At 40.0% G+C, this 72089-nt stretch overlaps 3 protein-coding genes across 13 annotated transcripts; all 3 read left to right on the top strand.

Moving 5' to 3' along the window:
- Positions 1–27058: 27058 nt before the first annotated feature.
- Positions 27059–28916, top strand: LOC104121360 (glutathione S-transferase F11). The gene is made up of 3 exons (XM_009633335.4): positions 27059–27314; positions 27539–27587; positions 28217–28916. The coding sequence occupies exons 1-3, from the start codon at positions 27168–27170 to the stop codon at positions 28708–28710; spliced, it is 690 nt and encodes a 229-aa protein (XP_009631630.1). The 5' UTR covers positions 27059–27167; the 3' UTR covers positions 28711–28916.
- Positions 28917–29390: 474 nt separating this feature from the next.
- Positions 29391–39227, top strand: LOC108942999 (uncharacterized). 8 transcript variants are annotated; one of them, XM_070195676.1, is made up of 5 exons: positions 29391–29972; positions 31940–31999; positions 36314–36381; positions 37192–37253; positions 37756–39227. In XM_070195676.1, the coding sequence occupies exon 5, from the start codon at positions 37756–37758 to the stop codon at positions 38977–38979; it is 1224 nt and encodes a 407-aa protein (XP_070051777.1). In that variant the 5' UTR covers positions 29391–29972; positions 31940–31999; positions 36314–36381; positions 37192–37253; the 3' UTR covers positions 38980–39227. The 8 variants fall into 8 exon arrangements, 1 of the variants encoding a protein (XP_070051777.1); XR_004503690.2 differs by lacking the exons at positions 36314–36381; positions 37192–37253; positions 37756–39227 and adding exons at positions 33580–33891; positions 33973–34078; positions 34164–34598 and having other exon boundaries at positions 29536–29972; positions 31940–33484; XR_011414044.1 differs by lacking the exons at positions 36314–36381; positions 37192–37253; positions 37756–39227 and adding exons at positions 33580–33785; positions 33973–34030; positions 34164–34598 and having other exon boundaries at positions 29508–33484.
- Positions 39228–50950: 11723 nt separating this feature from the next.
- On the top strand, positions 50951–52963 carry LOC104121416 (uncharacterized). 4 transcript variants are annotated; one of them, XM_018766624.3, is made up of 4 exons: positions 50951–51108; positions 51193–51285; positions 51380–51481; positions 52784–52963. In XM_018766624.3, the coding sequence occupies exons 1-4, from the start codon at positions 51031–51033 to the stop codon at positions 52862–52864; spliced, it is 354 nt and encodes a 117-aa protein (XP_018622140.1). In that variant the 5' UTR covers positions 50951–51030; the 3' UTR covers positions 52865–52963. The 4 variants fall into 4 exon arrangements, with proteins under 4 accessions (XP_018622140.1, XP_018622137.1, XP_070049570.1 ...); XM_018766621.2 differs by lacking the exon at positions 52784–52963 and adding an exon at positions 52314–52754; XM_070193469.1 differs by lacking the exon at positions 51193–51285.
- Positions 52964–72089: the final 19126 nt, after the last annotated feature.

Here is a 72089-nt window from a genome sequence, read left to right on the forward strand (position 1 = left end):
CGAACCTTTCACCAATCTTTGAATTGGGTGCTACATTCTTTAGTGAGATATGCTAACGGAGAGCAGAGGAGGAGGAGTTTGGGATCCACAATGACTTACATGAAAGAGCGAGCTTCCTTGATGAATAAAGTCAACTCTTGATGCTCAAGTGTCACATTAGAACTATTTGCGCTTAAAAGCTCAACTCATCACCTTGTTGATAATTCATAAGTGTTGTGAGTAATTGTTGGTCCCAATTGATGTGTGATTTATGCATCTTTGATTAGCGGGAATAGATCTTAACTTATGGAGGTGGGAATTACTTTATTTACTTGAGGACAAGCAAAATCTTAAGTTTGGGGGAGTTGATAAGTAGGGATTTTGACTACTTATTAGCGCCTTTTAGCTTTCGTTTTAGTCCAAAAGCGTTTAATTATGTTCCTGAAAACTGATGACATATGCTTAATTGCAAGAATATTAGAAAATGAGCCAAAAAGATGAAATTCAACTCAAGAAGGAGTGATCTGAACTCAAGGACAAAACAGACACAGAAGCTTACAGTGCGGACCACAGAACATCATCTGCGGCCGCAGATTGTGCAGAAGAACTTATCAGAGATCTGTGAGAAGTGCGGTCCGCATATGAAATGTGCGGCCACAGAAGCTAGGCAAGAGCAAAAGTTTAGAGAACCTGCATATCAAATTCAATGAAAGTGCGGACAACACAATTATTGTGCGGCCACAGAAGATCAGCTACGCGGCCGCAATTGCATTCGTGCGGTTCGCAAAAGAGCCATGTGCGGCCGCGCTCAGAAATGTGCGGACCACAGAAAGAGAGAGATGCGGCCGCAGTTTAGAATTGTGCAGCCGCAAGATTCCAATCCTATCAGATTGAAGCAAAGTGCGGGCCGCACATGGAATTGTGCCGCCATAGAACCTCCGAAAGGGCATTTTTATCCGAAAATTCCAGCTCTGTATAAATAGAAGAGTTTCACTTTTTTAGGTCAAGTTTTTGACATCAACAACTACAGTAGTCGTTTTTCTTTACTCCCTTTAGTAGTTTTTGCCATTTTGAGCTTTTTAAACATAAATTTCTTTATTTTAATTATCAATATGGGTTTAATTATCATTTCTTTTTCTATTTCTTCCGTCTTAAGCATGAGTAGCAAGATTTTCACTAGGGTTGTGACCCAACCCTAGAGTGTAAACTTAATGGGTGTTTGATTTATTGCTTGTTTATGGTTGGGTGTTTATTATTTAGCATTGTTCGTGCTTTTAGTTGTAGAATTAATGGTTGCAAATATTAGTTCATGCCTATTTGACTTGGTCTCTACTTGAGAAAAAGAGACTTAGTCTAGGAAAGTTTGGCTAACAACAAATTAGGGTAAATCAAGAGATTGATAGTCCCAATTAAAGGGTTGAATTTAGAGATAGTAAAACCCGACTTGAGCTTTGTATCAACTGTTTTGTTCAACACCCATTTGGACTTGAAAAGGCCAAATTGATCAAAGTCACTCTCTGACCGAGAGGTATTGAGTGGGTACTCAAGTGTTGATAGCTATAATACACCACGACCAATAAAACAAGCTTTAAAGTTTACAACCCATTAGGCAAACGCCTATATGAAGGTCATAGCCCTAGGCCTTTTACAGTATTTGAAAAACAACAACAAAAACAATTTCTTAGTTTCATTACTTAATCTTGCAATCTTAAATTGGAATACACATAGAACAAACATCAATTTGTGGAAGTGTAATTTGAGATAGTTCATACTCATACACTACAATTTATACTCCTAAATCCCACGTATAGCTCTCTGTGGAATTCGACCCCGACTCCTTGTTGGGTATTACTATTGCAACCGACCGTTTCATAGCCTTGAATTGAGGTGTGAACTTGGACGAGATCATCTTTACATACCAGTGCAATTCGAATGTACTAATTGTTGATACCCAATTTTGCCCTCATGTTCTATAAAATATTATATATACTTTCAAAATATTATTTTTGCATTATTACCCAATTTACAAGAGCCATATAAGTATTTTCTATATTTTTCCATCGCTTTTAAAAATTTAAAATTCATTTCTAGCATTTAAATTGCTCAAATATTTATTTAATTATCCTTTCAAATTATTTTGTGATAACTTAATCATCCAATTTTATTATTTAAACCCACATATATGTTTTATAATATTTTTACTTCATTTCATATAATTACATTTGTATTTGTTTTAGCTATTTACGCAATTTTGTAATAATAGCCTATATTCTATACATAATTACCTTTTACTGCTTTGTTTATGCTAAAATAGCATTTTTATATTTTTATTATGTTAAGATACTATTTTTAATTATTTAACTGCATAAGTAATATTTTTATTATTTATAAATTATTTTTATAAATTATTTTAAATAAATTTAGTATATTTAATTTTATAGCTCAATGAAGGGCTAATTTTCGGACCAAAACATGCCCAAGGAATCTGGCCCATTCCATTTAACTTCTCAGTAGCCCAACCAAACGACCTGTTACATTTGGCCTACCCCATTTCCTATTCAATCTTGGCCGTTGATCTTAAATGATTAACGACCAGTAATAAACCATCCCTTCTCCTTATATCCTTCACCCCTAAATGCTAGAGACATTTCCCTGAATAGCCGCCCCTAAATCCTCCTCTTCTCTCTTCAGAAACCCTAGCCTCCTCCCTCAATCTTCTCCATATCCGATCAAATCATGGATTCCTTTTGTGATTTACTTACCTTTTACGCGTTACCCCATTGTTACTTACAAGACTATGATGTTACTTAGTACTTGCCCCATTTTTGGCAAATACCAGTCTCTGAATCATGGTAAATCGGCTCACCCTTCAATATTTGGACGATATTTTGTCTGTATACACTCACTACCAGGCCATATGGGTCCGATTCAGTGAGATGTTTGACTATTTGTGTTCTCCTTTTGAACTAAGGTTTACCCGATTTTCTCCTAAATTGATTCTGAGTGATTTTGCATGCTTCTCTTTTCTTATTTGTGTTCGATTGACTATATTTCTTTATTTGTGTGTTGAACTTTACTATTATATAAGCCCCCTTTCCCCGTTCCCCTTTAAGGCTTAACAGTCACTGAAACTTCTGCTACAACTACTGTTACCACTACTATTATTCTCTCTACTCTCATTCTTCTACACTTGCTACACTCTTGGTGGTGGCCGGCTGAAAGCCAAGGCCACTAGAATTTTTTCTGATTACCTCTCTACTGCGAGCACTGTTCGGGGCTCGTTCAAAGCTCCTGTAAACTCTGACGCACTAAGGGTTTGGAATTCCTGCTATTGTTCTTATTTTGCTACTGGCATTTGGTGGTTTTTCTCTATTTGTTGTTAAATTTACGAACTAGTAAGTGCTCAAACTCTCGCAATTATATTTTCTTCCCTATTTGAGTTCATGCTCTGTACACTCATGTCACTGAAACTTTTGTGAATCAATATGATACTATCCCACCCCTGTTTGCAACATTATTTGCTATGAAATTGTTTGTGACTTTGAAATCTTTTTTTAGCATTTGAACTCGCCTAAAATTCTAAGTTTGATGTATGTTTATAATATATGTTCAATATGAATGACTTTTGACTCTTTTAAGTTTGTTTAGTCTAGCTGGTTTTGCCGGAATGCTTATATCTGCTTCTTGCCATGAGCTTACTTCTCTGCTTGTTCTAAACCCTTGTGATAAACCAATTCATGCCCAGAATATGGTCTAATTCCTGTTGAATTATTCATGTATGATTTTCTTGAGTTAATTCTTGATCATGTTGTTAGCCAAATATGTTTTACTTCTACTTAACGTCGGCTTCCTATTTTGTTCAATCATGTGCTCCTTAATGTTGCCAAAAACCTCTAGAATGGGACTTAATATCTAACCTCTTCTGCTATATGTGATTAAGACCTAGTGTCTGTATGTCATGTTAATCTGGAGTCGATATGTTTTCACTTGTCATGAGTTCTGGTATTGTTTTTGAACCTTTGTACTATGATTAGTACTCAATATGATAAGTCTCATGTTCAACAAAGTGACATGTTTCTCAACTGTTGTAAACTATGCCCACTAGCCTATTATTCTGAAGTTCTTTGAATTGGTTCTATTTTGAAACACTATTTGCAGTGGTTTGGTAGTTTATGATATCTTGTCTTATCGCTGTTAATCTTGTTTTCTGGAATTACTTATCTGTATGTGTCTTTGATGCCTTTCAACTTGGCATGGCCTTGTCTATTGGTTGAAATTGTAGCCTTTCAGTTATAAAGACTAACTATTTAAGTTAATCCATGAGTAGTTCTGTTACTTGTATGGCTAATATTGTATCTATTAGTTCAATTACTAGAATCGCTTAGGCCTGGTATACAGGGCATGCCTTTGGTATTGGGGGTTCAATGTATACTACCTGTACATGGAGTTTGGGCCTGTTGTCCGCATGAAATTCTAAGCTTATTTGAAAGCCCAGCTGTATTACTGAATTATTCTACATTTGTATTTGGGCCTGTAGTTATATAAATAATATGTAATATCTTGTAAACTGAATGATGGGGACATTAATAAAAAGGGGGCTGGGGTATTCTTTGCATGAAAGGGTAGAAAACTTGTCTATAGGATTTAATTGCTTTGTTTGCTATCTTTTTGACATGTTTGGATTCTACACACTAGTAGAAATCATGCCTATAGGAATCACACACACTTCACTTAACTTGTCTAATACTTGTACACCATTCAATGCATGTTAGTTTAAGTAATTGCCATACCTGTTTCCATGCATAATACTGTGTGCTCTTAGACAACATGTCTATGGGGATCAAACGCCTTGCTTAATTATTAGACAACATGCCTATAGGATGTGATAATACATGTCTTCGCTAATGCTCATCTAGATATCATGACTATAGGATTTTAATCAATTACTTTTGCGGCTTTCATTATAGTCCCCACCTAGATGACATGCCTATTGGGATAAAGTATTATAAAATCACGTTCAATTGTCAACTGTTAGAAACCCTGCATATAGGATACTGTTACTCGTTTAAGAAGCATTTCTATAAATCAAACGTGTTAATTCTGGGCTTTTGAAAGTCTTATTGTCTCATTGCACGAACAATTTAGAGATCATGCCTATAGGGATTTTAATGCCTTTAATATGCAAATTCATTAGTCTAAAGCTGCAGTACCGGCTGTATGATACTGGAAATCAGAATCATATAGAAACCATGCCCATAGGACTTAACGACTATAATGCGTCTGAAACTATCTACTACCTAATCTGCTCGTGTGTATTTGTTGCTATGTGTGGAAGCTAACTTGAGCCATTTATTCTCTTTATGTGAAGTCTTATATGTTTTGAATGTGCGCTAAGTTTCTTCATTTTTGAGCATCCTAAGTAGAGTCTAGAGCTACCCAAATAGTAGGTCCAAAGACTCATGGACCATAGGCATGGGACGGGTAGCGCACGCATAGGATACGATCTAGAATTGAATTAGATCACTTTTAGGTAAACAACTTTAACATAGTAATCGGGTAGCAGGAGATGATAGTCTGTGCCCACTGAATAATATGAGAAACCCTTACCCTAAGGAAGTTGCGAAGTATTATTTATGTTGCACGGGGCGATCCTTTAGGCTAAAAAACTTAGGACCCCCTCCTTTAAATATGTTTATTGTTTGCACTTAGTCATTGAATTTAGAATAATTTAGTTGTACCTTGTAACCTCCAAAGACTTGTACTAATTATTCTAATTCTTGTACGATCTTTTTCACACTTGTTTATAGTTTAGTAGAACCTTTGAATTCCTTGTCTTCCCTCACTTATATGATCACTTAGGACAATTATAATCCGGTAATCCCATATAGTGTAAAATTCGGTAGGGACCCACAGTTGTGGACTTCAAAAAGTGCCTATCACCTTCTCTTTGAGGTAATTTGAGCCATTACCCGATCTTTGATGACATAGACTAATTAAACAGAGTTATTCGCAAATAGGTGCCCTAACACACCTCAAAATCATTTGGTGTTGAATCTTATCTTTTAATACCCACGTAAAAGAGTTATCACATGTCGAAACCCGCTTTCGAGAGAGAGAGAGCGGCGCGACAACATGGCAACTCTGCTGGGAATACACTTAGGCTTTTACCATAATGAAGTTGACTTATGTGGATTAACGGATTATTTGATGACATGAACATCCCTTCCCTTATTTTCATTTATTTGTTTAAATTGCTATGACATGTACATGCCCTCTCCAATTCCTTCGTTTTCTTAAAACTGCTATGATATGTCTCTCCCGTTTCTACCTCCCTATTTGCTTCATTTATTTACGTTCTCGCACATTTTCATGAGTTAAACTGACTTCTCTCTTTTGTCTTTGCTTTTTCTTTTCTTTCTCCTGTTTATATTATTTGTTGGTTTACGCACTTTTATCATGTAAATATTTGTCAACGTGTTACTATTTTTGCATAAAGCATGCTCCCAGCATTATACTACGCTCGTGCTTATTATCAACATAGCAACGCTTGATAAGTGTACGCGCTTTCCTAAAAAACACCCTCTTAAACCGGAAAGGCTTATTTGCGATAGACTAGTCGACCGGCGGTGCAGTCGACAGTCCCGTGCCCTTCCCTCTGAAGTTGTCCACTTGAGAGTACCAGTCTAGACCCTTCTAGAAACCACACTCTGATTTGAAATGCACATGCATTATGCTAAACCTAGTACAGATTGAGACGTTATTGACGTAATAACTCGCTTAGATGAACCTTGTCCAAAGTCCAAAGGGATTTCCATAACCCCAAAGGATGCCATCATATTATGTGCATTACTTGAAGAAAATGTGCCAACATGTTGATTATTATTGTGTAAATAGTCAAATCTGAAGGGGAAAAGGGCTAAATTTTATTTGTTTGCAGAAAATAAAGCACGAAGTCTCCAGGTTCGGTATGGTCCAGAATATCCCGCCTCTACTAATTGACTGGTGGAACGACCTTGCACCCTATGACAGAAACCATGTGAGGAGAGTACTGGGTAACTTTCCATCTTTGCTGAGCATTCAACCAAATATGGATAGCATGTTTCTGGGATGAAAAGAGAGATGTTTTCCGATTTGGCAATATAGAAATGACTCATCTCCTGGAAGAAATAGGGGGCTTCGCCAAGTTACCATGGGATAGTCCGGGACTACTGGTGCCAGAAAATTTCACCCCACGCTGCTTTCTGAAAATGCTGGGTTTTAGGTAGAACGACGAACTGGTATGCCTGAAGAAATAATATATACTCTTTGAATTTATCTATGAGCGTTATGGGCATAGCAAATCATATCGCCTTCATCATGAGGAGCTAGCCATTAGCTCTTTGAGATGGGTGCACCACCGGGTCTATGTATTCACACTCTCTTTCTTGGGTTTGTTGATCTTTCCAATGCAAGGAGAAAGGATTCATACTCGCTTAGCCATGGTCGCCAGGGCCTTAATGGAGTGATCGAGGGGCAGAAGTACACTATCATCCCAATGATCGTAGTTGAGATGTACCGTGCTCTGGATCGGTGCAAGCATGGGTTCGGATACTTCGAGGGTTGTAATCTATTGCTACAAGTTTAGATGCTGGAATACTTGCAGAGGGGTGATTATCGCCTGAGCTTCTTCGAAGATCACTGAATGACTACATAGCCAGTCATCATCCAAAGAAGTTGGCATTCATTCCAGACAGGTTTGCAAAGCCGGGAAATGTTGTAGGCTGGATGCGTTTCTTCACTAACCTGACAGACGAGCAAGTGCATTGGATATTTGAATGGTTTCCTAGTAGCGAGTTCATCATTAGGTCCAAAGGGACCACTCACTTAATACTAATCGGGCTGCGAGGTATCTACCCTTACGCTCCTATAAGGGTAATGAAGCAAGTTGGGAGGAAACAAGTCATACCTCGAGTTTCCAACAGGGTTCGGTCTAAAGCAGATTTCAAAGGAGATGTCATCCCATTCATGTTCGAAGCCCAACACATGTGGAACCAAAAGATCATCGTGGAGGGAGAGACTATTGAACAAGACAGGTATCACGTCAGTCATATGTATTACTCTATCTCTCATGGTTGGAAGACGACATAGCCGGGGTCAATCTGAAAGATAAGATCATAGATTAGGTGGCTGAGGCACATGTGAAGTATAAGAGGCTACACAAAAGAGTGTTCGAATTTGAAGCTAAGCATCTAGAACAACATAAGGTGGATATGGAGGCGATCAGAGAATGGAAAGAGATTGCAAATAACTCGACAGAGAGGTTGGAACATCTAGAGCAAGGACTGATGGAGCTAGAGGGGAAGACGAGAAGGAGTCTTTGGGATTGTCAAGGCATGGATCCTGATGAAGGAGGGAAGCTGGCAATGGCGTACTTGATACTCGACATGCGCGATCTGGGAAATATGATTGATGGAGTCAAGAGAGCCAAGCATGGAGAAGGTCCTTCAGGGACCAAGTAGAGTATAGGATAATGTTCTTTACTGCTTTCTAGATTATATTTCGATGTAATAAGGTTTAATGCCATTAGTGACTATATAATTGTTATTTCGATTTAGTGAAAGATTGATTTGGTTTATTTTCGCATTAATGGAATGAGGAAAATGTTGGCATGAATTTTCTCCAAGTCTATGTGTCTCTTAGGCCTACCTCAGGCACATCGAGGTCTCTAAATTAGGACGTGAATTTTTGCAATGACCTTACGTGATACATGCTTAAATATTGCAAACACTCTTTGACTTCGTCTTATTGACTTGGTTACCTTTTGTTTTCTTTTCTTCTTTCTTTTGATTACTCTCATTCCCAAAGGTTGGTTCGTGCATTCTGGCATCATCATCGGATCCAGATATCCTCCTCCTCCTCTTCCTCCTCCACCTAGCAATCCGAAAAGCAAAGGCAAAGGAAAGATGGATGACCTAAGTGGTAACCAAAAAGACAATGCTACCATGGCAGAGAATGTTGAAACCTCGGACGGAAGAAGTACTCCAGGACAGAATGAGTTGGTTACGTTTGGAAAAGAAATTCTTGGAGTTGCAGGGTGAGCTTGAGCAGGCCCAAAATCTCGCAAATCTCTCCCTTACTCTAAATGTTCTTGACATCAACCAATAAAACACAACCACTCAGAACCAAACACCACCGAAAAACACCCAAAACCAAAATCCACCACCTATAGCTCCAGAAAATCCTCCCGCAATGCACTAGTATCATAATCCTGCACCTCCCCAAAACCTTAACCACCACCTTAACAACCCCACCATCACCCAACCTAATATCCGTAAACCACCACTTAACACACTCATCAAAACGCACCACAACTTACCCCCGATTTCCCTCAAACTTCAATCAATGATCACCCATATACCCAAGTTCCAGGAACTCACCAAGGCAACCCGATATACGTGGAAACCTTACCCAATACCCCGCAACAAACCGTATACATACCTGAGCCGGCCGAGAAGGACCTGCTCATTTGAAACATGGCAGAGGAACTCAAGTAACTAACAAGGAGAGTCCATAGTGTTGAAGGCGGGAAGGGCGTTGAAGGTTTAAACTACAAAGACTTGTATATCCATCCAGATGTAGAACTGTCGGAGAGTTACAAACCTCCTAAGTTTGAGATGTTTGATGGCACTGGTGATCCTAAGGTACATCTGAGAACCTACTATGACAAGCTTGTGGGAGTGGGTAAAAATGAACAAATCCGTATGAAATTGTTCATGTGAAGTCTTATAGGAGACGCATTATCTTGGTATATCAGCCAGCATCCGAAGAAGTGGGCGAATTGGGTGAGCATGGCATCAGATTTTATGGACAAATTCAAGTTCAATACAAAGAACGCGCCAAATGTTTTCTATATCCAGAATCTCAAGAAGAAGCTGATAGAAGCATTTCCCATGTATGCTACTCGTTGGAGATCAGAGGCCGCCAAGGTGAGGCCGCCACTTGAAGAACAAATGAACAAGTTCTTTGTCAGAGCCTAGGATCCACAGTATTACGAAATATTGATGGATATAGAGAATCAAAAGTTCTCAGACATTATCAAGTTAGGGGAAAGGATAGAAGAAGGAATCAAGAGAAGAATGGTGACCAATTTCGAGGCACAACAATACACAAACAAAGCCTTGCAATTAGGAGGTATCTCGAAGAAGAAAGAAGTGGGTGTCGTGATGGTAGTCTCCCCTTACATACCAAACACCTCCACCCACATATCAACCCTCACCTCCAAAATACAAATACCCTACCACCACCTACCATATATATAATACCCAACCTGCATATTACCATTCACTTCCTACCGTCCGCCAAAACTACTCAAAGCCACGACCAAACTTTGACCGCAGAGCTCCCAGACAATACACCCCAATCGTTGAACCCATAGCCCAGCTGCATGAAAGACTAAAGGCCGCTGGTTACGTCAGCCCCATTCCTGCTGTTGATGTTGAGAACCCTTCCCAGTGGATTAACCCTAACAAAACTTGTGCCTATCATTCAGGCATGAATGGTCATACTATTGAGGAATACCGCATATTGAAGGACAAGATTCAGACACTAATTAACACCAAAGTTATACAAGCAAAGGAAGACGTGCCAAATGTCCGTAATAATCCTCTCCCTGATCATAGGGGCGATGAGTGAATGTGATAAAAACAGATGAGGAATGGGATTAGAAGGGACCATCAAACTTATTCGAGATGGGATGCCTAAAACATCTCATGTTACCCTCTCGCCAATTCTGGTGCAAACCCAAGCACAGTTTGAGGTCAAGATAGCTACGCCTTTCGCTGTGATGGTAGCTCCAACACCGTCTTATAAGTCTGATTCCGTCCCATGAGATTATGTGGCGGAGGTGAGAAGAAAAGGAAAGGCAAAAATGGAAGAGACAGGTTTTGCACAAGGAATTACCAGAATTGGCAGAGTTTATACACATGAGAATCTTAGAGGAACAAGCAAAGAGACTAAATCTAAGCCACCTATCGTGGAGACAGGTACTGATGATCTTTGGAGAAAGGTACAGGCGAGGGAATACTGTGTTGTTGATCACATGAACAAAACTCCTGCCCAGTTATCCATTTTGTCACTGTTGCAAAATTCAGATGCGCACAAGAATGCCTTGATGAAAGTATTAAGTGAAGCTTATGTGCTTACCGGCATCACCAGTGGGGAGATGGCCAATATAGTAGGAAAGGTACTGGAGAGTTACAAAATTACTTTCCACGAAGATGAACTACTACCAGAAGGTTTGAGTCACAACAAAGAATTGCACATCACTGTGCAATTTAAAGACAAGTTTATTGCTAGGATTCTGATAGACGGGGGTTCGAGCCTGAACATATGCCTGTTGACTACTCTGAAAAGGTCGGGTAAATGCCTGCATGAGATACAGATGGGAAGCATGAATGTGAAGGCGTTCGATGGGTTTCAGAGAGCCACTATCGGAGAAACTAACCTTGACCTGCAGATGGGCCCGACCTGGTTCAACGTTGAATTCTAAGTACTAGATATATCCGCCACCTACAACCTGTTATTGGGATGACCATGGATACACGCAGGTAGAGCAGTCGCTTCTACTCTACACCCGGCCGTGAAGTTCGAGTGGAATCATCAAGAGGAGATTATTCACAGAGATGGAAGCAACCCTATCTACACCAACCAGACTGTGCCAGTTATTGAAATAAGAGGAAATTGGGAGGAGAAACATACCACCGCATTGAGCGAGTAAACGCAATTGAGAGAGATAGATAGTGGAGCAATAAAATAGAGAGCATAGTGATGTGGTTGGGGTATGAACCATGCAAAGGTCTTGACTGAAAGCTTCAAGGGATCACAGAACCAATACGACCACAATATCATGGCATAACCTTTGGTTTCGGGTATGACTATACTATGCAAGAATACCAGGATTGGACACCGCTGTGGCGTGCCGATTACTATCCATTGGAACAACCTGTACCACCGCTGCACTAGATATTCCACCAGACTAATATAATCTAGGGGTCCGAAGAAGATGAAGTATTGGCCGGTATAAAGAAGCTATTTCTGGACGAGGAGGATATGGACTGTAGTGCAATTTTAGAAGAGGACGAGGAGGAGGAAGACCTTACCATTCAGATAGTGGGAGAAGGAGTTGTTCTCAAGAATTGGACTGATGCATCATCCCGAGCTCGCCGAGTACCTCGGTAGCCTTAGCATAATTTATTTTAAAATTATTTTTAGGCACTTAAGACATTTTCAATGTTTTATTTTGAAATAATTACTCGATCCATTGAGTCGTACTTGTTGACAATTTTAAGTTTTATTAATGTATTATTGTTATTTATTTATTTATTTATTTATTATTATCTTTATACATTCTTTTTAACGTAATTATTACACATTCTGATGAACCTATGACTTTGACATGTAATAAGACAACGCAATATAAGAAAAGTGATCGAAAGATTTGGAAGATGATATAATACCTGAGGAAATTATCAAAGAAGTAGAGAATTTTGAGAATAAACCAAAGTCCAATTTGGAAGAAACTGAGGCAGTTAACTTAGGGTATTCTGAAACAGTCAAAGAAACTCATATAAGCATTCATCTATCATCATCAGAGAAGGAAGAATATATCAGGTTTCTAAAGGAATTGATGATATTTTCGCATGGTCCTACGACGACATGACTGGGTTATGCACATCCATAGTGGCTCACAAGCTACCTACCAACCCCATGTGTCCACTGGTAAAAACGAAGCTTAGGAAATTTAAGCCAGATATGAGTCTGAAGATAAAGGAAGAGGTTACCAAGCAAATCAAAGCCAAGGTTCTTCAAGTGGTCGAGTACCCAACCTAGCTAGCCAACATTGTGCCGGTTCCAAAGAAGGATGGGAAAGTTAGAATGTGTGTTGACTATCGAGATCTGAACAGAGCAAGCCCTAAAGGTGATTTCCCACTGCCTAATATACATACACTAATCGACAACTATGCCTAGCATGAACTCCAATCCTTTGTGGATTGCTTTGCAGGATACTACCAAATTTGGATGGACGAAGAGGACGCTGAAAATACAGCCTTTATCACGCCATGAGGTATATATTATTACAAAATGATGCCATTCGATTTGAAGAACATTGGGTCTAACTACGTGAGGTCCATGACGACTCTTTTCCATGACATGATACACAAGGATATAGAGGTGTACTTGGATGATGTTATCATCAAATCTAAGAGAAGTTCGGAGCACATAGCAGACCTGAGGAAGTTTTTCGACCGGCTTTGAAAATACAATTTGAAGTTGAATCCTACAAAATGTGTTTTCGAAGTCCCTGCTGCGAAGTTGCTGAGTTTCATCGTCAGTTGCAGCGGTATTGAGCTAGACCCGTCAAAATTCAAAGCTATTCAGGATTTGCCACCGCCAAAGAACAAGAAGGATGTGATGAGGTTTCTGGGACTCATCAATGATATCATCCATTTTATAGCACAGTCAATGGTGATATAAGAGCTGATCGTAAAAATGCTAAGGAAAGATGCTGCGACAAGTTGGACCAAAGAATGTCAAAAGGCTTTCGACAAAATCAAGGAATACTTGTCTAAGCCGCCCGTATTGGTCCCGCCAGAGCCAGGAAGATCTTTGTTGCTGTCCCTTTCTGCGTTGGATGGAGCATTTGGTTGCGTCCTGAGGCAACATGATATAATCGGGAGAAAAGAGCAGACGATATATTATCTGAGTAAGAAGTTCATACCTTACAAGGCCCGGTACTCTTTGCTGGAGCGCACCTGTTGTGCTTTGACATGGATAGCCCAGAAACTGAGACACTACTTCTGCGCATACACTACATATCTCATATCAAGGATAAATCCACTAAAATGCATCTTTCAGAAACTCATTTCTACGGGTAAGTTAGCAAAGTGGCAGATATTGTTAAGTGAGTTTGACAACATCTATATGACTCAGAAGGCAGTCAAGGGGCAAGCATTGGCCGATCGCCTGGCAGAGAATCTCGTAGACGGAGAATACGAACCATTGAAGACATATTTTCCCAACGAGGAAGTGTCGTTTGTAGGAGAAGATATTATCGTGGCATATAATGGTTGGAGGATGTTTTTCGATGAAGCAACCAACTTCAAGGGAGTGGGCATCAGAGCTATTTTAGTATCAGAAATCGGTCAACATTATCTGGTATCCGCAAAGCTTAGTTTCCCACGCACCAACAATATGGCATAATATGAGGTTTGCATATTTGGACTCAGATTGGCCATCGACATGAATGTTTAGGAGTTGCTGGTAATCGGAGATTCAGATCTATTAGTACACCAAGTACTAGAAGAATGGGCTACCAAGAACACTAAAATATTGCCATGCCTACATTGTGTGCAAGATTTGATCAAGAGGTTCATGAAGATAGAATTCAAACATATTCCAAGGATTCAGAATGGGTTCGTAGATGCATTGGCTACCTTGTATTCCATGATATAACATCCAGACAAGAATTTCATCGATCCTATCCCGATTGAGATTCATAAGCAGTCAGTTTATTGTGCTCATATTGAAGAAGAGTTTGACGGAAATCCATGGTTCCACGATATCAACGAGTATTTGGAGAAAGGAGAATACCCAAAAAATGCCACACACACATAGAAGGGCACGCTTCAAAGATTGACCAACCATTTCTTTCAGAGCGAAAGAATTCTGTATAGAGGGACTCCTGATTTGGGATTGCTACGATGTGTCGATGCCAAGGAGGTATTTAGATTGCTTGAAGAAATACACCCTGAAACATGAACATGTTCATTCTGTCCAAGAACATATTAAGGGAAGGGTATATCTGGATGACTATGGAGACAGATTGAATAAAGTATGTACAGAAGTGCCACCAATGCTATGTCCATGTTGATATGATATGAGTGCCACCCAACGTACTTAATGCAACGAGTTCACCCTGGCCTTTCTCTGCCTGGGGCATGTATGTCATCAGACCAATTGAACCTGCTACTTCAAATGGACATATTTTCATTTTGGTGGCTATAGATTACTTCACAAAATGGGTCGAAGCTGCCTCATACAAATTGTGACTAAGAAGGTCGTAGCATACTTCGTTCGGGATCATATTGTTTGTCGATTAGAGTACCTGAGTCAATCATTACCGACAATGACGCCAATCTCAACAGTGATCTGATGAAAGCCATGTGTGAAACATTCAATATTAAGCACCAGAATTCTACAACATACATGCCGCAGATGAATGGAGCCATGGAAGCCGCCAATAAGGACATCGATAAGATATTAAGGAAGATGGTGGACAACTACAAGCAATGGCATGAAAAGCCATCATTTGCTTTTCTCGGTTGCCGCACCACAGTTCGTACATCAATTGGGGCAGCCCCTATCTACTGGTCTATGGTACTGAAATTGTTATACCTTCCGAGGTGGAAATTCCTTCCCTAAGAATCATACAAGAGGTCGAGCTCAGCGATGCGGGATGGATACAGAGCCGGTATGAGCAATTGGCTCTCATTGACGGTAAGAAGATGAACGCACTATGTCACGGTTAACTCTACCAGAATAGAATGACAAAGGCTTTCAACAAAAAGGTTAGATCGAGCAATTCACACCGGGGCAATTGGTGTTGAAATGGATCTTCCCGCATCAGGACGAAGCAAAAGGGAAATTCTCATCTAATTGGCAAGGCCCTTATATGGTTCACCGAGTACTGATAGGAGGAGTGCTTTTACTCGCAGAGATGGATGGAGAAATATGGCCAAAACCTATCAATTCGGACGCAGTCAAGAGATATCATGTTTAAAATTATTTTTGCACTTTCTTTTGATATAACGTGAACTATGCTTGACTTGATTCCTGTTTAAGAGGGGATTCCTAAGCAGCTCTGTGGGTTCGGTCACATCATAATAAAATATTCATTCCCCTATACGGTCATGAACCGGGGCGAGATTTTGAGTTTGACATTCTCATTACATCAAGGATCACCAAGAAGAGTATTGCAGGAAGTATGTATATAAACTGGGGCAGAATTTTGAGGAGGGTCCTCAAAATTCTGTGTTGAGAAGGTCGCAATGTCTCAAAGAGTGTCATAGTCTATGGTTCGACAAAGATATTTGTTTTATGCATCATCACATATTTTGAACAACTGTATTTCTTACAAATAATTTATCGCAAATACATATTTTCAAAAAATTTCATTTCAGTGGTAGCCATATGTTACCCAAGGTGACTCAAACAAGGCGTCAAGACAAGGAGCCAAGGCGAAATGAGGAATCAAAGTCACAAACCCCCGCCCCCTCCCAAAAAAAAAACTCACGATTTTTCTTTAGGTGCAGGCATTATAGAAATAACAAGCATGTCCAGAAATACATAACAAGAATGCTATCTTCACTGACTAAAGTCGCCAAGCGCAAACACGTCAAGCTAGGGACCACTTCCCCTCTCACATTTAATCGTTGCTTTCTTTGCATAGGGTTAAGCACTTCCCTTATTATTGCATAGGGCTAAGCACTGCCCTTATTATTGCATAAGGCTAAATTCTGCCTTTATCTGCATGAGACTAAACATTGTCTCCATTACACTGCATAGGGCTAAGCACTACCCTCATTATTTCATAAGGCTAAACGCTGCCTTTCTATGCATGAGACTAAACATCGACTCTATTAAACTGCATGAGGCTAAGCACTGCCTCCATTATTGCATAAGGCTAAAATGCTGCATTCCTTCGCATGAGGCTAAGCACTGTCTCCATTACACTGCATGAGGCTAAGCACTGCCTCCATTGCACTGTCTCCATTACACTTCATGAGGCTAAGTACTGATTCCATTATTGCATAAAGGCTAAATGTTGTCTTCCCTTGCATGAGACTAAGCACTGTCTCCATTATATTGTATGAGGTTAAGCATTGCCTCCATTACTTCATAAGGTGTCACGACCCAAAATCTCACCTGTCGTGATGACGCCTATCTCAATATTAGGCAAGCCGACAATCTCAATAAACCACCATATATTTTAAAATTTGAAATCAGAATAATTAAATTCAGCAGAAGAAATCTCACAATTTCAAATATAACACTCCCAAAACCCCGTGTCACTGAGTACATGAGCATCTAAATGAATACAAAGTCTGACTGACAAACATCACTGTCTGAAGTATAGAACACTACAATAACTAAACAGGAAGGGAATCAAGTCTGCGATCGTCAAGAAGCTACCTTGATACTCTCCAACAGAAATAACTCTGAATTCTAGTAGTCATCGTATCCGGGAGCACCTGGATCTGCACACGAGGTGCAGAGTGTAGTATGAGTACAACTAACTCAATAAGTAACAAGACTAATCTCTGGGCTGAAAGAAATGATGAGCTCCGCAGGTACAGTCCCGTAAAAATAATGGTAAAAAAATATAGGCATGCTTTCAAGTTCAACAGTTAAACTCAGTACAAGTGAAATAGATCAATATTGCATGATATGAGGCATATGACATCTCAGTAGAAAGACCTCATGTAAATACTGGTCATAAATTATCCGGTCACTCGGTACTGTTTATGGGCAATCTAGCCCAGGGGTGTTCCAACCCGTATATAAATACACATCAACTGATAGTCAGTCACTCCATACCGTATAAGGCCAATCCAGCCCTGGGATAATTTATCCCTAAATATAAATGATACGTACAAGATCCATGTCCAGATAACTCATTACTATACAAATAAGGCAAGTCCATGCCCTGGGAAAATCCATCCCAAATATATATATAAGAAGTAAGTAAGGTAATTCCATGCCCTGGGAATTCCATCCCGAATATCAATAATCATCTACGCTCACTGGGGGTGTGTACAGACTCCGGAGATGCTCCTTCAGCCCAAGCGTATACAAAATCAATATGGCCTACTGCAGGCGGGCAGTCCCGATCCGTATAATAACAAAGCCTATAAGGCCTGCTGCAGGAGGGCAGCCCCGATCTATAATAGTAAAGCCTATAAGGCATGCTGCAGGCGGGCAGCTCCGATCCATATAATAGTAAAGCCAATGAGTCCTGCTGCAGGCGGGCAACTCCGATCCATATAATAGTAAAGCCAATAAGGCCTGCTGCAGACGGGCAGCCCCGATCCAGAAAATAATAAAGCCAATAAGGCTTGCTGCAGGCGGGCAGCCCCGATCCATATAATAATGATGTATAAAGCCATTATGGCCTGCTGCATTGCGCAGCTCAATCCCATAAATATCCTCACAATGGACAATTATTACTGAGTGTGAAATGTATATTTTTAAACAATTAATTCAACAACAACACAACCCCATGGGTCCCAAAATATTGGCACGTAGCCTAAACATGATCTTTAATAGGAGCCTCAGCTCAATTTCTCTAACACGTGGAGAATGTTCAGATAATAACATGATTCATTAATTTTACAACTGCACGTGATTTATTCAAGACACAATTTCTGTGGTGCACGTCTACATGCTCGTCACCTATCGTGTGTCACCTTCAACAATTCATATCATACCAAACTCGGGGATTCATACCCTCAGAACCAAGTTTAGAAGTGTTACTTACCTCAAACCGATCAAGTCCCTACTCCGCGATGCTCTTGCTCCTCGATTAGGCCTCCAAATGCTCCAAATCTATTCACAATCAGTACAATACCATCAATACATGCTAATGGAATGAATTCCACAAGAAAAACTATCAAATTATCCCAAAACCCGAAATTAGCTCAAACCCGGCCCCCGGGCCCACATCTCAGAATTGGGTAAAAGTCACAAATTACGAACACTCATTCACTCATGAGTCCAACCATACTAGTTTCACTCAAATCCGACTTCGAATCGACATTCAAAGCCTAAAAATTCATTTTATGAAGTTTCTACAATTTTTCCCAAATTTCCACCTCAAAGTACTAATCAGATGATGAAATCATTGATATATTCATGTATATTAACCAAATTCGAGTTAGAATCACTTACCCCGATGATTTTTTTTGAAAAACCCATGAAATATCGCCACAAACCAAGCTCCCTAGGTCCAAAATGTGGAATAATGACCTAAACCCCGTTTATAAAGTGCACCTCTGGCCTCCCTCTTCGCGGTCCGCAAAATTTTGAGCGCGGTCGCGCTTTTGGTGGCTGCACTGCCAGGCATTAGTATTTTGGCCATAACCTTCGCTACAGATGTCCAAATGATGACTTCTTTACCTTTCCGAAAATTAGACACGAAGGGCTACAACTTTCGTTTTTGAATCATCTCAAATTTCCTTGGCCAATCATCTCGATAATCGATGCCGAAACCAACCAAACCACGTTCGAATAACCTCAAATTTTGCACACAGATCACATATGACACTATGAACCTACTCCAACTTCCAGAATTCCATTTTGACCCCGATATCAAATTTTCCACTGCCGACCGAAATCGCCAAAATTTTAACTTTCGCCAATTCAAGCCTAATTCCACTACGGATCTCCAACTCACATTCCGGACGCGTTCCTAACTCGAAAATCACCTAACGAAGCTAATGGAACCATCAGAATTCCAATACGAGGTCAAATGCTAAAAAGTCAAACTTGGTCAATTCTCCAAATTTAAAGCTTCCAACATGAAATTCATTCTTCTAAGCTAACTCCGAAATACCTTAAAGCCAAAACCGACAATTCACACAAGTCATAAAAGCTCGTAGAAAGTTATTCAAGACTTCAAATAGTTTAAAGGAGCGTAAATGCTCAAAATGACCGGTCGGGTCTTTACATAAGGCTAACTGCTGCCTTCCCTTGCATGAGACTAAGCACTATCTCCATTACATTGGATAAGGCTTAGAATTGCCTCCATTATTGAATAAGGCTAAATGCTGCTTTCCCTGCATGAGACTAAGCACTGTCTCCATCACATTGCATGAGGCTAAGCATTGCCTCTATTATAGCATAAGGCTAAGCATTGCCTTCCTTTGCATGAGACTAAACACTGTCTCTGTTACATCTGCATGTGGATAAGCACTACCTCCATTATTACATAAGGCTAAATGCTGCCTTTCTCTGCATAGGGATAAGCACTGCTCTCACCACACACAAGGCTAAGCTCTACATTATTTCGCTCTCGCATATGATTAAGCATCACTTGTTCCCTTTATCAGACGATCGATATCACCGCATCTTTGCATCTCATGGGCTGAACATCGCCATGTTGTCCGAAGATGTCATAGTTTAAAGGCATCATCCTCATAGCCTAAATACATCATGCCATGGCCCGAGGATCTCTTGAAAATGCATATCATTATTCAAAGGCGCCATAGTCCAGAGGCACCATCCTCATGGCCCGAGGATACCATCTCATGGCCTGTGAATCCCTTATCACACGCTTCATGGCCCAGGGCGTCATGGTATAAGGACATCATCCTCATCGTCTGAAGGCGACTCTCATGGTACGAAGGGAATTTGCATCATGTTTAAATTTCCATAGTAACCCTATATATATTCGTGTGCATCATGTTTTACGTTTTGCAGGTAACTCAGGAGGTAACCGTTCTACAAACGGGAGCGATTCTCGCTCCGCTTTCCGTTCACAATGTTCACATCCTTTGATTATCTCAAACGTAACCAATAATCAACAATTCTTTACTCTTCGTCCCGTAACCGTCCAAGTGTTTATCCCAAATATCCGTAACATTCAAATTCTCATTCATAATTTCAACCGAAATCACCCGTTACTCACGACGCCATCATATACAAAAGATCTTTCCTCGATACATACGACCACTCTTATAACAATTCCATCGGTTTCGTTCATCGTTGGATCCAGAACTACACATAGCCTGATTCCCATAACACCGGGGATATGTAGGCAACTCAGGAACCAGGGTTCGGCCACTATTTTTCAAAACCGTCATCCTCACTTATTTCGGACAAAATTGGTCATCATTTTCTTTATCCGAAAACTCTTTCATCATTCCCTAGTAAAGAGGGGAAGCCGTTGATACCCAATATTTCTCTCATATTTTATAAAATATTATATATATACTTTCAAAATATTATTTTTGCATTATTATCCAATTTACAATAGCCATAAAAGTATTTTCTATAATGTTTTCATAGCTTTTAAAGCTTTAAAATTAATTTCTTCCATTTAAATTGTGCAAATATTGATTTAATTATCCTTTCAAATTATTTTGTGATGACTTAATCATCTAAATTTATTATTTCCATGACATATATATTTTATAATATTTTTACTTCATTTCATATAATTATATTTATATTTGTTTAGCTATTTACGTAATTTTGCAATAATAACCTATATTCTATACATAATTACCTTTAACTACTTTGTTTATGCTAAAATAGCATTTTTATACTTTTAAATGTTAAGCTACTATTTTCAATCATTTTACTGCATAAGTAATATTTTTATTACTTATAAATTACTTGTTATAAATTATTTTAAATAAATTTTGTATATTTAATTGTATACCCCAATGAAGGACTAATTTTCGGACCAAAACAGACCCAAGGCATCTGGCCCATTCCATTTAACCTCTCAGCAGCCCAACCAAACGACCCATTACATCTGGCCTGCCATGTTTCCTATTCAATCTTGGCTGTTGATCTTAAATGATCAACGACCCATACTAAACTAGCCCCTCTCCTTATATCCTTCACCCCTAAACCCTAGAGACATTTCCCTTGAATAGTCGCCCCAAAATCCTCCTCTTCTCTCTTTAGAAACCCTAGCCGCCTCCCCCAATCTTCTCCAAATCCGATCAAATCTTGGATTCCTTTTGTGATTTACTTACCTTTTACGCGTTACCTCGTTGTTGCTTATAAGACTATGGTGGTACTTAGTACTTGCCCCATTTTTGGCAAATACCAGTCTTCGAATCAAGGAAAATTGGCTTCACCCTTCGAGATTTGGATGATATTTCATCTGTATACACTCACTACCAGGCCATATGGGTCCGATTCAGTGAGATATTTGACTATTTGTGTTCTCCTTTTGAATTAGGGTTTACCCGATTTACTCCTAAATTGATTATGGGTGATTTTGCATGCTTCTATTTCCTTATTTGTGTTCGATTGACTATATTTCCTTATTTGTGTGTTGATCTTTACTATTATATAAACCCATCTTTCCCTGTTCCCTTCTAAGGCATAACGATCACTAAAATTACTACTACAACTACTGTTACCACTACTATTATTCTCTCTACTCTCATTCTTCTATTCTTTCTACACTCTTGGTGGTGGCCGGCTGAAAGTCAAGGCCACTGGAATTTTTTCTGATTACCATTCTAGTGCGAGCACTGCTCGGGGATCGTTCGAAGCTCATGTGAACTCTGACGCACTAGATTTTGGAATTCCTGATGTTGTTCTTATTTTGCTACTGGCATTTGGTGGTTCTTCTCTATTTGTTGTTAAATTTGCGAACTGATAAGTGCTCAAACTCTCGCAGTTATGTTTTCTTCCCTATTTTTGTTCATGCTTTGTACACTCATGTCACTGAAACTTTTGTGAATCAATATGATACTATGCCACCTCTATTTGCAACATTATTTGCTCTGAAGTTGTTTGTGACTTTGAAATCTTTTTTTACCATTTGAACTCGCATAAAATTCCAACTCTGATGTATGTTTATTATATATGTTCAATATGAATGACTTTTGAGTCTTTTAAGTTTGTTTAGCCTAGCGGGTTTTGCCAGAATGCTTATTTCTGATGCTTGCCATGAGCTTACTTATCTTCTTTGTTCTAAACTCTTGTGATAAACCAATTCATGCCCAGAATATGTTCTAATTTGTGTTGAATTATTCATATATGATTTCCTAGAGTTAATTCTTGATCATGTTGTTAGCCAAACATGTTTTCCTGCTACATAACATGTGCTTCCTAATTTGTTCAATCCCGTGCTCCTTAATATTGCCTAAAACCTCTAGAATGAGACTTAATATCTAACCTCTTCTGCTATATGTGATTAAGACCTAGTGTCTGTATGTCCTGTTAACCTGGAGTCGATATATTTTCACTTGTCATGAGTTCTGGTATTATTTTCGAACCTTTGTACTATGATTAGTACTAAATATGATAAGTCTCATGTTCAACTAAATGACATGTTTGTCAACTGTTGTAAACTATATCCACCAGCATAGGGTTGTTATGATGTTAGTGACCACATGCTCATTAGGCTTCCATGTTATAACCCTCATATGAAGGTTGTACTCCACCTTCTTCTTGTTTATGAATTTCGCTAGGTTGTCGTCTGAAGTTCTTTTAATTGGTTCTATTTTGTAATGCTGTTTGCAGTGGTTTGGTAGTTTATGATATCTTGTCTTGTCGCTGTTAATCTTGTTTTCTGGAATTACTTGCCTGTATGTGTCTTTGATGCCTTTCAACTTGGCATGGCCTTGTCTATTGGCAGCCTTTTAGTTATAAAGACTAAGTGTTTAAGTTAATCCATGAGTAGTTCTGTTACCTGTATGGCTAATATGGTATCCATTAGCTCAATTAATGGAATTGTTTAGGCCTGGTATGCTGGGCCTACCTTTGGTATTGGGGGTTAAAAGTATACTGCCTGCACCTGGAGTTTGGGCCTGTTGTCCGCATGAAGTTCTAAGCTTATTTGAAGGCCAAGATGTATTATTGGGTTATTCTACATTTGTATTTGGGCCTATAATTATTTAAATAATCTGTAATAGCTTGTAAACTGAATGATGGGGAAATTAGTAAAAAGGGGGCTGGGGTATTCTAATTCTTGCATGAAAGGGTAGAAAACTTATCTATAAGATTTAATTGCTTTGTTTGCTATCTGTTTGACGTGTTTCGATTCTACACACTAGTAGAAATCATGCCTATAGGAATCACACACACTTCACTTAACTTGTCTAATACTTGTACACCATTCAAAGCAAGTTAGTTTAAGTAATTGCTATACCTGTTTCCATGCCTACTACTGTGTGCTCTTAGACAGCATGTCAATACGGATCAAACGCCTTGCTTAATTATTAGACAGCATGCCTATAGGATGTGATAATACATGTCTTCGCTAATGCTCATCTAGATATCATGACTATAGGATTTTAATCGATTAATCAATTACTTTTGCGGCTTTCATTATACTCCCCACCTAGATGACATACTTATAGGGATAAAGTATTATAAAATCAAGTTCAATTGTGAACTGTTAGAAACCCTGCCTATAGGACACTGTTACTCATCTAAGAAGCATGTCTATAAATCAAACGTAGTTAATTCTGGGCTTTCGAATAGTCTTACTGCCTCATTGCGCGAACAATTTAGAGATCATGCCTATAAGAATTTTAACGCCTTTAATCTGCAAATTCATTAGTCTAAAGCTGCAGTACCGCCTGTACGATACTGAAAATCAGAATCATATAGAAACCATGTCTATAGGACTTAACGACTCTAATGCGTCTGAAACTGTCTACTGCCTAACCTGCCCGCGTGCATTTGTTGCTATGTGTGGAAGTTAACTTGAGCCATTTATTGTCTTTATGTGAAGTCCTATATATTTTGAATGTGCGCCCTAATTTTATCATTTTTGAGCATCCTAAGTAGAGTCTAGAGCCACCCAAATAGTAGGTCCAAAGCCTTCTGAACCATAGGCATGGGACGGGTAGCCGCACGCATAGGATACGACCTAGAATTGAATTAAAACGCTTTTAGGTAAAATACTTTAATATAGTAATCGGGTAGCATGAGATGATTGTCTGTGCCCGCTGAATAATATGAGCAACCCCTACCCTAAGGGAGTTGCGAAGTATTATTTATGTTGCAAAGGGTGATCCTTTAGGCTAAAAAACTTAGGATACCCCTCCTTTGTATATACTTATTGTACGCACTTAGTCGTTGAATTTAGAATAATTAAGTTGTACCTTGTAACTTCCAAAGACTTGTACTAATTATTTTTATAGTCTAATTCTTGTGCGATCTTCATCACACTTGTTTATATTTTAGTAGAATCTTTAAATTCGTTGTCTTCCCTCACTTATATGATCACTTAGGACAATTATAATTCGGTAATCCATAAACTTCGTCTGAGACCCATATTTGTGGACCTCAAAGAGTGTCTAACACCTTCTCTTTAAGGTAATTCGAGTCCTTACCCGATCTTTGGTGACGTAGATTAATTAAACAGAGTTATTCGCAATTAGGTGCCCTAACGCACCTCAAAATCTTTAGGTGGCGACTCTTCTCTTTTAATACCCACTTAAAAGAGTTGTCACATGTCGAAACCCGCTTTCGAGAGAAAAAGGGGCGCGACATTGATATCCTTTTTGCCAGGGGCCTGCATCTCACGATGCAGGTAATGATTTACAGGTTGACGATTCAGAGCGCTAGGATTCTCGTACCAGCTATTAGGTGAGCCCCAGTTCATTCGGGGTATTACCATTACTTTACAATCTTTCAGTATTTAAAGACAATCAGTGTTTTCAGTAATTCATTACTTCATAGACTAGAGTAACACTTAGACTGAGTCACAGGCTTTTCATGTTAAGCAATGTTGCTACATATATGTTTCTGACTTATATTAGTATTTCCGCACTTGATTTATATCATTCAGACTTTCAGTATATCAGCATGTGTTAGATTTTCTTCCGTATTCAATATGTTATGATATCACATGTTGATTCAGTCAGTCAGTTGGTTCACTCGGTCGCATGTAGTCAGGCACCGGGTGTCGTGTTACGCCCAGGCCCAAGTTCGAGGCGTGACACTTTTTGAAAGAGATTAATAAGGAAAGTGTGCCATTTAAATTTGAACGGAGGGGGAGTATCTAAGATCTTTCTTAATTTCTTGAGAATATAATCTTGACTAGATTAAATGATCTGTTAAATAAATCCAACAGTTTCAAAAATTAGTCAACTTAGTTGATGAAAGCTTTCTAGAGACTACGAAGACATCAGACAAGAACCCTAGAACGACAAAGTTGCTGACATTATAGCTGGCCACTTCGGAAAGCGTTGTCTAATTGTTGCTCACAAAAATTACTAAAAATTAAACCTATGTTATTTGAACGAATGAAAAGGTAAGTCCTCAAAGTTACGACCAATTAAATATTTTAGTTTCAGAATGAATGGATCTATATGTGGACGATAGTAAAATTTATGCGACGCCCAACAGTTAACTGACATTATGTACTTGTTGAATTTAACCTTCTAACCACCTAAGTTTGTAGTGGGGTGGTAAGATGTTTTTAACTAGGGCCTCTAGTTTAAGTCCCGGAAGGAAATGATCTATGGTAAGGGGAGCTTTACTCTCCAAAGTAGTATTCTACCGTGTGAATTTAAATTAGTCGGGCCTCAAAGTGAATACTGGATATCGAATAAAAATTAAAACATAAAAATAAAAACCTTCTTTTCCAAAAACAAATTTCTTAATGTATGTTGGACCAAGATATTGTTCATAATATGTATAAGTCAGAACATAGAGAATATTTCGTACATCAACGAATATGGAAATGTTATACGTTATTAGATTATTCTATTCATATAAAAAAGACCTAAATATCGGTAAACCGACATCTAGAAAGCTCGTCTAATATGTTTAATTCGATTTATAACTTATATATTTTATAAAACGACTTAACGTTTTAGTTCTTTCCGTAAACAAAACTGATTGAAACCGAATTACTAGCATTCTTGATTGCTTAAGCAACTTTAGTTGATTATGATTCTTTTCTTTTTCTTGTGGTGGTTTTTTTTTTGGGGGGGGGGGGGGGGGGGTTTGGAGGGGGGCGGGGGGAGTGGTTTATAGTAATACTTATGGCTCTTCTATCTCCATGCACCCATTATTGCACATCCATTTTAGTCCTACGGTAAGTGATCAAACTTTCCACTCAACCGCTGGTTGCTGCTCGTCTTCACGTGCCAACCACCAATACAAGAAAACGTGGTTAAATAAAGTCATCAAAATTTGGTACAATCATATAACCAGAAAGTACACAATGTATAAGCACTTCCTACTAGTAAATAACATGCCCTATACAAGAATTTAATTCTCACATGACAACCCCCACTACTATTTTTCTTTAAATCTTGATTTTTTCTTTTCTTCCCATGCAAATGACTAGTCTATTTAAGGGGAAATTATAGCTAGTCAATAATCGATAAAGAAAAAGAGAATTGAACTTTTTAACCTAAGGTGTTCGATTTTACCCAAAGAAAAATATGGTAGTGAAGGTGTATGGTTCAGCAATGGCTGCATGCCCACAGAGGGTCATGGTTTGCCTTATAGAGTTGGGAGTCAATTTTGAACTTATCCATGTCGATCTTGATTCTCTCGAGCAGAAAAAACCTGAGTTTCTGACTTTACAGGTATACTTTTATTTTCTTCTAGTTTTTTTTAGTCACCAGTAATATGTGATATACTAAAAATATTTAATACGCGGAGTACAAATTTAAAGAAAAGAAAAAGGAACATGTATTGACAATTAAATTAACTGTTCTAATTTTCTGTATTTGATGGGAAAAAAAATTCCTGCATTTGAGCTATTATTATATAAACTGCTTGCTTTAATGTCTTTGTCCTTTTCTTGCAGCCATTTGGACAGGTTCCTGTCATTGAAGATGGTGATTTCAGGCTTTTCGGTAACAACCTATTAGCTTTGCATGACTTACGTTGTAAAAGAGTTGCTTGCATAAAATATATTCTCTTCTATACATAATACATATACACACACATTTAAGCCAAGTTCAAACACACTACCACAAGGAAATAGTAGGCGTAAAGGTGTTCTGCGTCGAACTAAGCGGAAAAAGGTCAAATTTTGTCCCATCGTATCCTTCTTATTGAGCAACTTTATTGTTCGTTAGACTTTCAGTCTAATATTACTCCTGCAATTAGGAAAAATTTAGTTTTTAATTGTTTTTAACTCGTATTAGAGTTTCAACTTGAATATAATTTTAAACTATAGTCAAAAGTTAAGAGGTAAATTTAGACTTTTTTTCTTGAAAAATTTGGACACATGGAGTCCACTTCTCGTTAGTGACAAAAAAAAAAATACGAGACGATTTGCTAAGTGCAATAATATAAATGGACCAAAAAATTAACGGAAAACAAAATTGAGCAATCAGGAGCAAATTTGGCCCATTCCCAAACTTAAATCCCCCTTTTCAGAATCATAATATACACCACTACATGCAATATAGAAATTATACACTAATTAAACAAGATATTAACGGCTATTTAACTTCTCAAAGAATTCTATATTTTTCAGAATCCAGAGCAATAATAAGGTATTATGCAGCAAAGTATGAAGACAAGGGCACCAAACTAACAGGAAAAACATTGGAAGAGAAAGCTGTAGTAGATCAATGGCTAGAAGTGGAATCCAACAACTTCAATGACTTGGTATACAACATGGTACTCCAACTCGTCGTGTTTCCTAAGATGGGACAGAACAGTGACTTGACACTGGTACACAAATGTGCCGACAAGCTAGAGAAAGTCTTCGACATCTATGAACAAAGGTTGTCCAAAAGTAAATACCTAGCAGGAGATTTTTTCTCACTAGCTGATCTCAGCCACCTTCCTAGCCTTAGGTTTTTGATGAATGAAGGTGGCTTTGCACATTTGGTAACGGAGAGAAAGTGTTTGAATGATTGGTATTTGGATATTTCGAGCAGGCCTGCTTGGAACAAAGTGTTGGAGCTTATGATAATGAAGAAATCAGAGATGCCTGCACCCCTATTTAAAGAAGTAAAACTTTAAGAAAACTAACAACTCTTATAAGCTTTCTTCTAGATTTCATTTCAAGCGGCCGGCTCAAATAAGTATGGGATTGAACTTTGAAGCACAATTATTTTGTTGTATGTTACAACAAGAGTAGAGTCAAAAACAAATTTGGATTTGATATATTTATTGTGATGTAACGGGAAACAAATTTTAATTTTAATTATGAGTTTACGTTATATAAACATTGACATGTGTATATGTTATATCATCACTTAAGTTGCATACCTGCAATAATCAGTAACTCAAAATAACAAATATGATCTAATAACATGGAAGATATAGTAAATAACTTTTATAACATGTTACAATGTTGGTTTAATTTTTATTTTTCGTATATAACGTATTATACCAGATTTTTCTCGAGTTTGGTTCCCATTTGTTGTTGTCAACTATGAGCTTTTTACTTTTTCCAAAAAGTCCAACAGATCCATTTGATAAAGGACAATATGGGCCTTAAAGAGAACCCATTTAAGTTTATGGGCTTTTTTTCATTTGACATATAGTCATGACCCAGATAGGTATCAATAACTCACGTTTATCACTTGGAAAAAAACAAATATAAGGAGGGAGCTCACAACTATATAAGTAGATCCACCAAACCAGCAGAAAATTTAAAAGAAATTTTAGTTTCGATAACAAACAATTAGACAGTATTTTCAGGGACATATGAAATCCTCATCCCAGGAGAATCTCAGTGCACATGCGCTGGTCAGAACTCAAACATTACAAAAAAAGGGTCTATTTGCGGAGGTTTTATTTTGGGGGTTAGTATTAACCTCCCCAAATTGTATCTAATTAGGGGGGAAGGGGTCTTATTAACCCGCACTGAAATTCAATTTGTAGCGTTTAGAAATCTCCGCTAGCCTTAAAAAAAGGCGCTAACAATAGAATATTTCCTTCCTTTATTTTTATCTTTTCCTCTTTTTTCCAGTATTTTTATCTTTACTATATCATCTTTCTCGCAACGCTCTTCATTCTAATGATTTAGGGTTCAGAGAAATTCTTTCTCTCTCCTGAAATGACAAGTTCCCTTTCTCTCTTTAATCTCCCATTTTCTTTATTTGAATTATCATTGTTTTAAGTAATTTATCTGTGCGATTTTGCGGGATTGTCATTGCGAAAATAGTTGATATCCGATTATAATTCCTCTAAGTTTGATATTTGTGTGATTTTAATGTGAATTTCAGCAATTACAACTCGAATTGAAGCGTGCTTGTCGCTGAATCTCCTCGCAAACGGTACAACTCGAATTGGAGCTCTCTGCACTCTCCTTCCTAATCTGTTTATATCCGATTTTAATTCCTCTAGGGTTTTGATTATATTTTCCTAATATCTGAATTTCAGTAGTTTCTGCATGTGATTTGATTTAGGTTTTCTCTGCTCCAATTCCAATAATTTTTGCACGTGATTTGATTTAGGTTCTCTCTGCTCCTTTTTTGTTATAGAAGAAGAAGAAGGTTTTTTCCTCTACTTCAAAACTCCAGTAATTATAATAGTATTGGGTAGTCATCTTCTTATTTCTGATAGGATGAACTTTTAATTATTTTTCAGATTTTAAGCTTTAAGCATGACTATAAAACGTAAAGCATATCATCAGCTTGAGTATAGAAATCAAATGTCTATGCGATTTAATAAACTTACTTCGAATGTTTTGGTCCAATGATATCTATCTTGTTGCATTCTATACTTCTACTTTACTAGAGTATATGAATAATATCGGAAACCACACGAGATGGATTGCTTTTAAGTGAGAGCAGAAGCCCTGTAATGATATTTTACCGTATATGAATAAAGTTTGAATTCATCGTAGGTTGATCATTTTGGTATAAATAGATACAAAATCCCTATGAGAATCGGTATCCAAAGTTTGAAACCTTAAGGTGCTGGTGTTCAAATAAATGCATCTTTGATCTCATATTAATCTTTTCTAACAACTATTTGCCACCTATAGGTTGAGGGTAAGTATTAACCCCTTTAAATTTATTGCTTGCATCATCACCTTTTCATGATGTTTGGAGTGAGTTGAGTAAAGTAACAAAAAAGGTGAACAATGCTAGTAGCCCATACATCATTACAGATAACAAAACTACTAGCTACTCATTGTGGCTTGTCTAGCTTTGAAGTTAGTCACTTGAGCTAGCTTGTGGTAGTTCTTGCAATGAGAGGAACATATCAGAAATCCCTTGAGAAATCCCTTGATCCTGCATTGTACCTCCAAATTTCGCCATTTCATCTGCAATAGCATTTCCTTCCTAAAGTAGTGCACCACTTCAATTTGCATATATGTTTAATGATAGACTGCATCCCCATAATATGATCTGCAATCTACCAATCAGGTTTAAGGATTCCTTTTAACATATTAATAACGAGCAACGAGTCCATCTCAAGAGTAATGTTTCTGATATTATTAAACTGACACCAGGCAATTCCAAAGAGTGTAGTTTTAGATTCTGCCGCATTGTTAGCAGAACTGGATTGGTTTGATGAAACCAAAATTTAGCTACTGTCATTGCATAAGAAACCAAAATTTAGCTACTGCGACACAATAGCATTATAGACTGGGATTATAGAGTACTTATTTATCACACCTGAAATACCGTCGTCTTTACTCATATTATTCCTCGTAAATAGAAAATCAGCAAACTATGAATATTAAGGCGATTCAAACTATGGATAACTTTGCTTATTCAAAGATAATTCGTTGGTGCTTGATAAAGGAGAATGTCTCTGAGTAGTTGTATAATCACCTGCATGCATTTATGAAAAAGTTAGTTGAAGAATGTACTTCTTAGATAATATGATGGTAATCAGACGTGAATACTCCCCCGATTTGCCTTTATTTCTCTGAAACTCTGTAGATTTCTATTATTTTAAAACTAAGATTACCATGTCCCACTTGTGTAGCTGTAAGAGAGCTTTAAATCTCACTTGTAACTCTTGAAATGATAATAGTGCATAGCTTCCAGCTCTTCTGTTGTAACTTCGTTGAGAGATACCAGGTTATATTCTTTATAACAATCACTTTTCTTCCATGTAATGATATTTTACCGTATTCATGTAAATATGTTCTCATTGTTGTTCATGCTAGATAATTAGCTAACTTTACCATTCCCTTTTATTTAGCTTATAAAATTGTAAAGTATGTCTCCGATCTTATAAAATTGACATGTTACTAAATTTTTTTTTCCTCATGAAAATTTTGTAGGTTATATCAAACTCTCTTCATTAGAAGAGTCCTTACTGGTATTAGCTGCATTTCTCAAAGGTTTCAGATCTTTCCAAATACTTTTCCAGTGGATAAATCTTGGATTCGATTACCAAGGAACACAACTGGATATTTGTTTGGTTTGAATCAATTTCTAGATCTTACATTTAAAAATGGATCTATAGAAGATAGAATAAAATGTCCGTGTCCTAAATGTGGTTTTGTGAAGTGGTTGACTAGAGATATAGTGTTCGATCATTTAATCTACAAGCCATTACCTCAAGATTATATCACTTGGGTTTTTCATGGGGAAATAAATCTGTCGCAGAACTTTAATAACATAGAGGTCACTCAAGATACACTACTTGCTAAAAATCCAGTAGACTTATTCCAGGTCCACGTACAGCAGGTAATAATATAGATGTATACTTACAACCCCTTGTTAAGGAGTTGAATGAGTTGTGGTATTAAGGTGTGGAAACTTGTGATTCATCGAAGAATGAAATGTTCAGAATGTGAGCAGCTCTTATGTGGACAGTCAGTGATTTTTCTGGACTTGATATCTTATCTGGTTGGAATACACATATTGGTTTGGCATGCCCCTCTTGTAATTTTGATTCAGAACCTTGTCGACTTCCTCACATTAGAAAATGGTGCTTTATTGGTCATCGTCGATTTTTGGTATGAAATCACAAATTTAGATTGATGAGGCATCATTTTTATGGAGATGTGGAGGAGAGGAACCCGCCGAGGAAGTTATCAGGGTCAGACATTTTTCAACAAGTGAAAGAAATCGATGTTACATTTGGAAGGCTAACAGAGTTGAATGCTAGAAAGAAAAGAAATAGACAAAGAAAAAATGAGGAAGGTGCAACCCAACAGTGGAGAAAGAAAAACATATTCTTCAATCTTCCATATTGGGAATTCAACTTGTTGCGCCATAATTTGGACGTCATGCACATCGAGAAGAATATATTTGATAATATTCTATACTCTTTGCTAATGGATAAAGACAAATCAAAGGATCATGTTAAGGCTCGAAAAGATCTAAAAAATATGGGTATAAGGCTTGATCTTTGGCCAGATGAGAACGAGAATTGTCGTCTTGCTGCATTTGCAATTCCAAAAGCGAAGAGAGTCGCCTTCCTAAAAATATTAAAGAATATTTCAGTGCCTGATGGTTACTCAATTAATATCTCTCATTGTATTGATCTGGACCAGAAGAGGATCTTCGGATTAAAAAGTCATGATTGTCACATCATCATGGAACAATTGTTACCTGTCACCATTCGAAATGTGCTTCCGAATGAGGTTGTTGCAGTCTTGATAGAGCTTTCTTCCTTTTTCTAGAAATCTTAGTTTGAAAAACTTGAGCCTATCTGACCTAGAGAAGCTACACGATCGGATTGTAGTCACACTTTGTCACTTAGAGATTTTATTCCCTCAATCGTTCTTTACTGTCATGGTTCATTTAATTATCCATCTAGTAGATGAAGTGATACAATGTGGTCTGGTACATTATCGATGGATGTATTTTGTTGAAAGGTAAAACATTATTATTTCATAACATTCTTTAAATCAAACTTAAATATTAACTCAAACTGAATGCTTGTTCTAATACCATGTCATTTTCGTTATAGATTGTTAAGTCATTTCAAGTCTCTTGTAGGGTACAAAGCACAACCAGAAGGTTCCATTGCTGAAGGTTACATTGTTGAAGAAGCTCTGACTCTCTGTTCTCGTTATTTTGAGGGTATCTAGTCAAGGATAAATAGGCCTAAACGTGTAAACGATGAGCTAAATCATAATAAGGCTTCTGAAGTATCATCTTTGTTTCCTCAACAAGGTAAACCTGTTAGAGGCTCCACAATATTTCCCTTGTCTCTTTTGGAGAAGACTCAAGCTCATCGATATGTGTTACTTAATTGCGCAACAATAAAGCCATTTATCGAGTAAGAAGTTTATTGTAATTAATTTTTTAATAAAAAATTTAAAGTGAAATGATTAAATTAATATAGATTATTCCTCTGTAGTGAATTTAGGAATCACATTAAAAGGAATTCAAGAGGTCGAAGACCTTCTGCAACAGAGGTAGAGAGAAGAGTTAGTAAAGAGTATCCTGATTGGTTTCCAAAACGAGTGAGTGAATAGTATTGCTAATATCTGTCTATGCATAAGTTGTATTAATTTAGATTATTTAAAAAAAATAATTTTGTTTGTTTAGATCATGAATCCAGATATAGCAAACACAATATCTACTGATTTGGAGTTCTTAGCACGAGGTCCAATGCCAGATGTAAGAAGGTTTACTGCATATAACATTAATGGATTCAAGTTTCGGACTGTTTCTAGAGAACATGGATTGAAGACTCAAAATAATGAAATTTTTCTTACCTCTGACACCTCTTGTATTGCATCTAATGTTGATAGAAATGCAAGGCAAGCAGAGTTGCCATATTATGGGAAGTTGAAAGATGTAATTGAGCTTAATTATTATGGATGATTTACGGTTGTGCTCTTCAAATGCTAGTTGGCTGACACTACTCAGGATAGAGGGATCAAAAGAGATGTTTGGAAATTTAATTATGTTAATTTTTCTATATTGATTCACACGGGTGATCGTGAGGACCATGATCCTTATATTGAAGTATCTCAAGCAGATATGGTTTATTATGTTGATGATGAAACTGATAAAGAATAGAGTGTTGATGTGCATCTAAAGCCAAGAGATTTGTTTGACTTGGGAGATGTTGATGAAGAAGAAATTTATGAGAATGAGTCATACCAACAACAAGAATTGGAGCAATTTTTTGATATTAATTATGAGAATATCCAAATTGTAATAGAGGAGCATATGTCTGACTAGGAATTAGGATATTTTATACCAGTGAGAAAGATAATTTTCAAAGTACTGGATGTTAATTTTCTATACTTGTGGCAAGTGTTTTCTTCAAGTTTAAAACTTGTCTTTTTCTGAAGATGAATATATCTTTTACTGTAACGATCCGGCCGGTCGTTTTGAGAGTAATAGCCCTGATCCCCTATTAACTGCTTTCCCCAAATCGTTTTCTGCTATTGTGACTTGCCAGGATGATTGGTTTTGAGTTTCGGAGTGTTTTGGGACACTTAGTCCCTAAATGAGAGCTTAAGCCCTAAGATTTGGACCGTAGTCGGAACAATGTGAAGACGACTCCGGAATAGAATTCTGTCGGTTCTGTTAGCTCTGTTAGGTAATTTTGGGTTTAGGAGCGTGTCCGGATTGTGTTTTGGAGGTTCGTAGCTCATTTAGGCTTGAAATGGCGAAAGTCGAATTTTTGGAGTTTTGGGCTGGTAGTGGAAATTTTGATATCGGGATCGTTTTCCGATTCCGAAAGTTAGAGTAGGTTCGTCATGTTGATTATAACTTGTGCGCAAAATTTGAGGTCCATCGGATGTGATTTGATAGGTTTCGACATCGGTTGTAGAATTTTAAAGTTTCAAGTTCTTTAAGTTTGAATTGGAGGGTGATTCATAATTTTAGCGTTTCTTGATGGGATTTGAGAGCTCGACTAAGTTCGTATGGTGTTTTAGGATTTGTTAGTATGTTTGGTCGAGGTCCCGGGGGCCTCGGGTGTGTTTCGGATGCTTAACGGGTGAAAACTTGGACTTAGAGGAATTTCTAAATTTTTCTGGTTCTGGTGTTTTCACACCTGCGAAAAAGAGACCGCAGATGCGTGAGCTGCACATGCGGAGATGGAAGCGCAGATGCGATAAATCGAGAGTTGGCCTGGGGTCGCAGGTGCGAGGAAGTTTCTGCATCTGCGATGCCCGCAAATGCGCATGGATGTTCGCACATGCGCAAGATGCACAGAAGCGGAAGGGACTCCGCAGGCGCGAGTGCGCAGATGCGGCCCTTTCATCGCAGTTGCGAAGGCAGAGTGGGTAAGTGAGTTGCGCAAGCGCACCCGCAGGGCTTCGCGATCTTTATCATTTTTGGCTTTGCAAACTCGGGTTGGGGCAATTTTTGAGAGTATTTTCGAGGCATTTCTTGAGGTAAGTTCCTTGTGCTTGTTTTTGGTCAATAATATTGCTTTGCCATGTATTTTCCCACCTAGTTAATATATATTTAAGGTAAAAATTGGAAGTTGGAGACTAGGGATTTGGGAGTTTGAATTGCGGATTGAAGGACCATTTGGTGTCGGATTTTAGTAAATTTGGTATGGTTAGACTCGTGAGTGAATGAGCTTTCTAGTTTCGTGAATTTTGTCGGGTTTCGAGACGTAGGCCCCGGGGGCCGGGTTTGAGCCAATTTCGGGTTTTGGCCTAATTTTGTAGTTTTTCTTGTAGAATTCATTCCATTAGCGCGTATTGATGGTATTGTACTATTTTGAATAGATCCGGGCCATTTGGAGTCGGATACTCGTGGCAAGAACGTGATATCAGGTTGATTTGAGCGGTTCGAGGTAAGTGGCTTGCCTAACCTTGTATTGGGGACTTTCCCCTTAAGATATCTTGATATTATTTGGTGTGTGGGCGCCGTGTACGTGAGGTGACGAGTACGTACACATGCTATTATTGCAAAAATCATGTTTAACCTTTTTAATCATAAATTGCTTCTCTTATTAATTGTACTAATATGTTTAACTGTGTAGTTTAGACTAGAAAAGCATGCTTACGTGTTTTAACTGCCTAATTGACATTCTGTGCGTCATGTTCAGTTAAGTCCTTATTTGCCTTATTTGTGTCCAGTAAAAACTGTATAACTCGATGCCATACCGGTCATTGCATCTTGCGTTGCATATTTAAATTGGGACTAAAGACGTATTTCGGGAGATCCTCCTGTACTGCATATTTACTTTGGGACTACAGACGTATTCCGGGAGATCCCCCTGTACTGCGTATTTACTTTGGGACTACAGACGTATTTCGGGAGATCCCCCAGCACTGTATATTTACTTTGGGACTACAGACGTATTCCGGGAGATCCCCCTGTACTGCATATTCATTTGAAACTATGGGACGGTATCCCGAGAGATTTCCCACTGTGTTTACCTTGTTGAGCCGAGGCCTTCCTTAACTGTTAAATTTTCTAAAATTTCTTTAACTGTGTTACCGTAAATTCTACTTATATCTTTTACTGTTTAATTTATTATATTTACTCTGGTAGGGCCTTGACCTGACCTCGTCACTACTCGACTGAGGTTAGGCTTGGCACTTACTGGGTACCATTGTGGTATACTCATGCCCTTCCCTGCACATGTTTTCGTGTGCAGATCCAGGTGCGAGCTATCAGCCTCGGGGTTAGTACGTGCTGCTGATTCTAGGAGACTTCAAGGTACTTCTGCTTGCGTCCGCAGATCTTCGGAGTCCCCTTCTACTCCCTCGTCTAGAGATTTTTCCTTAATATCTTCAGACTTTTGTATAGAGCTACATAGATTATAGCAGCTTGTGACTTAGTAATATTTCGTGTCTTGGGAAATTATTTTGTATATGCCGAGTGGTACTACTCTTGGCTATTTATAATATGCTGTTTATCCTTAAAAATGTTGTGTTTCCTTTATATTTTTCGCAATAGTAGGTTTACCTAGTCGTAAAGACTAGGTGCCATCACGACACCTTACAGAGGGTTAATTTGGGGTCGTGACAAGTTGGTATCAGAGCACTAGGCTCGTAGGAGTCGCGAGTCACAAGCCGGTTTATTAGAGTCTGCGGAGACATCTGTACTTATCTTCGGGAGGCTATGTAACTGTTAAGAACAATCATATTTCTTTGATTTCCTTGTTGTGCGAATTATTGACACCAAAATTTCTAAGATTCTATTATATTCTTTCTCACAGATGGTGAGGACCCGCAATGGGAGGACTGACGATCAGGCACCCGAGCCCCCTGCCAGAGCCACCAGAGGCCAGTGTCGGGGTAGAGGACGACCACGCGGTGCAGCCGGAGCACCTGCGAGATCTGCGTCAGAGGAGCCCCCAGCAGCTCCAGCTGGAGGGCCAGCGCCAGAGATCCCTATTGCTACTCCAGCCCTCCAGGAGGCTTTAGCTCAGTTCTTGAGCATGTTCAGTACTCTGGCTCAGGCTGGACTATTTCCGATAGCTCCCGCTACATCTCAGGCCGGGGGAGGGGCACAGACTCCCGCAGCCCACACCCCTGAGCAGAGGGTTCAGGTTGATCAGGCCCCAGAGTATATTCCTATGCCCCCAGTGGCTCCGGTTCAGCATGAGATCATGGTAGCTGCTTTTGAGGCAGAGCAACTCAGACTTGAGAGGTACAAGAAGTACCACCCACTTACTTTCAGCGGACTAGCTTCAGATGATGCTCTGGGTTTTCTTGAGGAGTGTCATCATATTCTCCGCACTATGGGCATTGTGGAGACGAGTGGGGTTTCTTTCACCGCTTTCCAGCTGAGGGGAGCAGCATATCAGTGGTGGCGTGCCTATGAGCTGAGTAGTTCGGACGAGGCAGCCTCACTCACTTGGACTCACTTTTCAGAGATGTTCTTGCGTGAGTATGTTCCTCAGAGCCTCAGGGATGCTTGGCGTGCAGAGTTTGAGCAGTTGCGTCAGGGTTCTATGACTGTGTCGGAATATGCAGTACATTTTAGTAGGTTAGCTCGCCATGCACCTGCTCTGGTTGCTACAGTCAAAGAGAGGGTTCGTCGCTTCATTGAGGGACTCCACCCCAGTATTCGGACTAGTATGGCCAGGGAGTTGGAGATGGACATCACTTATCAGCAGGCAGTAAGCATTGCCAGGAGAGTGGAGGGCATGTTCGCCCGTGACCGGGAGGAGAGAGAGGCCAAGAGGTCTCGAGAGACTGGTAATTATTCAGGAGCTCGTGCACCAGCAGCATGCTATGGTAGGGGTTTTGTGAGTCGCCCTGTTTATTCAGCTCTTCCAGCAGCCAGCGGTGTCCCAGCTCCGCCTAGGCCTCAGGAGCCCTATTATGCACCGCCAAATATCCAGTATGCCTCCTACGCGAGGTGCTATTACCGGCCAGTCCAGCAGGACAGGTCCGAGTCAGTCTCAGCCGCCGCATCCTCTGAGAGGTTGTTTTGAGTATGGTGACACTCGTCACCTGGTTAGAGATTGCCCCAGAGCCAGGAGGGGTGCACCTCCACAGACTTATCAGCCTCCACGTGCTCCACCGGGTCCTCCGACCATTCTTTCAGCTCCAGCTGCTACCACACCTCCTCATCCAGCTCGAGGTGGAGGTCGGGGAGGTCGAGGTCGCCCTAGAGGGGGAGGCTAGGCCAGATACTTTGCCCTTCCAACCCGTTTAGAGGCCGTTGCTTCAGATTCAGTTATCACAGGTATCTTCCCCATCTGTCATAGGGATGCATCAGTATTATTTGACCCAGGCTCTACGTATTCATATGTGTCTTCTTATTTTGCTCCACATTTGGGGATATCTCGGGATTCTTTGAGTTCCCCTATTTATGTATCTACTCCTGTGGGAGATTCTCTCATTGTGGACCGCGTATATCGGTCGTGTTTGATTGCTCTTAGTGGTTTTGAGACCAGAGTCGATTTGTTATTTTTCAGTATGGTAGATTTTGATGTTATCTTGGGCATGGACTGGTTGTCGCCCCATTATACTATTCTTGATTGTCATGCTAAGACCGTGACGCTGGCTATGCCAGGTTTGTCGAGATTAGAGTGGAGAGGTACCTTAGAGTATACTCCCCGCAGGGTCGTTTCATTTCTTAAAGCTCAGCGAATGGTTGAGAAGGGGTGTGATGCGTATTTGGCCTATGTGAGAGATGTCAGTATTGATACCCCTAAAATTGAGTTAGTTCCAGTAGTGAGGGACTTCCCAGATGTGTTTCCAGCTAATCTTTCGGGTATGCCGCCCGATAGAGATATTGATTTTGGCATTGATTTGTTGTCGGGCACTCAGCCCATCTCTATTCCTCCACATCGTATGGCTCCTCCTGAATTAAAGGAGTTGAAAGAGCAGTTGCAGGAGTTGCTTGATAAGGGCTTCATCAGGCCCAGTGTATCACCTTGGGGTGCTCCGATCTTATTTGTAAAGAAGAAGGATGGTTCTATGCGTATGTGTATTGATTATCGGCAATTGAACAAGGTTACAGTGAAGAACAAGTATCCTTTGCCTCGCATTGATGATTTATTTGATCAGTTACAGGGTGCCAGGGTATTTTCCAAGATTGACTTGCGTTCTGGCTATCATCAGTTGAAGATTCGGGAGCCGGATATCCCGAAAACTACTTTCAGGACCAGATATGGTCACTATGAGTTTCTTGTCATGTCATTTGGGCTGACCAATGCCCCAGCAGACTTTATGCATTTGATACACAGTGTATTCCGGCCTTATCTTGATTCCTTCATCATTGTGTTTATTAACAACATCCTGGTATATTCCCGGTCTCGGGAGGATCATGAGCAGCACCTGAGGACCGTGCTTCAGACTTTGAGGGAGAAGAGGTTGTATGCAAAATTTTCTAAGTGTGAATTCTGGCTTGATTCAGTGGCATTCTTAGGCCACATAGTGTCTTGTGATAGGATCAAGGTAGATCCAAAGAAGGTGGAGGCAGTGCAGAGTTAGCCTAGACGTCATCAGCTACAGAGATCCGCAGTTTCCTTGGTTTGGCGGGGTATTACCGTCGCTTTGTGGAGGGATTTTCATCCATTGCAGCACCTATGACCAGGATGACCCAGAAGGGTGCTCCATTCAGGTGGATCGAGGAGTGTGAGAAGAGCTTTCAGAATCTCAAGACAGCTTTGACTATAGCTCCAATATTAGTATTGCCTACAGGTTCAGGGTCATACACTGTCTATTATGATGCCTCGAGGATTGGCCTTGGAGCGGTATTGATGCAGGACGGTAGGGTGATTGCCTACGCATCTAGACAATTGAAGGTGCATGAGAAGAATTATCCAGTTCATGATCTCGAATTAGCTATTGTTCACGCCCTGAAGATCTGGCGTCATTATTTTTACTGTGTTCCCTGTGAGATTTACATTGATCATCGGAGTTTGCAGTACTTGTCCAGGCAGAAGGACCTTAATTTGCGTCAGCGGAGGTGGTTGGAGCTACTTAAAGACTATGATATCACTATATTATACCACCCAGGGAAGGCCAATATAGTGGCCGATGCTTTGAGTCGCCGGGCAGAGAGTTTGGGGAATTTGGCATATCTTTCGGCAGCTGAGAGGCCCTTAGCCTTGGATGTTCAGGCCTTAGCTAACCAGTTTGTGAGATTGGATATTTCAGAGCCTAGCCGGGTATTAGCTTGTGTGGTTGCTCGGTCTTCTCTTTATGATCGTATCAGGGAGAACCAGTATGATGATCCTTATCTTCTAGTTCTTTAGGACAGGGTTCGGCGAGGTGATGCCAGAGATGTGACTATTGGTGATGACGGTGTGATCAGGATGCAGGGCCGGATCTGTGTGCCCAATGTAGATGGGCTTCGGGAGTTGATTCTTGAGGAGGCCCATAGCTTGCGGTACTCCATTCATCCGAGTGCCGCGAAGATGTACCAGGACTTGAGGCAGCACTATTGGTGGAGAAGAATGAAAAAGGACATAGTTGGGTTTGTGGCCAAGTGTCTCAACTGTCAGCAGGTTAAATATGAGCATCAGAGACCGGGTAGATTACTTCAGAGGTTGGAGATCCCAGAGTGGAAGTGGGAGCAGATCACCATGGACTTTGTGGTTGGACTTCCTTGGACTTTGAGAAAGTTCGATGCTATTTGGGTGATCGTGGATCGGCTGACCAAGTCAGCCCATTTCATTCTGGTGCTGACTACATACTCTTCGGAGAGGTTGGCTGAGATTTATATCAGAGAGATTGTCCGCCTTCATGGTATTTCGGTATCCATCATTTCAGACATAGGTACACAGTTCACATCACGGTTTTGGAGAGCCGTACAGCAGGAGTTGTGTACTAGGGTGGAGTTGAGCACAGCCTTTCACCCTCATATGGACGAGCAGTCCAAGCGCACAATTCAGATTCTTAAGGATATGCTCCGTGCCTGTGTGATGTAGTTTGGAGGGTCATGTGACCGATAATTGCCACTTGCAGAGTTCGCTTACAACAACAGTTATCAGTCCAGCATTCAGATGGCACCGTATGAGGCTTTGTATGGTAGGCGGTGCCGGTCCCCAGTGGGATGGTTTGAGCTGGGCGAGGCCCGATTATTGGGTGCAATTTTGGTCCAGGATGCCCTGGATAAGGTGAAAGTGATTCAGGAGATATTTCGCACAGCCCAGTCCAGGCATAAGAGTTATGCAGACCGTAAGGTTCGTGATTTGGCATTTATGGTTGGTGAGCGGGTCTTGCTTCGGGTATCGCCTATGAAGGGTGTCATGAGGTTTGAGAAGAAGGGCAAGCTGAGCCCGAGGTTCATTTGTCCTTTTGAGATATTGCGGCGAGTTGGGGAGGTTGCTTATGAGCTTGCCTTGCCTCCCAGCCTAGTAGGAGTTCACCCGGTATTCCACGTGTCCATGCTCCGGAAGTATCACGGTGATCCGACTCATGTATTGGATTTCAGCTCAGTCCAGTTGGACAAAGATCTATCTTATGTTGAGGAGCCAGTAGCCATTTTGGACAGGCAGGTCAAAAAACTCAGGTAAAAGAATATTGCTTCAGTAAAGGTCCAGTGGAGGGGTCAGCCGGTCGAGGAGGTGACTTGGGAGACCGAGCAGGATATGCGCAGCCAGTACCCTCATCTTTTCACGGTTTCAGGTATGTCTTTATACTCGTTCGAGGACGAACAATTATTTTAAGAGGGGGAGGATGTAACGACCCGGCCGGTCGTTTTGAGAGTAATAGCCCCGATCCCCTATTAACTGCTTTCCCCAAATATTTTTCTGCTATTGTGACTTGCCGGGATGATTGGTTTTGAGTTTCAGAGTGTTTTGGGACACTTAGTCCCTAAATGAGATCTTAAGCCCTAGGATTTATACCGTAGTCGGAACTATGTGAAAATGACTCCGGAATGGAATTCTGTCGGTTCCGTTAGCTCCGTTAGGTGGTTTTGGGTTTAGGAGCGTGTCCGGATTGTGTTTTGGAGGTTCGTAGCTCATTTAGGCTTGAAATGGCGAAAGTCGAATTTTTGGAGTTTTGGGCCGGTAGTGAAAATTTTGATATCGGGGTCGTTTTTCGATTCCGGAAGTTGGAGTAGGTTCGTAATGTTGATTATAACTTGTGCGCAAAACAAATCAAGTCCGTTAACCACTCGAAATCTACCCGAGGCCCCGGGACCTCAACCAAACATGCCAACTAGTCATATAACATAATACAAACTAGTCGAACTTTCGAATCACTCAAAACAACACCAAAACACCTATTACACCCGGATTCAAGCCTAAAGAACTTCTAAGCTTCCGAATTCTACAAACGATGCCGAATCATACCAAACCACGCCCGATTGACCTCAAATTTTGCACACACGTCACATTTCACATTACAGACCTATTCCAATTTCCAGAATCGGATTCCGACCCCGATATCAAAACATCAAACCTCTGTCAAACTTCCCAAAAATTCAACTTTTCCCATTTCAAGCCAAATTCCACTATGGGCCTCCGAATCACAATCCGGACGCGCTACTAAGTCCAAAATCGCCCAAAGGAGCTAACAGAACCATCAAAACTCTGTTCCGGGTTCAAATTCACAAAAAGTCAAACTCGGTCAACTCTCCTAATTTAAAGCTTCGACAATGAAATCCATTCTTCCAATTCGATTCCGAATAACCTGAAAATCAAAACCGACGATTCACATAAGTCATAATGCATTATACAGAGCTACTCATGCCTGTAAACTACGGAGCAAAGTGCAAATGCTCAAAACGACCGGTCGGGGCGTTACATCCCCTCCCCCCTTCCCCACTTAAGCATACGTTCGTCCTCGAACGTGTCCAGAGTTGTTCTCAAAGCCGTCAAACCGCCGTATAACCTTGCCATGCACATATCCGGGGGTGATCCCACGTCACCCTATCCCATATAGGTCTGATAACACCACATAACTGAAATTTCTAAATTCAACCTTGCCCACAAGCCTTAGAATCCAATTTCTAACATCCAAAATTTCTTATAAAATCTGAATGCCGCAACCTACACACTATATAAGTCTGAACAAGCTGTACCAAAAGCCGTAACCATATCTCAAATACTCAAAACTCAAATACCACACAACTCAAATGCTCGAAGTAATGATTTCTAATCACAGTAGCTGCTCCAAAACAACCCCATACCGGTAATAAACCTCATATCAAACAAGACTCTATTCTAACACCTTTGTACACTACCGATGATGAAGGAAACACGCGGGGACTCGTAACCATTCATCAGATCCACCAGTCGTGGAGATCCCTCTCCTTCGACAAGAACCATAGCAAATTTCTAAGCCGACTTTCGATATTATCCTTCCAAATATGCCACAATCAAATCTGATAGCACCCATCCCAGATCCGACGACTTCATCTTATCAAATACCAGCTACTCTTCTGACAGGCCATACCAATACTATCTAAAGCCACAACCCGTGCAATCCGTGAACTAATAAGCAACATTCCAGATGTACTCAATCACGAAAATGACTCAAACAAGAGAATCGTTCCGTAAGCTCGACGGGTACCACCCCAACGCAATGCTAAAAACCCATCACACACCGTAAAACCATAACACACAAATCTAACACAAGGATCATATCTCAACATAACTTTGTCGCAATGCGCGACCCCATCCAAACACGGATCCATATGAAATACCTCAACCACCATGCTTAAAATCAATAACCACGCGCAATCCGACATCAAGTACTCAAAGTGCATTACCATAACCCTGGAGAAGCAAATGACACAATGCCACACAAACCCGAAAGAACATAACCAATACACAACCACTCATGCATCACCCAAATACCCATCTCGCACAATTTCTGTTATAAGGCCCCCAATAGAACTGCACCATGGGTGCATACAACCAACGAATCACAACCCCTCGTAGCATAGAAGAGTAACTCACCGAACATATCAAAATACGAATAAGCTCAACAACAACCGAATGGCACATCCCTCAACAATAGCAGTATGGAGCGAACCAATCCAGCTCGATGTAGAATACACATCCTAATTGGGCCTACCAATGGACCCCCAAATCAACTCCAAGCACCCACATATGGATAAATAACCCTTTGAAAGTCCACAATAACTTAATTATAACGCATACTATCATCTGGCTAGCTTAGGCCACAACCTCACAGTCCACAACCATGAAACAATCTGTTTCTGAGAACTCCCAGCCTCCAAATCCATAAAACACACGAATCACCATATCTGATTCCATCTCCACCGCCCGAAAGTCTAACACATCTCTCATACACGATCATCCCAAGAGGAATACTTCTAAAATTGTTCCGGGCCACCTAGCAAAATTTGAATATCAGCAGTCGATCAATCAAGAGAGTGCCGCAGTACCCGTGAAGTATCCATAAATCAAAACACATTGCCCCTTCTGAAATGTATACTCTCATCAAGCCATACCGATTAGTAATATCAGTTACATGGTCATATGAAATCGTCCATGCTGCCTACGAATCTATTCCCTTCCCTTCCAAACTGACTTGTGACCTTGCACAGGCAAATCTCAATCCCACACAACACCGCATCTACCATGACATCATGTGAAGAGTACAAGAATCTCGTAATCAACTCTGAGTCCCAAGCAGAATACATACCTGATCAGTCAGAAACCTTCCATTTGATCTCATCCCGGAGAAAAATTCCAATACGCAACATATCCCTTATGCCGGTAGGAAATATACTCCTCGAACCGTTGTAAAAACCTTTGAGATCTCTTTGAAACCCATTTGCGCATAATCAAGCTATCAGAACTGAATCTCTCTAATTCAACCCAGCCACGCAGGCCACCAAACCCCAAGAGCATTGCCACAAAACACCTGTGGAGACCAGCCACATCATAGGTACCTAAAGAATCGATTATATCCATTACTATGCTGATCCAACCTACTGCCACGCTGTCCTATTTCTCCAAGTCCCTTCCAAATTGCCTTCAAATTGATACTTCTCCTTGCTGGAACACCACGATCCTTACCCAAAATTCACCACACAAAAGACCCTAGTATAAAATCACAATGCCCTAAGGCCCATAAGCCGCTGACTTCCCTCTTAAGCACCCCAAAGCGCCACAACCGCGACACCCACTCTAAAGAGACCTTATGTGAACCTAAAACTGTTTTATTCACCTTCTTGACGCAGAAATGCATAATCCACAATGGTATAAAAATTCCACAAGTCTCGACACCATCCAATGTAAATCTCAATTTTTTAGCCATATACAAATCCTGAAAATTCCAAACCGCTACATATAAATCTTGAATCCATTAGAACTATTCTCGAGAGTCATCCACTCTACCTAAATCTCAATTGAACCGACCAAACTGACCGAACGACCTGTGCCCCATTAGTACACCAACACCCAAGGGAGTAGCCCACACTCCTAAGCAATCGAGAAAATTCCTACTCCTTGTACCCTACATCCTTTGCGAATAACCACTCAATTATTTTGTGATTCCCATATACCCATAGAGTGTAATACCACCTGTATCCAGAAATTCCTTTACCCGAGTCATTCTCGATCTCGACCTCTGTAAGTCATAACTGATTCACCAGTATACCCTGAAATGAAACTAATACAACACATAACCGTGCAAACAACTCGTCGATAACAGACTCCCCCACTTGGCTCAAAGCCATAGAACAAAACAACCGATAACATCACGATACCCATACTCTATTACTTCCAGAATCCCGTACTGAAATTCAACTAAATCCTTCGTAAGCCCATGTAACACAAATCATATAATATCTCAAATCGTCTGCAAATCTTGCATTCATCCTCGTGATAGTCAGGTCAACTGTTACAACCGATCCAAAATCTAATCACACAAATATACCCAACTGGTAGAAAAGAATGCCTCTACACAACATTATAAAAATCACACATCTGTAGATTACCTCGCAGGTTATAACTCACATGCTCAGCCTCAAACTGACATCTCTTTATACCCTTTCACACCCACAACTACTAAGCAATCATTTAATCTTTTTGAGGTTGAACTCATCAACACGACATGAAAATCTAATTCGCTCCACAATTAAACTATATGACAGATCCTTCAACACACTCACAACTCGGACCGTACGTCACATCACAATGAAAACCAAGCACCCGATGGCCTTTCCTTTACATTTCAAAGAAATCCTTCTCGTCACATTCAAACAATCTGAACACATCTCGCAGTCACATCACACTCACCACATAGTCATTCCACCGCTCATCGAGCCACAAATTCCACTCGTAGGGACATTACCAGACATATGAGTCCAATTATACAAGTTACCACTGAAGCTACCGAGCTCAAGCTGCGGTCTAACCATGGCCTCAAGTCCTCCAGACTGGCCCTTTACTAAAACACAGAATACACATCTCGAACCTCATTCTTAGAATCACAAGCCAGCGCACAATCGATACCGAGCGCTCACATGCGCATACGAATGCGTGGAAGGAATTCAAAGAGTTACGCTTCAAGCTGAATCAATGATGAACGATAAGGAATGAAAGATGTGAAGTATATCCTAAATGTCCTGTATCCTGTCGAAGATAGGTATGGACGTCATCATACCGATCCACAAGACTCTAATAGACACTTGCTCATGACTTGTAGAACCTATGAACCTAGGACTCTGATACCACCTATCACGACCCAAATTCCAACTAGTCGTGATGGCACCTAACCCAACCCGCTAGGTAAGCCAGTTAACCACTAACCAATTTCAATAACAATAAATAAAGTAATTAAGTAAAGAAATTATCTGAATCTTATACATTCCCCAAGAATTGGTAGTACAAATCATGAGCTTCTAAGAATAGAGTTTACAAAGCGGAAATGAAATAAATACATCGTCTGTTTGAAAAGTACATAAACAGAGTTTTATAGATCTAAGGCTACCACGAATAAGAGGCGGCTACAATCGAGACGCAGGTACATCTTCAAATCCAGCACCCATCGAATACAGTAACATCAACAGCCAATATCTGCACGCAAGGTACATAAGTGTAGTATGAGTACAACCGACCCCATGTACTCAATAAGTAACAAACTTAACCTTAGGTTGAAAGTAGTGACGAGTTAACAGAAAGGTTGGGTCCAACACCAATATTCCACAATAGTTCATAATAGCATAATGCAATAACAAAAGAAGAATCTCAAAAATAAAAGGCTCAGTTCGTTCTCAGTTCGAAAAAAAAATAGGCATTTCTTTTCAAGTATCTTAGTGAAAATTCAAATCTTTTACCGAAAAGCCAATATACGAGTAAGTTTGAAAACTATGATTTTTCCCAAAACTCCTTTCAACAAATAGTAAGATGCTTCATTTTCAGATAGCATGAGAAAGGTACTTCTCCATGCCTACATGTCAAGATACAGGTAAAATCATAAATATCCCCAAAACTAGGTAGCAGAAGGAAATTCACCTCTATGCATATATCTCAAGTACGCATGTCAAATGCAATGCATCTCGATGATGAGCTCATGCACTCAAACTCTCAAAGTACTCAATCTCACTGTCTCGCATTCTCTCTCACTATGCTTAGCACACTCAAACACTCAGCATTGTACCATACCCACTGCGATGTGCAGCCCGATCCCTATTTATAGTCGACTGCGCTCACTGGGGGTGTGCAGACTCCGGAGGGGCTCCTTTCAGCCCAAGCACTATAATCCGCACGGAAAACTCACATGCTGCACGGACAACTCACGTTCCATAATATCAATATCTGGAACCGCACGGACAACTCATGTGCCGCACAGACAACTCACGTGCCGCACGGATAACTCACGTGTCGCACGGACAACTCACGTGCTATAATCTTAACATCTGGAATCGCACGAACAAGTCACGTGCTGCACGGACAACTCACGTGCTACAGTGACAACATCCTCACAAACAGGCCCCCGACCTCACTCAGTCATCAATCTCTCCAATCTCACTCACGGGCATACAATGTCTGAAACTAGCCCGACAACAATGATGTGATGTATCAATAAATAACTGAGACTGAGATATGATATGAATGCATGAATATGACTGAATATAAAATATCAATTAAATCAGTGAGATGATAGTAAGAAACGACCACTATGGGTCCAAACAATATCGGCATAATGCCTAAACATGATATCTAGCTTGATTGACAGCTTAACTACCTTATCACATGGTGAAAACACAAATATCAACAAAGTAGGACCACTATACACTGCCATGGAGACAACAAAGTCCCAATTCACATGGTGCACACCCACACGCCCGTCACCTAGCATGTGTGTCACCTCAATACCAATCACATAACACGTAGTTTCGGGGTTTTATACCCTCAACACTAATATTAGAAGAGTTACTTACCTCGAACAAGCCAATACCAATGCCGAGCAAGCCAAGCGTTGCTCCAAAGATGCCATCCCGCGCGTTCCGACCTCCGAACGGCTCGAAACTAACTAAAAACAACTCAAATGCATCAAAAAATGCTAAAGGAACCAATCCCGATCGAAAAAGATCAAATATTGAATCAAAAACCCAAAATCGGTCAAAAGCCCAACCTGGGCCCGCACCTCGGAACCCGAAAAAATTTATAAAACCCGAAAGCCCATTCACTTACGAGTCTAACCATACTAAAATTTTCAAAATCCGACACCATTTGGTCATCCAAATCTCCAAAATCCATTCTCCAATTCTCAAGCCCTAAACCCCCAAATTTCACTTCAAAATCTCACTAATTAGGTGAGGAAATCAGTGGGGAAACAAGTTTTATGATCCAAAATGAGTACAAGAAGTTTACCTCAATAATCATCTCGAAAATCTTCTCCAAAATCGCCTAAGTCCGAGTCCAAAATGTTGAAATAAGACTAAAATCGCGAACCCATGCTTATAAACCTTCTGCCCAGACTTTTTGCATTTGCGGGCCTATTGTCGCACCTGCGACGCCACATCTGCGGTGAAAATGCCACTTCTGCGGAAATCACTTGTACCTCCAAGGCCCGCACCTGCGCTCTAGGTTCCGCACTTGCGAACGCGTATTTGCGGCCCTACCTCGCTTCTGCAGAGTCAACCTCTCCTACCTGCCCCCGCACCTGCATCCACTTGTCCGCATCTGCGCTACCGCAGGTGCAAGAAATTCTTCGCACCTGTGATCCCTGTCCTTCATGGCCTTACCTGCATCTGCGATTCATGCCACGCTTCTACATGCTTGCACCTGCGGTGCCCACTCCGCAGGTGCGGTTACACCAGTAGCAGCAACTCTTCAGCTGCTTCATCAACTCAAAAAACAATCAAGTCCGTTAACCACCCGAAATCTACCCGAGACCCCCGAAACTTCAACCAAACATGCCAACAAGTCATATAACCCTATACGAACTTAGTCAAACCTTTGAATCACTTAAAACAACACCAAAATATCGATTACACCCGGATTCAAGCCTAAAGAACTTCTAAACTTTCGAATTCTACAAACGATACCGAATCATACCAAACTACGTCTGATTGACCTCAAATTTTGCACACATGTCACATTTCACATTACAAACCTATTTCAATTTTCAGAATCAGATTTCGACCCCGATATCAAAGTGTCACCCCCCGGTCAAACTTCCTAAAAATTCAACTTTTGTCATTTCAAACCAAATTCTACTACGGACCTCCAAATCACAATTCAGACGCGCTCCTAAGTCCAAAATCACCCAACGGAGTTAACAGAACCATCAAAACTACGTTCCGGTTTCAAATTCATAAAAAGTCAAACTTGGTCAACTCTCCCAATTTAAAGCTTCGACAATAAAATCCATTCTTCCAATTCGATTTCGAATAACCTGAAAATCAAAACCGACTATTCACATGAGTCATAATGCATCATACGGAGATACTCATGCCCGTAAACTATCAAGCAAAATGCAAATTCTCAAAACGACCGATCGGGTCGTTACATAATTCTATTGGAAAGAAGTGGAGTGCAAGTAGGGAAAGGTTGTGGTATGAGTTCTCTGACCCACTTAAGACCAAAGCAGATATTATGGATAATGTTCTAGTAGGGATTTCACGGGATCAATGGACTTCTTATGTTGTTTACCGTTTTAATGAAAAGACAATGGTATTTATTTGAATGCTTCAATTGGTATGTGCAATTATATACTTTTTTATTTGTATATTTGAGTTTTATGTATATTTTTATAAGGAAATGAGTAAAAGAAATGCTGAAATTCGGAAGAAACAAACTGTTGCACACACTGGTAGCTCCAAACCAAACTCCAGAAGAAGAGTTGAAATGGTGATAAATGTTAATTCAATATGTTTTACATTAATTAAACTTGCAAATTATTACTATTTAGTTAAGTCGTTCTGACTTGAATTTTTATTTATAGATGGCTGAATCTGGACAAAAGCCTAGACGAGCGCAACTCTATCTTGCTACTCATAAGAAGGAAGATGGCTCATATGTTAATGAAGCGGCAAGAGAAATATGTGTAAGTTTCTACTTGTTAAAAGTTTCATGTGTTGTGTTAGATCACTAGAAAGTATAATATGAAGATAAAGTTGTAGCCCATTAATGAAGTTGACATTGTTCCAAATACAACACTATGACAGTAATATACTAACAATATGACTAATGTATATGAGTGGTTAATCTGAATAATGAATGTTGTAGAAACTTAAACTTTGTGATCTCAGAATTAATTCGAAATTAGTTGGGATTGGCTCTATTAATCTTTTATATATCTACAAAATTCTCATTTCTTGTAGTGTCATATTATTTGGATCAAATTGGTTTGTTGAATATTACTAAGGATTAATAACTATTGAAGATTTAAGTTGTTGCTACTGGGAAGGAAGAAGAACTTGAAATAAGTTCCGCGCTCTATCTTCTGTAAGAATAAATTAGTGATAATGAAATTACTAATTGATCCAAGTTTTTGAGGTCATCACAATATAAGCAGCAACAAAAGTCGTCAGTAATAAACTAAGCCTAATGCAAAAGTAGAAATAATGCTTAACAAAATGAGTTAAACTGAGCCCTATATATTGACTATTGTTCTAAATAATGAATGTTGGAGATTCAGTTGATTGAGGATCAGATTTGATATGAATGGAAGCAGTAAATTAACAGTTACAGTTAGAAGAGAAGCCCGCGTATTTAACTCTTTCTGTGTTCATGTTTGCGTGTGATGAGGCATCTTACTGTTATTCAGCTACTTAAATTATTCATCAAAGTTGTTTCTCTGGTTATCTTTTATTTTCCTTATGTTGTCAATTACTAATTGAAGTTATGACAATGAATTTTGTGTATATTATATTTAGGAAAAAATTGAGCTAATTGTAAGTCAAAGTGCCATATATGAGTCTGAAGTTTCACCAAATGATGTCGTTGGTAAGGTGCTAGGAAAAGAGCATTCTGAAAGGGTAAGGTTTTTGGGGTTAGGAGCTATCCCGAGTAAAGTTTTTAGACAAACAAGACGTCATTTTGGAGGTATAAATACTTCCAGTTGTGATCATGGTTCATGTTCATCCAAATGCGAAGAGAAATACAATCAGATTTTGAATGTTCACAATCAAAGCCAAGAGAACTATGCTCAAATGATGACTGCACACCACCAAATGATGAATGCTTTCAAGGCATATATGATTATGAATGAAGGGACAATACTTAAATAATTTGTTGGGATCTTTGTTTCTCCTCCTCCTGCAGCAGTAAAATAAAATCTAGCTATATGCAGTTTTTTAATTTGAAAAACTAAAAATAAACATTAATGCTTTTTATTTCTTTGCAGCCAAGTGATGCAGCTAGCGGGTCCATTTCACCTATGGGCGTAAGATCATCTGGTGATAGTAATCTTAGTGAAAATCATTGAGTTTTCTTGCAAATGTATTAGATGATTAAGTATGAAACTGTATCTGAATGGTTGAACTGGATATTTTGTCTAAAAGATCTGACTATTAAAGAAAACAAATATCGTTGCCGACCGAGGATTTGAGGATCCCGTTTTGTCTAGTCAACCTTTGAAGATCTAATCTAGTACTACATTAATGGATATTTTGTCTAAAAGATCTGACTATTAAAGAAAACAAATATCGTTGCCGACCGAGGATTTGAGGATCCCGTTTTGTCTAGTCAACCTTTGAAGATCTAATCTAGTACTCCATTAATGTTTACTGCTGTGTCCACCGCTCTCCTTATGGGTTCTTTTCGATTTTCAAGGATGATATGTGGAAAACTGGAAATTAGGAATGGGAAAAGAATGTCTGCACTTGTGACAGTCAGTGTGGTTAAATGAAAAAGAGGAATGAAGTATGATACTGTAATTGCAAAGTTTAGTTTTTGAGGTTATGTCAACTGCTTATGATTTTATAATATGTGGTGGTTACTGAACATTTATGCATTTTTAGTTTTATGTTAATTCCTCTTAAAATTTATTAATATAATTGAAATATTGTATTAAACAAACAGGTAGCCCCACAATTGCCCAAAAAAAAGTCTTCACTGAATAGAGGAGGTTAAAACTGCCACTAAATAAACAAATTGAAGGGGTTAAAGCTGATGTGAAATAGAATATGTTATATTTCTAAGATATATTGCGGAGATTGAAACCGTCGCAAAATAATTTTTTAGCGGGGTTTTCAACCCCCGTTTTATATTTTTTATATGTTGCTAAATTGGTTAAAATTTTAATTTGTGGGGGTTAAACCGCCGGCAAATAACCTCCGTTAAATGGTTATGGCGGGCTGTAAATAGTTGCCGCAAAATGATAGTGGCGAACCTTACAACTGGGGTTTTGGAGACTGCCGTAACATCAATTAATGGGGGTTGATGACCGCCGCAAAACATAAAAATAACCTCTGCAAATAGACTATTTTTTTGTAGTGAAAAATAACTATTGAGTATACTTATTATTATTATTATTCTATTCTCTATTCATTTTATTCATTATACAATGTATAGTTAGTGGGTATAGTTAGTTAGTTTAGCTGACTTACATACATGTTAGTAGTTCAGTTGTATATATGTATATATACTTGGAATATAATAGAGTTGATTAGTGAGTTCTCATTATACCAAAATGCACAGCCTATGTTGGTGCTCTCACTCTCCCTCTCTCTTACTCCTTTTCTCTCCTTCTCTCAGAACATTATAGAGAGCTCCATTGGAGATCAATTATCTTGAGCTTGCTTACAATCGTAATATGGTATCAGAGCTTTGATATTAGCTCGGATCCAGTCGGCATATCCATTCTTCGTACTCAAATTCGTTTGTTTTCGTTGCTCGCTAGTGTTTCGGCGATTGCTGCTCAGATCTGCAATTTTTCCACAAATTGAGAAATTTTCGACCTAATTGATTCATCTGTTCACTGAGTAGACTGATATACTCCTCGATTTCACCAAATCGGAGCTTCGCACATGGCCATCGATCAGACTGAAGAAACCACGTCTGACAGAAGCAGAGATGACCAACTGGTCATCGATACTGGTAGTCCTCTCTACATTCATCCTTCGGATAGTGTTGCTTCCAAATGCACACGCAAGTATACATGGTCGTACAAGTAATATAGGATTGTAAGTCTAGATATCGTACCCACAGGGACTTGTGATTAACTATCAACTAAATTAAACCAAATAATTAATCTATTCAAGCGAATCCTAACGTATGAATATTTAACTAAAATTAATCTAGAGTAACAAATTAAGAGATTAAAGAAAATAACGACAAACTTAAAGACGAATTCAATGTGAGTGAATATTCTAGAGCTATGGGTTAACCAACAATCCCGTTGAATTTTTAACTTAAATCGTCTAATTAATTTATCTGGTTTATTGATTGACAGGGGTAATATTGATCGTAGCCTTCTCCCAAAGTACTACTCGCCTATTCAAGCTAATCTAACGCCTATATTCCTATGGAATTAGAATTAACAAGAACACACTAATAATTCCTGTATAGTAACCAAGCAAGGCGATTAGATATATTCCTATCCTAACCGTAAATCTCTCCCCCCTCCCCCCAGATTTAAGATCTTGCTCTACTCAATCTTATATGCAATCTAGAATTTCCTCTCCCGAGTTTAATCCTAGATTCATAGATAGTATTCAATTGGTGATCAAACAATCAAATAATTAAGTGTAATATTAAATAAATAAACCAATATGATAATCTAATAAGAACAATTCAAGCTTCAAACTACAACGTTCATGCAACACCCAAAACTCTAGAACTAATAAACTATGAGATTAAAAGAAAAGAAGAGAAGAAAAACTAGTTAGAAGCCTCCTCTAAGCCTGATGTTCTTGCCTCCGGTCACAAAACCCCCTCTAAAAATGGTGTTTTATGACTATTTATGTGTAGAGAAAAGACCTAAACGAAATAATCAAGTCTAAACCAAATAGGAGACAAAATAGTCTTTAAAAATCCGGAACACGCTCGCCACAGACCTCGCCTCGCGAGGCAAAACGCACAGTCCACCTCGCCTAAGCCTGTGCAATGCAAGATCTGTCGGGCGCCTCCTCCTCGCGTTAGCCCTGGCGGCGCAAGCTCAGTAGCGAGAAACAAGGCTCATGTCGCCTGCTCAATTGCGAGCAACAAGGCTTGTGTAGCCTGATTGCTGGTTCGTTTCAATTCTGTTGCTTTGCTTAACTTTTGCCTTTCACGTTTTTTTTCTTTCTTTTCCAAAATCCTTTGCATTTGTTTTTGTCCTCTTGTGATTTATCTTCAATCCTTGTCTCAATTTTTCCTTCTTCATCAATAATTTTCTTATCATTATATAATCATAAGCGCATTGTTTTAGTGCATGAATCACACTTTAAATATTTACTTTGCTCCAATTTCATCTCCAATATACCTACACATAAAATAAACTCAATTAAGCATAAATATAGTATAATTTAGCATAAGTCCCAAAATGTAAGGTAAGTAATGCACTAAAAAATACGGAATTATAGCCAAACATCACTACCCCACACTTAAATATTGCTCGTTCTCGAGCAATCAAGCTACACTTTATATAGATACGACCTTTTTAAACAATTTTCCTAACTCATCACACCAAGAATCTTTAAAATAGACTAAGCAAAAGAGTGTAACATCTTCACCTCAGGATTTAACTCACAAGTACCATGCATTATTTACAACTCACTCACTCACTCTAACATAGAGGTCAATGATATTACCTTTCCTTCATGAATCAAGTGCCCTCACACAACAAAAGAGAGTAGTTCCCCACACAATAAAATTTAAGAATAATTAGAAACTCAAGATAGAAAAAATTTCCTCACTCTCAGAAATACATTCATATGCCACAAAAGATGCACCATAGGCTTGCCCGTAGTGTACTACTATACTAATCAAGCTCATTCAGTCCAGGCTCAAGTAGGACTTTAATTGGTTGTAATGTAGGCTGCGGGTCGGGTAGGATACAATTGGATATAAGAGTGACTACACCTCCCTAAGCACTTTAATACATACACTTTAACATTTAAACCCCACACTTATGTCAAACCATAACTCCACCTTCATATTAATGTATATTAAATCCATACTTCTTTAATCACAATTATATCAAGAGTCACCAATATCAAGTAATAGTTTTTCACAACAATTCAACTATTTTTTTCTTTCTTTCTTTTTTTAATTCAAGTGGCTTTTATTTTTTTTCAAAATAGTGCACCTATTTCCTTATTTCATTAGTTCCACTCAAAAGCCAAACCAACCACCCCACACTTTAACTTTTATAAAGTTCATAACAATTCAAGTGCTCATGAGAGGTGAAAAGGTTCATATAGATGGTAACTTCAAACAAATGGGTAAGGCTTGTAATGTGGTTGCCAAAGAAACATGATTACAGGCTCAAAGGGGTTAACTATGTTACACAACAATAAGGCGGGTAAACCATATATATCTGGCTCAACAAAGAAATGCCTATATCACTTTCAAGACTGAGCAACACTACTATTTCGCTTTGAAAACACACGGGGCAAGTTCTAGACATCAAATGCAATACACATAATAACACACAAACTTCACACACATATGGAACATAACTCACTCAGGATTGGACTTATCAAGACATTCTAATCAAAGCAGTTAAGCAAATTTAAGATCATACGATTTAAGGTACTTATATAAGAGTCAAAAACTGAGCCTAAGCGTCACAACCAAAGTACTCACTATTCTCAAGGCATAACAAAGTCAAGAGATATTGCTCCAATTCAATTCATCTCATAATGGCTCCTACTTCAAAATAAATAAAACTAACTACACCTGGTTTAAGTAAAGCCCTTGGAAAAGAACCGTGGCACAAAAAAAAACCAAGGGGGAATTATTACACTACCTAACAAAGTAAAATCTTTTTGTCTTTTTTCTTTTGACTTAAGTACCTCAAGAAAAATGTCTAGGAGATCCATCGTCGGAAAAAATTTATTTTTTAAATTTATTTTTCGATTTGTTTTTTTAATTTTTTTTATAGCTACTAAAATACTACACAACTACAAAAATAAAATAAGAAAACCTTTTTCTAACATACTACTACCAATTATCTAGAGAATTCTTCCACCCCACACTTAAAAGAGTGCAGTGTCCCCAATGCACAAATAAAGCAAAACAATAACAAGGGTGGACAAGAAACTCCCCGAAAGGCCAAAGGCCGTAGCAATAGTGGCTCGCGGGATACTCTCACTTCTCTCAGGTATGGTCCTTTGTGTGGGCACCCCACACTTAGTTCTCACCATCAAGCTCGCTTTTGCACTCTTCCAATGGCTTTGTTTCCTATGCTTATCATCCTACAAAATCAAAACAACCACTACAAAATAATATAATAAAAACAAAAAAAAAAAAGCAGTAAAGCTGGGTTGTCTCCCAACAAGCGCCTGATTTAACGTCGCGGCACGACGCCATTACTTTCACCACTTTTCTTTCCACTTTGAGGATATAAATTGCGCCCCCAATTTTGCATCAATTTTTCTATCAAGTTACCGGGGAGGTGGTGTAAAAATAAAGGAACCAAGCAATAGGTGTCGCATCTTGCACTTCTTGGCCTTTAAGTGAGGGATGTCGTTTTGTCTCCTTGGCATCACAAATTTCAGAATATATGCACTTTGTTCCTCATACATTGACTCCCCCATTTGCTCGAATGGATCATTTCTCATGTCACCAATCAAACACAATGTTGAAAAATGGTTAGAATGAGGTCCAATGCGCTCAAACTCTAGAATTGCTTCACTTTTGACATCCTCACTTTTGCACACTTGTCACCCTTGGCATCATTAATAATTTGGTCGAATAGTTGGGATTCCTTTTTTTGCTCCATCAGTTGGACAGTATCCACAATAATTTGTTGTAGGGCATCAGACGCCTCATCCTTTTTATTCAATTGAACCTGCGGTTCATGGATATCTGAGCCAAATTGGTCTATCTCTGACCTGAGCTCAGTTCTTCCTTCTATTAGTTGTTCTGTCATATTTGAAAGACCATCATGAAAGAAACTCATAAGATTTTATCAGTTGAGCTTGTTCCTCTATCCAAGATTCGCTCACTATATCTGCTTCTTCAAAATTATCTTCTTGTGGGAACTCGCTCTTTTTGTCGAGTTGAGGTTCTTCTTGGAAATTGGCCATTAATTCGTCCATTCTGGCCTGGAGTCTTTTGATCGCTAAGGCGTCAAGAACTTGTTGCTCGGTTACTTGGTTTATCATGTCCATAATAGCCTTTTGATTTTCATCTTGTTGCTCGGCTACTTGCCTCATTATGTCCATAATATGAGCATCATGTTCCATATTCTCCACTTCATTGCTACTATCAAACTCATAAACATTATTAGGAACATTATAATAAGAGCTCTGAGACGGATAATAAGAATTAGGACAGCCATCCCAATGGCCACCTTGACAACCAAACATATTATAATTATTCCACACATAAGATTAAGATGCACAATTTTGCCACAAGTGTGGTCCTCCACAATATGGACAAGGATCATGTCACGACCCAACTCCATGTCAGGCCGTGATGGCGTCCAGCACCGTTGCTGGACAAGCCAACAATGAACAACTTAGTGATTTCCCATTTTTGTTTATTAAGCAATTCCAACATTTAGCTTTACATACATTTAAAGCATTTGATAAATAAAGAATTTTTAAGGCAAACAAATGGAAACATCTAAAAGTAGTTATAACTATTGAACTACAATCCAAAAATCAAAGTCTACTAATACGTGCCAAGATCTAGTGTCACAAGTGTGTGGGCAACTAGTGCAATATACAAAAGATGACTATCCTACTGTCTGAAACAGAATAGACAAATAAAAACAAAAGAGAATCTCCGATATGCTGCTGAACAGCTTAGAAGGGGGCAACTCACCGTGAAGTCTCGATCCAAGATAAGGTATGCACGCCGGGCGGGTAACTAGATGCACCAGCCTCAGATCTTGTACAATTATGTACAGAAGCGTAGTATGAGTACATAACCAATATGCACCCAGTAAGTATCCCGCCTAACCTCAAAGAAGTAGTGACGAGGGGTCGACTTGACACTTACTAGGGCCAATAATAATGTAATTAAAGTGTTATGCTAAGTATGGATATCATGAATAATACTGACAGTTCAATAATGGGAAGAGATAAGTTCTTCTTTCATAATTAAAATATCAATTTCAGTCATATCATTTAAGAACTTACATTTCAAGGCATTTAAGAAGTATAAATCACGGAGAGTTCCACATAATTAACATGCACAATTATGTCGAGGTCGTATGGCTCGGTCCAATATAATATTAAATTGTGCACTGCCGGAGGGTCGAATGACGCGAACCATAGATGCATCTATTTACTACCGAGGCGCTCGGCCCGATCCACAAATAACAATTATTTTTAAGGAAACACGAATTCCCATTTACAATCAAGTATTCTAATAAATTCTGTAAATAGGAGAACTTAGCCCTTTTTCGAATTCTTTTGTCAAATTTTATCATGATTCGAGTAATTGAATTAGCTAGTAAGGGCACAAACATTTTGAATAAGGCATGATACGGTTCCTAAACTACCCGAACAATAGCATAATAGTAGCTACGTACAGACTCTCGTCACCTCGTACGTACGTAGCCCCCACAAATAGGTACACACATATATTTAATTCACCTATGGGGTTAATTCCCTCTTATAAGATTAGAAAGGAGACTTACCTCGTCTCAAAGCCTGCTTCCCAATTCGAGAACGCGCTCAAACCTCCAAATTTGATGCCAAACGACTCGAAGCTAGTCAAACATTACATAAACTAATCAATCTATGCTCAAAAGTTCATAATTCCACCATTTAAGTGATCATCCAACCTAAAATGCAAGAGTCCTAAAATTCACTCCCGGGCCCACGTGTCTAGATTCCGGAAATTTTTAAAGTTGTTACTCCTAACCTTAGGAACATAAATATATGATTTTCACTAAGTTCCATGGTCAATTTCATGGTAAAATCTCATTTTTATCAAACCCTAGATTTTTCATCTAAACCTATGATTTCTACCAATTTTAATGCTGGAATCTACCCATAATCTATGTATTAAACTCATAATAGGTAGAAATTACTTACCTCCAAAAGCTAGGTGGGAATCCCTCTCAAGAACCTCCAATAATTGCCCAAAGAGTGAGAGAATATGAGTGAAAAATGGCTTAAGTCCCATATTAAGTGATCCCCACTGCCCCTGTGATTTTCGCACCTGCGGATTTGCTTCTACGGAATTGGCTGGGCCGGCTGGGGCCGTATCTACGGAAGGGCTCCCGCTTTTGCGGTCCCACTTCAGTGTGGAAGGAGCCGCATCTACGGAACCTGGCTGGCCATCCTTGGATCACATCTGCGGGGGTTTGGCTCGCACCTGCGGCTGGCCACAGAACTATTCCCGGTCTCATAATTCTGTTTGGACCTCGATATCACCAAAACTCGCTCCAAACCAAATTTTAAAGAACTTCTAAAACCTTCAAGAACCAACTTTCACTATTAGGCACCAAAATGCTCCCGGGTCATCCAAAATCCAATCCGAACCTACGCCCAAGTCTAAAATCACCATACGAACCTATTGGAACCGTCAAATCCTGATTCCGAGGTCATTTACTAAAAATGTTGACCGAAGTCAATTTTGGCCTTTTAAGCCAACCTTAAGGAACCAAGGGTTCCGATTCCAACCTAGACTCTTCAAAATCCCGAACTAACCATCCCCACAAGTCATGAAATAGTAAAAGCATGTACGAGAAGTCTTATTTAGGGGAACGAGGTTCTAGAAAGAAAAATGACCAGTCAGGTCATTACATTCTCCACCTTTTAAACAAACGTTCATCCTCGAACGAGTTTAGATTCATACCTGAAGTGTTGAATAAGTGTAGATATCTGCTCCGTATGTCCTCTTCGGACTCCCAGGTTGCCTCCTAGACTGGTTGGCCCCTCCACTGAACCTTTACTGCAGAAATCCTCTTGGATCTCAACTGACGATCATGTCTAGCAACAATGGCAACTGGCTCCTCCTCAGAACCCAAGCACTCATCAAGCTGAATAGTGCTGAAGTCTATCATATGTGACAGGTCGGGATGATATCTATAGAGCATAGACACGTGAAAAACTGTATGAACCCCTGATAGGCTGGGAGTTAAAGAAAGCTCATAAGCAACCTCCCCAACTAGCCTCAATAACTCAAATGGGCCTATAAACCTTGGGCTCAACTTGCCCTTATTTCCGAATCTCATAATACCCTTCATCGGTGAGACTTTCAAGAGAACCTTCTTGCCTACCATAAATGATACGTAACGCGCCTTCTGATCTGCGTAACTCTTCTGTCTGGACTATGCTGTGCGAAGTCGCTCCCAAATCAACTTTACCTTTTCCAAGGCATCCTTCACCAGATCAGTACCATATAACCTAGCCTCGCCGGGCTCAAACCACCCGATGGGAGAATGACATTGCCGACCATATAAAGCCTTAAATGGATCCATCTCAATGCTGGACTGATAACTGTTGTTGTAAGCAAACTCAGCCAAAGGCAAAAACTGATCCCAATGTCCCCCAAATTCAATCACACATGCTCTCAGCATGTATTCCAATATCTAAATTGTCCGCTCTGACTACCCGTTGGTCTGTAGATGAAATGTTGTGCTGAGCTCTACACGGGTCCCCAACTTACTCTGTACGGCTCTCCAGAAATATGAAGTAAACTGAGGGCCTTTATCTGATATGATGGAAACAGGCACACCGTGCAACCGAACTATCTCCCTAATATAAATCTAGGCCAATTTCTCTGAAGTATATGTTGTCACAACCGGAATGAAGTGTGCCGACTTGGTCAATCTGTCGACAATGACCCAAACTACATCAAACTTCCGCAAGGTCCGCGGTAACCCAACCACGAAGTCCATGGTAATACGCTCCCATTTCCACTCTAGTATAGTCATTTGCTGAAGTAGGCCACCTGGCCTCTGGTGTTCATACTTTACATGCTGGCAATTTAGACACCTAGCCACATACTCAACTATATCTTTCTTCATCCGCCGCCACCAATAGTGCTGTCTCAGGTCATGATACATCTTCATAGCACCTGGATGAATAAAATACCGAGCACTGTGTGCCTCCTCTAGAATCCTCTCCCTCAAGCCATCTAGAAATGCATAGACGACTCTACAGTCACAGAACACCATCATCGCCAATAGAAACCTCCTTGGCACCACCCTGTAGTACCGTCTCTCTAAGAACTACCAAGTGCAGATCAACGAACTGTTGGGCCTTGATTTTCCCCAATAATGAAGGCTGATAAACAACACATGCAAGAACTCGGCTGGGCTCTGAAATATCCAACCTCATAAGTCTGTTAACCAAGGACTGAATGTCCAAAGCTAGTGGCCTCTCCTCCGCTGAATTAAATGCCAAGCTACCCATACTCTCTGCCTTCCTGCTTAAGGCATCCACGACCACATTTGCCTTGACTGGATGATAAAGAATGGTGATGTCATAATCCTTCAGTAACTCGAGCCATCTACGCTGCCTCAAATTGAGATCCCTTTACTTGAAAAAATGCTGTAAGTTGCGATGATTTGTATAAACCTCACATGACACCCCATACAGATAATGCTTCCATATCTTAAGAGCATGAACAATCATGGCTAACTCCAAATCATACACATGATAATTCTTCGCATGGGGATTTAGCTGACGTGATGCGTATGCAATAACTTGCCTCTCTTGCATCAATACACAACCCAAGCCAACACATGAAGCATTGCAATACACAGTATACATCCCTGAATCCGAAGGCAACACTAAAACTACTGTTGTAGTCAAGGCTGTCTTGAGCTTCTAAAAGCTCGCCTCACAATTACCGGACCAACAAAACAGGGCACCCTTCTGGGTCAATCTAGTCAGAGGTGCTGCAATGGATAAGAAACCCTGCACAAACCGGCGATAATAACCTACTAACCCCAGGAAACTCCTGATCTCAGTCATCGAAGTGGGACGAGTCCAACTCTGAACTGCCTAAATCTTCTTGGGATCCACTTTAATACCCTCTCCTAATACAACATGCCCCAAGAATGCCACAGACTCTAGCCAAAACTCATATTTGGAGAACTTAGCATAGAGCTCCTATTCTCGTAATGTCTGAAGTACCACTCTCAAATGTTGCTCGTGCTCCCCCAGGCTACGTGAGTAAATTAAGATGTCATCAATGAAGACAGTAACAATGGAATCAATATATGGCCTAAACACTCTATTCATCAAATCCATGAATGTCGCTGGGATATTAGTCAAGCCGAAGGACATCACTAGAAACTCATAATGACCATTTCTGGTACGGAAGGTAGTCTTCGGAACATCTGAGTCCTAAATATTCAACTGATGGTACCCTGATCTCAAGTCGATCTTAGAAAACACCCTAGCACCCTATAACTGGTCAAACAAATCATCGATACACGGCAGCGAGTACTTGTTCTTGATGGTAACATTGTTCAACTGGCAGTAATCAATGCACATCCGCATAGTCCCATCTTTCTTCTTCACAAATAACACTGGTGCACCCCAAGGTAATACACTTGGTATGGTAAACACCTTTGCTAATAACTCCTTAAACTGCTCATTCAGCTCCTTCAATTCTTTCGGAGCCATACAGTACGGTGGGATAGATATAGGTAGGGCACTTGGAGCCAAATCAATACAGAAATAAATATCACAATCTGGCGGCATGCCTGGAAGGTCAGAAGGAAATACATCGGCGAACTCCCAGACTACTGGCACTGAATCAATACTCGGAGACTCTTCGGTGGTGTCCCGAAGATAAGTTAGATAAGCCAAACAACCCTTCTCGACCATATGTCGAGCCTTTAGAAAATAGATGACCCGACTAGCTATACTAACCGAGGAACCCTTCCACTCCAATCTCGGTAATTCTAGCATCACTAAGGTAATAGTCTTGGCATGACAATCAAGGATGGCGTGATATGGAGATAACCAGTCCATGCCCAGGATAACCTTAAAGTCGATCATATCAAGCAACAGAAGGTCCACTCTAGTCTCATAACCACAAAACATGACCACACAGGATCGGTAAATCCGATCCACAATCACAGAATCACCCACAGGCGTGGACACATAAATAAGAGTACCCATGGACTCACGAGGAATATCCAAAAAATGAGCAAATAGAGATGACACATATGAATAGGTAGACCCTGGATCAAATAATACCGAAGCATCCCTACCGCATACAGAAATAATACATGTGATCATGACATCTGAGGCCAATGCATCTGGTCTGGTCGGAAAAGCATAGAATCTGGCTGGAGCGCTGGCGGGCTGTCCTCCGCCTAACTGAACAATAGATGACTGGCCTCCCCCCGCCTGCCCTCCGCCTCTGGGCGGACGGACAACCGGTGCTGAAATCATGGGCTGCTGACCCTGCTGCATTGCCTTGCCCTGAAGCTTGGGGCAGAATCTCCTCATGTGACCGAGATCTCCGCACTCGAAATAGCCCCTCGGTGCGGTGATCTGCTGCCCTGATGTCTGACCCTGATGGCCTGTAGACCCACTGGAAGAAGCCTAAATAGCCAGTGGGTGGTATGAGATCTCCGATATGGCACTAAAATAGGAGTTGGAAGAACCCTAGTAACGTGAGTACCCATCGGAAGAACCCTGGATGGCAGGGGCGGTAAGAACTCTCTGGTGTGGTGCTGAAATAGTGGCATGCTGGAGCACCTCGAGGAGGTGGTGGTGATGAATATGGGGGCCTTCTAGGGTGACCCCTCCCAAACGGACCTCTTCCCCTAGCCGGGGCACCTCTAAACTCTCCAAAAAAATGGGCCTTCTTGTCCTGCTGCGTCTGCTCTCTTTTTCTCTGATGTTAGCCCTCAATCCTCCAAGCAATCTCCACTACCAGCTGATAAGAAATCCCCATATTAACCTCTCAGGCCATATTGGCCCTAATACCGGAGTGCAGCCCCACAACAAACCTCCGCACTCTCTGCGTCCGTAGGAAGTATCATAAGTGCATGGCGAGACAACTCAGAAAACCTCGCCTCATTGTCGGTCACTAACATCTGACCCTGCTCAAGCTGCTCAAACTGATACCACAACTTTTCCCTCTCGGAGGGTGGAATATACCTATCCAAGAAAAGCTGTGTGAACTGACTCCAAGTCATGGGAGGAGAACCCACTGGTCTGCCAAGATGATAAGAATGCCACAATCTACGGGCCCTGCCCTCCAGCTGGAAAATAGTGAAGTCAACTCCATGAGATTCTAGTATCATCTTGTTGTGCAGTCTTTCCTTGCACCTATCAATGAAATCCTGGGAATCCTCTTGACGCTCGCCTCCAAAGACAAGAGGGTGTAACCTAGTCCTTCTATCCAATAACTTTTATGGATCGCCGTCCGTAGCCGGTCTAGGCTCAGGTGCATCCACCATAACTGGCTGGGCTCTGCCCGTGGGTAGTGCAACCGGAGTCTGATATACCGCAGCTGCGTGCCCAGGAGCCTGAGCAGTAGGGGTTTGTGCTCCCCTTCCTGCCTGAGATGTGGCTGGGTCCGCTGGAAATAAACCATCCTGAGTCATGGTGTCCATGAACCGCATCATACAGCCCATGACCTCCTGAAATCCCGGTGCTGTCATGAAATCTACCGTGGCTGGCTCTACGGCAGGCACCTCACCCTACTCCTCAATAATGGGATCCTCTACTGGATCCGCTGGTGGTGCTGCTGGGGAAGCTCTGGGATGCCCTCGTCCCCTACCTCAGGCTGGTTCCCTCCCCCGGCCTCTGCCTCGGCCTCTAGCAATGGGGGGAGCAGCTCGTCTCGGGTCTGGAACGTCCGTCGTATGCGTCCTCACCATCTGTGAGAGAATAGAAGAAGGAAATTTAGTATACCATCAATTGCACGATAGGATATGAATAATGAGTAGTTTCCTAACACCCCAAAGCCTCTCGAAGATAAGTACAGACGTCTTCGCACTGATCGACAAGACTCTACTAGGCCTGCCTATAACTTGTGAGACCTACGTGAACCCAGTGCTCAAATACCATGTTGTCCCGACCTAACTCCATGTCAGGCCGTGATGGCGTCCAACACCGTTGCTGGACAAGCCAACAATGACCAACTTAGTGATTTCCCATTTTTGTTTATTAAGCAATTCTAACATTTAGCTTTACATACATTTAAAGAATTTGACAAATAACGAATTTTTAAGGCAAACAAACAGAAACATCTAAAAGGAGTAATAACTATTGAACTACAATCCAAAAATCAATATCTACTAATACGTGCCAAGATCTAGTGTCACAAGTGTGTGGGCAACTAGTGGAATATATAAAAGATGACTATCCTAATGTCTGAAATAGAATAGACAGATAAAAACAAAAGAGAAACTCCGGTATGCTGTTAAACGGCTCAGAAGGGGGCAGCTCACCGTGAAGTCTCGGTCCAAGATCAGGTATGCGCACCGGGCAGGTAACTAGATGCACCAGTCTCAGATCCTGTACAATTAAGTACACAAGCGTAGTATGAGTACATAACCAATATGCACCCAGTAAGTATCCCGCCTAACCTCGAAGAAGTAGTGACGAGGGGTCGACTCGACACTTACTAGGGCCAATAATAATGTAATTAAAGTGTTATGCTAAGTATGGATATCATTAATAATACTTATAGTTCAATAACAGGAAGAGATAAGTTCTTCTTTCATAATTAAAATCTCAATTTCAGTCATATCATTTAACAACTTACATTTCAAGGCATTTAAGAAGTATAAATCACGGAGAGTTCCACATAATTAACATGCACAATTATGCCGAGGTCGTACGGAACGGTCCAATATAATATTAAATTATGCACTGCCGGAGGGTCGAATGACGCGAACCATAGATGCATCTATTTACTACCGCGGTGCTCGGCCCGATCCACAAATAACAATTATTTTTAAGGAAACACGAATTCTCATTTACAATCAAGTATTCTAATAAATTCTTTAAATATGTGAACTTAGCTCTTTTTTGAATTCTTTTGTCAAATTTTAACATGATTCGAGTAATTGAATTAGCAAGTAAGGGCACAAACATTTCAAATAAGTCATGATACAGTTCCTAAACTACCCGGACAATAGCATAATAGTAGCTACGTACGGACTCTCGTCACCTAGTACGTACGTAGACCCCACAAATAGGTACACACATATATTTAATTCACCTATGGGGTTAATTCCCACATACAAGGTTAGAAAGGAGACTTACCTCGTCTCAAAGCCTACTTCCTAATTCAAGAACGCGCTCAAACCTCTAAATTTGATGCCAAACGACTCAAAGCTAGTCAAACATCACATAAACTAATCAATCTATGCTCAAAAGTTCATAATTTCACCATTTAAGCGATTACCTAACCTAAATTGCAAGATTCCTAAAATTCACCCCCGGGCCCACGTGCCTGGATTCCGAAAATTTTCAAAGAAAGTTGTTACCATAACCTTAGGAACATAAATATATAATTTTCACTAAGTTCCATGGTCAATTTCATGGTAAAATCCTATTTTTGTCAAACCCTAGTTTTTTCATCTAAACCCATGATTTCTACCAATTTTCATGTTGGAATCTACCCATAATCTATGTATTAAACTCATAATAGGTAAAAATTACTTACCTCCTAAAGCTATGTGGGAATCACTCTCAAGAAGCTCCAATAATCGCCAAAAGAGTGAGAGAACATGAGTGAAAAATGGCTTATGTCCCGTATTAAGTGAACCCCACTGCCCCTGCGATTTTTGCACCTGCGGTACATTGGCCGAACCTACAGATTCGCTATTGTGGACCAAATGTCCGCTTCTGCGGAATTGGCTGGGCCAGCTGGGGCTGCATCTGCGGAAGGGCTCCCGCTTCTGTGTGGAAGGAGCCACATCTGTAGAACCTGGCTGGCCATCCTTGGATCGCATCTACGGGGGCTTGGCTCGCACCTGCGGCTGGCCAACCGCAGGTGCGGTTATGACAGAACTGCGGAGCTTCAGCTCCCGAAATGGTCCGAGCCTCGTCCAATCGACACTCGGGGCCCCCGAGCCCCGCCCGAACGTACCAACAAGTTTGGAACTATAAAACGGACTCGCTCGAACTCTCGGAATGCCCGAAGCAACATTAAAACTAAGAATCACACCCTAAAACCAATTGAATCAAACTTAAGAACTTCAAGTTCTTCAATTTACTTCCAATGCGCCGAAATGTACTTATGCTACTCGGAATGACACCAAATTTTGCGTGCAAGTCTTAAATGACACTACGAAACTATTCCCAGTCTTGAAATTTCGTTTGAACCTCGATATCACCAAAACCCGCTCCAAACCAAATTTTAAAGAACTTCTAAAACCTTCAAGAACCAACTTTCATTATTAGGCGCCAAAATGCTCCCGGGTCATCTAAAACCCGATCCGAACATACGCCCAAGTCCAAAATTACCATATGAACCTATTGGAACCATCAAATCCTGATTCTGAGGTCATTTACTAAAAATGTTGACCAAAGTCAAACTTGGCCTTTTAAGCCAACCTTAAGGAACCAAAGGTTTCGATTCCAACCTATACTCTTCCAAATCCTGAACCAACCATCCATGCAAGTCATGAAACAGTAAAAGCATGTATGGAAAGTCATATTTAGGGGAACGGGGTTCTAGAAATGTAAGGACCCGTAAAAATTTAAACTAAAAACTCGGGGTTTCGTGGCGCCAAGATAGATTCCTGCGTTATTATAGTAGAAATTCTTTCCAGTTCGGACTTTTTGGAGTGAACAGTACCCTACGGACTTAGAGGAAAATGTTTAGCAGAAGAACGCATTTCTGTGGCCTATTATGCGTCCACATAATTACTCGGCGGGCCGCAGAGTGTAGCAAAAAGTTTGGCCAATTTGAGGTTAGCTTTGCGGTCGATTATGCGACCGCATAATCGATATGCGGACCGCATATTGGTCGCATAATTCCTATTGAGTTTCTACGGAGGGAGTTTTGCGGTGCTTTATGCGACCGCAGAACAAGTATGCGGACCGCATACTGGTCGTATATCTGGGCTGAAAGTTTAGGCCCCTGAGGGCCATTTCTGCGGTCACTTTGCGGACCGCATAACCATTATGCGGGCGTATATGCGACCGCAGACCTGTGTCGGGGCACCCTTTTTCTTAATTTAAAACCTGACCCCCAATCCGTTAAAACATCCCTTAGGTCTAGTTTGAGCTCATTTTCTGATATTTCTAGAGTGAGAGAGAGAGAGGGTTCAAGAGGGAGGGCCTAAGTTTTCATCAAATTGATCTTCAATCATCACTTAAAGCTTTGGAAATATTCAAGTAGAGCACCAAATTCTTCATCCAAAAGGGTAAGACTTCATCACCCCAGCTCTTAATTTCAAACATAGCTATAATGGGGTACTAGTGTGATACTTCATGGGTATGAGGGTGGTTTATCTTGCATGCATCTATGATAAAGAGTGTGGGGAAAAGTGAGCTAGAACCATGAACATTTTCCTAATTTTGGGTTCAATTTGTATATTGCTAAAATAGATTGAGGTTACTAAGGGTTGCAGATAATTGTAGAGTCTAAAGAAGCGCAATTAAGGTATGTATGGCTAACTCTCTTCTTCCTAGAATCGAACTCCTGGTGTCCGAATAATTGGTGTAAGTTCCGACTTGATCATACTAGAATTGTTTGCTTTAGTGTGTTGGGTTGGAAGATTCATATTCCCTAATTGTTTTAGATGTTTACCATGTCATCATGCTACTTGAGAACGTTATTATGATTTTCCAAGTTCCTTCCCTTATATGTGTAATGCCTTATGTGATGATACTTATCGACATGAATGATGATGTTATTTGAACGGATAAAAAGGGAAAGACTTAAATTGTAAAATGTTCCCAAGTGCCAAGAACTACTTAATAAATGAGGCTGTTTGTGCCATGTAACGAAAGATGGGAAAGAAATGTGAATTGAGTGAACAATTGAAAGAGGTTATGTCTTAAGTGAGATAGCTTAGATGATCGGGCCGAGATCGGACGCCATATTGTACACATGGTGGCATTTGTGTTGGAATTATTGATTTACATTGTGGATATGGATATGTCTCACCTGAGATGGATTAGCCGGTCGGGCCGAGACCAGACTCCGTGTAGAATCACGGTGGCATTGTGAGTTGTGGCATTTGTCACTAAAGATTATTAACCTAAAAAGATGGAAAGATTGAATCAGAAACTATGTGATTCTTACTTGGTGTTTCTGTGTATTTCTATGAAGCACTTATTGATTATTATGACTGCCTTCTCCTTGTTTCACTGTTCATTATACTAAGATTGGTGTTTGCCTTACATACTAGTACTATTCGACAGTACTAACGTCACTTTTGCCAGGGGCACTACATCTTTGAATGGATGTAGGTGGTTCCATCGCATATAGCGCTGATCGAAGATAGTGGTGCTCTCCCTCACACTCATCACAGCTGTCTTGGTGAGCCCCATTTCCTCCTAGGGTCATGTAGTCCTTCCTTTGTAGAAGTTTTCACATTTTGAGGTATAGCCGGGGCCTTATTGTCGTCATTGTCATGTTGGTCTTTTGTATCATTAGAGGCTCCGTATACGTTTATGTGGGTCGTGTATGGGTATCGGAGTGGTCACTGGACTAAGTTGTATTTTGGAAACTTAACTATGGCATAATGTATATAGTGAAAAATGGACTAACAACGTTTATTTATTTATATAACTGATCTCTTCCTTGTTTAACAAATGGTGATGCATTTCCATTTGGATTATGAATGAGTCAAGTAGGGAAGGACTAATAGGCTTACTCGACCGGGTTCACTCAGTTGAGCGCCGGTCGCGCTCCCCGAGGTTGCGACGTGATAAGAAAGCAAACGGTCGGTCGGGTCGTTACAAATCACCATAATAAGAATAACCAATATTCGACCAATTATCATTCCAAGATGCCATGTCAACAAAGATAATAAAATATTAAATTAAGAAAAAATAAAAAAATAAAAACTTGAATAGACAAAAAGTAAAAATCCAATCTAGTAGAATAGTTAATTTCTATGTCCCCGGCAACGGCGCCAAAAACTTGTTGCTCCCAAATGCACACACAAGTAAACGTAGTCGTACAAGTAATATAGGATTGTAAGTCCAGATATCGTACTCATAGAGACTTGTGATTAATTATAAACTAAATTAAACCAAACAATTAATCTATTCAAGCGAATCCTAACGTATGAATATTTAACTAAAATTAATCTAGAGTAACAAATTAAGAGATTAAAGAAAACAATGACAAGCTTAAAGACGAATTCAATGTGAGTGAATATTCTAGAGCTATGGGTTAGCTAACAATCCCGTTGAGTTTTTCACTTAAATCATCTAATTAATTTATCTGGATTATTGGTTGACAGGGTTAATATTGCTCGTAGCCTTCTCCCGAAGTACTACTCGCCTATTCAAGCTAATCTAACGCCTATATTCCTATGAAATTAGAATTAACAGGAACGCATTAATAATTCCTGTATAGTAACCAAGTAAGGCGATTAGGTATATTCCTATCCTAACCACAAATCCGCCCCCCTCAGAGTTAAGATCTTGCTCTAC

This window comes from Nicotiana tomentosiformis, chromosome 2, assembly GCF_000390325.3.
Source record: "Nicotiana tomentosiformis chromosome 2, ASM39032v3, whole genome shotgun sequence".
NCBI classification, from domain to species: Eukaryota; Viridiplantae; Streptophyta; class Magnoliopsida; order Solanales; family Solanaceae; genus Nicotiana; species Nicotiana tomentosiformis.

Bases quoted from the DNA above. Each gene is read 5' to 3' on its own strand.
- LOC104121360 (XM_009633335.4), top strand. From the start codon at position 27,168: ATGGTAGTGAAGGTGTATGGTTCAGCAATGGCTGCATGCCCACAGAGG. The intron at 27,315-27,538 runs GTATACTTTTAT...CTTTTCTTGCAG, and splicing joins CTGAGTTTCTGACTTTACAG to CCATTTGGACAGGTTCCTGT. The intron at 27,588-28,216 runs GTAACAACCTAT...TATATTTTTCAG, and splicing joins TGGTGATTTCAGGCTTTTCG to AATCCAGAGCAATAATAAGG.
- LOC108942999 (XM_070195676.1), top strand. From the start codon at position 37,756: ATGGTGAGGACCCGCAATGGGAGGACTGACGATCAGGCACCCGAGCCC.
- LOC104121416 (XM_018766621.2), top strand. From the start codon at position 51,031: ATGGATAATGTTCTAGTAGGGATTTCACGGGATCAATGGACTTCTTAT. The intron at 51,109-51,192 runs GTATTTATTTGA...TATTTTTATAAG, and splicing joins GTTTTAATGAAAAGACAATG to GAAATGAGTAAAAGAAATGC. The intron at 51,482-52,313 runs GTAAGTTTCTAC...TATTATATTTAG, and splicing joins AAGCGGCAAGAGAAATATGT to GAAAAAATTGAGCTAATTGT.